General features: G+C 38.5%; 1 pseudogene; it reads right to left on the bottom strand.

Annotated features, from left to right (window-relative positions):
- Nucleotides 1-13,700: 13,700 nt before the first annotated feature.
- Nucleotides 13,701-36,519, bottom strand: LOC122011200 (annotated as a pseudogene).
- Nucleotides 36,520-72,089: the final 35,570 nt, after the last annotated feature.

Below are 72,089 nucleotides of genomic sequence, written 5' to 3' on the forward strand. Positions count from 1 at the left end.
ATTAGGTATGCTACATGAAGACAACATGCTCAATATAGTACATAAATAAACAACAGTTAAAATATACAAACATGGTATCTAGTATCTGCTACTTATCATGGACAACAACAAGAGACTGTATAGATATGGAAATGAATATCTCAAAGATCACGTAAAAGTATCAAACACAGGAAAAATAAGAGTGGAGTCAAGGTAAAAGCAATTTCTATCCAAAGGTAGCTCATGCACTAAGTTCGAAGAACTCCTGATAACCATGATTTTGTTATATTATTTTAATTCATAATGCATATTTTTAATGGTCTATTCATAGCTTAAATTCATGTTTACACTACATTTCATAAATTACATTTGATTTTGGACTTAATTACAAATTAGCTTATTTTCATGGTATTTGATGCTAATATTTTATTTTTATTTTGTAGGCATCAAAAGGGTCATGGACCCGATCAGATCATACCACACTTGGGCTCAAATCTAGGGCTAAACGAAGCGATCAAGCTTGGGATCAATTTGGATCATCCAGTGAAGATCGGAGAGATCTACACCATCCATTGAAGATCTGGACCATCCGACCTAATGAGGAGCATATCACATCCATTGATGAAGATCCAGGAATTTTGATCTAGATCTGAGACAATCTAGCCGTTGATCGAGCCCCGGATTGTTCTGAACCGTTGGATCAGAATTGAGGAGGATTTAAAAGCCTCGCGAGAAGCTATAGTGACTTGGGGCTCGGCTTCGCGATTTTTCCACTATTCCTGCATCTTCTTCGCAGCGATGTCATAGCTCCCATTCCCCAATTCCAGATCTGAGGGCAAGCATCTTCACCGGCGGTGATCTTCAAGCTTCAGCGTTCATCTTCTGAGGGCAGAGAGTGATTGAAGGAGGTTTCCTGATTGTAACTTGGATTCTATTCCACCATCGCTATCTTGATCGAGGGAGGTTTCCCAATCAGTGATCTTCGCATCCACCAGAGCTTGAATGGAGGTTTCCGTGAGTCTCTGGTCGTTTTCCGATCTCCATTCCACAGGGAGGTTAAGTCAATCTGATCAATTGGATTAGCTTCACCAATCACAGGATCTTCGCTTTGTTCTTTGACTGATGAGGTTTCCAGTCGGATGTGAGCTTTGAGGGAGGTTTCCAAGAGCGGTGAGCACCTTCTAGAAATAGTTGTAAGCTTGTACATTGCTCGTTGAGTGTTTGAAGGGAGGTTTCCGCAAGCACCTCTGTTTTCATAGCCAAGTGGAGAAGATCTGATCCGGATATGGTTTGAGGAATGTTTAGGGTTTAGATTTCTTTGTTTTAGTATTTGAATTGTGCTCGACTTGCTCAGATCATTAGATCCGATTCATTTCCCTTACCATTTCTTCTTATTTCAGTTATCTGCAATTCATTTCTGATTTTCTTTGCTAAAATCCCGGTCATGTTCTACTACTAACCTAGTTTTGCAATTCAGATTTGATTTCTCAGTTTTGATTCCTGTTTTCTTTGAATTTCTGTAATTGGATACTTGCCTTAGCTACTAACTTAGTTTGTAATCTATTTCCTGTTTTGAATTAGAAGTTCAATTGTCACAAGTTTGTTAAGTTCTGAAATTGGTGCTATTCAAATGATTTGTTGATACTGTGATTAAGCCCTTGAGTTCAATAGTTTAATTCGATTATGATTTGGAAGTTGAGATTATTTCAGTCTGTTCAAGTGAATTTGCGCTTATGAGTTTTATTGATACTATGATGGTGAATTTTAGAGGAAGTAATTGATTCATTTGATTCAATGATGCTTGATTGTTGTTAGCTTGAGGATGTAAGAAGTCGATGTGTGAATTAATTCTAGAATTCACACACACCTACTAGTTATCCTTGGAAAAATACGACTTGGGACTCCTTACAACACGTGTTTTATTTAGTTTAGTTGAGTTCCTAATCTTTATCAATTTGGGGTGCCTTGTGACATGCAAAAAGGTCGACACCAACTACAGAATCAAGATAAGAAGTACCCGCCTTAATACATAAATCGTGTCCAGAAATCTCACATCGAGACGCTTGTCCCGAATCCAAATCCTGCAATCACATAGTTTATTTAGCTAATTTCATCATGCATCAATTAGCTAACTTAAAACCCAAATCCAATTGGTATACACCCTTATTGAAATGATCATTAACCCTATCCATTCTATAACCTAATTAGACTAGGTTTATTCATGAGTCATCTCTCAAAACTCACCCGAGTTCAATGGTATTACACTAATTAATATCCCCAACCGATGGGTACAGTTTACCTCTCAACTACTAAATCTATATCCTACATAAATTTGTAGTTAGACTATCCTCAACTGATCTATTACCAAATTTAATCCACTAATTTCCCAAACATACAAATAATCAATGCATTAGAATCTGAATTCTCCCAATTAGCCACATCATTGGTGTAAGTTTAATAAGAAGCAAGATTTCATTACCCCACAACTTCTTATGGTGGATGTTCATTGCCCAATCTACGACTCACAATAGCAAGTGGTCGGCGATGGCACTGACGGCTCGAACAGAAAAGACAAGAGGAATTAGGGCACAACGACCCAGTAATGACCTAGCCTTCGTTGGAGATGGTGTTGACCAGGGTCGTGGCTTCGGCGAACAGGGTGAACGACGATGGCTAGAAGCATTACGGTCGTGATTTTCCTTTGCGTGGAGATGGGAGAGGGGTTAGTGGTGTCGCGAGCTCAGGGAGGAGATAGTTTCAGAGAGATGCCCTGGTGGCGAAGCTACTCGGCGGTGGGAGGCGGCAACAGCAGAAGGATCGGGCGTAGAGTTGGCGTTGGGCAGAAGAAAAGAAGAGGGTGGCGCCAGTAAGTGCCGGCGGTGCTCAGGTGCCGGTGAAGGGGAGACGCCGGTGGCGTCCGAGGGTGCTTATGCGAGGGAGAGCGGAGGAGGAGGGAGAGCTCGGCGAAGGGGGAAGCGGTGTCGCAAGGTGAGGCTCGGGGAGGAGAATAGAAGAAAATGGCGTGATTGGGAAAAAGAAAACCTAGGTTAGATATTTTATATCTAAGCTCTAATTAACCAACTTTAGGTTATTTAATCAATCAACTCTTAACTTAATCGGGAGATCCAAACAGACTTTATCTAGCTTAACTGATCTGCCCCTCTTAACCCTATCATATGAGCTCCGATTAATTCTATAAAATTTCTAAAAATTCCTAAAAATTTCGTTAAGGTTACTCGTCCAATAACCCCTATTATTTAATTGCCAGATTTTACAATTTGGGATATTTGATTTCCGAAGTCCAGATGTGCGATTCTAGAAGGTAACTCTACACCTGGTAAGTAGAGATAAGTCATTGAAGGAGTGTGACTAAATGAGGATGCGTCTCCATTCGATGGGACAGTAGGTATCAGTCCAATTTAGGTTCATTTCAGAAATCTAAATTGTGACCCTAACTAGATCCTGGTCTTGGTAAGAAGGATCTTACTCATAAATATATATAAACTATTCATACATATATTCTAACTCTATATTGTTGAGACAAACATAGATCTTCGAATTTTACACGCATGGCAACTGACATAGCATGATTTAGAGCTTGGAGTCAAAAAAATATGGCCTCCTGAAGATTAGTGTGTTGAACCAACTTGATGGAGGTGCCTCAGATCAGCCAGATTCGAACAGTAAATGATAAGGCCGAATTCTCCTCATCTGATCAAAATTTTTAGGATCTGATATGCTCTGGAGACTCCTTCAAAGGGATTTAAAAGGAGGGGTTGAGCAAGCTTCAGAGATACCTTCGATACGAGATTCTACATGTCCAAACGACTTTTCGACTACTCCGGTCTCCTGCTGTTGCCCTGCTACGACTCTGCTATGCTCGACTATCACTGAGAAGCCTATCAAAAACTGAGCTCAAGCTGACCAACTTTTTTTTATACTCGATCCCCTCTTTTGGTGGTTCTAGAAAAGGTATTTTATTGAATTACCCATCGATAGGTCCGCAGGACCTAAGTGTTGGAGTAGGAGTCGTCAAAGGCTCCGAACCAAGTAAACTTGTGTTCTTATTCTTTTGCTCATTTTTCTACTTCGCTTTCTATCTTAGTTTTCCACCCTCACTCTGATTTCAAAATCGAAAAGAACAAATTTTCCAAACCATGTGATTCAGCGCCCCCCCCCTCACGTGTGACTTGATCCAACAAGTAGTATCAGAGCATATTCTACTTTGAATTGGTGCAACCACCAATCAAGCTTGGGGAACCAGTGTTATTTTCAGATTTCAATTTTTCGCATTTGGTTTGAATTGGTAAACTTTTATCTCTTCAGATAATTACTTTTTCATTTGATTTTAACTTGATGTTGTTGCAACACCACTTCAGTTCTTTAATATATCTTTCTCTTCTCAAACTTTGCTAATCTAAGATCAAATCTTGGTACCTCCTTTTTAGTTTTCTATTCTTAGTGCTCAATGGCCCAACTTGAGGAATATAGCACCGCTTACCCCCTCTCTTCAATGAAAATGACTTTCCATATTGGAAGAATAGAATGGAGGTTTACTTAATGATGAACATCGAGTAGCAGTTCTCCATCCGACGAGGGTACAGAGCACCTGTAGACGAAGCAATAAAAGTACCACACAATCTAGAAAGATAGAGTCCAGAAGACAAGAAGAAAGCCTAGACCGACTCAAAAGCCTTAAACACGATCTAGTGCTAACTCACAAAAGAAGAAATCAATCGAGTCGGCCAACACAAGAACACAAAGGAGCTATGGGATAAGCTCATTGAACTACACGAAGGAACTCCCAATTTGAAGGTAACGAAACACGACCTACTCATTATTTTCTATTTAATATAAAAATACAAGACGGAGAAACTGCGAGCGAACTACACGCAAGGATCAAGGATATCTTTAATGGCTTGCACATGATCGGACACCAAATCGAGAATCGTAACGTTATCAGGTATGCTCTGAACTCATTCCCTCGAACTCCTTATGGGCATCGATCGTATATGCCTATAAAATTTCAAGGATCCTCTCTAAGTTAAAATTAGATGAATTATTTTGCGATCTTGAATTACACGAACAAACTGATGGTCCAAAGGTCGAGAAAGGAATTACTTTTCTTGCAGGTACTTCATAGGGAACTAAACCCAAAGCAAAAACTGAATCTGATTCTGAATTAGACGAAGAAGAGCAATTGGTGAACATGGCAAGGAATATATTCACTAGACACAAACAAAAGCTTCACCAAACTGTAGGATCGATGCATGCTAGAGGGGGGTTGTGGCTTTTTCAATAATTTCGGAAAACACAGAATAACACAACAGAAGATAGAAAGAGATGAGGAGCAATGCTAACAAGGTTTCTTTTACTTGGTTCGAAGCCTTGTATGACTCCTATTCCAAGGCTTGTGATCGTTGATCGCTTTCATTGGAAAATAACTATAAATATGAAAATTCTTTACAAATATGCAAGTACAAGTATTGAAAAGACAAAGTATACCGACCACAAATGTTTAGCAGTTGTCCATCGATTGTAAGAGTAGCAGTTGAGCATTGTTGAGTTATTTCAGAGCAGCATACAACAAAGAAGATCGTTCTGAATACATTTTTTTCGAAGTGTCGGCCGAGCCCCCATTTTATTACCACCTCAGACCTGATCCAGATCCACTGATCTCGAAATCAAGTTTGACCCGATTCTGATCGGTCGATGGATCCCTCGGATCGGTCGATCGATCCTACCTGAATTAGCCAGGCTTCCCGTCCAGGTTCTGTTGCTCGAATAGAAGTCTTTGTTCGGTCGACCAAGCCCGCCATTCAGTCGACTGATCCCCAGCTCATCTGGTCCGATCAACTCGGCTCGACCACATCGATGCCTATCCATTGTTCGATCGACTGAACCCCAGGTTTGGTCAACCAATCCCTTGGTCGAACTGAATTAGCTCGCTAGAAATCTAATCTGTTTGCTTGGAGGTTCACTCGATCTATCCCTGGTTCGATTAACCGATCAAGGCCGAAACTTTAAGCTATAAAATATTAGTTTCCTTGCAAAATAGAGTTTCGACAAATAGCAAGCAATATGTATTGTACACATATTATATTTGACAAAGTCTTTAATTGCCTCATCAAAATGGATATTCCAACTACTGGATGCTTGCTTTAGTCCATCAATAGATAGTTGAAGCTTGCATATTTTGTTTTTGTCAACAGATGTGAAAACTTTGGGTTGTAACATATATACGTCCTCGAGCAGATTTCTATTAAGCGAAGCTATTTTCACATACATTTGTCATATCTCATAATCGTGGTGAGAGGATCTGACCAGGAGTATCCAAATGGACTTAAGCATGGCTACAAGTGAGAAAGTTTTGTTATAGTCAATGCCTTGCCTTTGACAATAGCCTTTCGCTACCAACCTTGCCTTGTAGGTAATTACATTACCATCCATGTTAGTTTTCTTCTTGAAAATCAACTTGAACCCTATAGACGTTATGCCCTCAGGCGGGTCCACCAAATTCCAAACTTAGTTTTTATATATGAAATCTATTTCCAACTTCATGGCTGTAAGCCACTTGTACTTTCTAAAATATTCAGAGCCTCTTTGTAATCTACAGGTTCCTCATCCTTAATGTGTAAAACGTTATTCGATTTTCTTAAAAGAGATCCATATCTCTCAGGAATATTACGTGTCCTACATAATCTACGAGGAGGTTATGTCATAATTGGTTGTGGTTCTTGACTAAGCATCACGTTAGTATTTATTGGAGTCTCTTGAACTTTATCAAGTTCAACCATACTCCCACTTGCTTCCTGTAAGAGAAATTCTTTCTCTAGGAAGGTAGCATGTCTTGAAATAAATACCTTTTGTTTCAAGGGGTGATAGAATTGATAACACTTAGTTTCCTTAGGGTATTCAATAAATAAATACTTATCAAACTTAGCACCCAACTTATGTAATATAGTCCTCTTCACATAAGTAGGATATCCCCATATTTTCAAATAAGATATGAGGGGTTGCTAACTAGTTCATACTTTATATGGAGTAGTTGAGATTGTCTTCATTGGAACTCTGTTTAGCAAGCAAACAGCCATCATGAGTACGTAAAGTTTTTGGAAGATTTGCATGATCTATCATTGACCTAACCATATCCAACAAGGGTTGGTTATGCCTTTCTGATACACCATTATGTTGTGGCATATATGACGGAGTCCATTGAGACAATATACCATTGTTCCTTAGATAATCTTGAAACTCTTGGCTTAAATACTCGCCACCTCGATCAAATCGATATATCTTGATATTTTTACCAAGTTATTTCTCTACTTCATTTTTGAATTCTCTAAACTTTTCAAAGGCTTCAGACTTGTGCTTCATTAGATACACATACCCATAATGAGAGTGATCATCAACGAAAGTAATGAAGTAGCTATAACCTCCTAGTTCATGAGTTAACATTGGTCCACATACATCGGTATGTATGAGCCCAAGCAACTCATCAACTCTTTCACCTTTTCAGAAAAAGGTAACTTTGTCATCTTGCTTTTTAAACATGAATTGCATGTATCAAATGTCTCTAATTAAAATGATTCGAGAACTGTAATCTTTTGCAATTCGGACATATGTTTCTTGCTTATATGGCCAAGGCGACAATGCCACGAGTAAGAGGTTAATTGATTATATAATCAAGCGTATTTATTGCTCGTATCAATATTGAATGCGTCAATAGAGGTATCTAATGCGTAGCTGCCATTATATAATATTCTCGTGCCATAAAGAATATCATTCAACGTTATATAATTACAATTGTTACTAAAAGTTAAATAACTAATTTATTTGGTGACTCTGTCAACATTGAAGATAGTTCACCGATAGTTTACCCTCTAACTATCTTAGGCGGGATCAATGAAGAACATGACTACTTTATTTTTAGGAGTAATTATTTATGGCAAGGGATTTATATCTAAAATTATGGAACTAATGCTCTCTTTATTAATAATTGATAATGGACTAAACGACTTGTTATATCCATAGATATAATTTATTTTTTCAGAGAATAACCATTTTTCAAAACGAACTCTAACTATATCAATAGTTAACTCTTGTTCTTCTTTGTTTTTTTTTAAAAAATTATTGCCTTATTTAAATTATGAATTTACATATGCAATGCACAAATTCATCAATATATAATGTAATAAATAATTTTTATAATAGAAATTTAATAGATAGTTAATTGGCAGTTTACCAAAAGGAGTACATAGAATATGAAAATTACCAAAAGGTGTATCATAATTGTGCATTTACCAAAGGGCATAGTAAAGTGATGTGGAATTTCCATTTTAACACTCCCGCGAACCTCCTCTCTTTAGTCGTCATTTTCTAGGCATCAGAACCACATTTTGAATCATTTTCATTTAAAAATAATAGTGATGGTTATGGAGTGATCATTTTTCTCCCTCCCTCTCTCAGTTCATGCATGCCTCGCCGCTCTTCGTAACTCTTCAATCGTAACTCTATTTTAGTGGCAAAATCGCCCCCACTCAAACCCTACCTCAGTGTCTTCATCACAATAATGGAAGGCAATTTTGAAGAAGAGGCAAAGAAGGATGTAGCTAGGATTGCCCAACTTAACAAAATGAGGAAATAAGCTATTGCGGTAAGTCTGTATTTGCATATAAATAGTATTTTATTTGATTTAATTCATTAATTAAATGTGTTTTATGTTTATGGGCATAGTTTATGAAGAAGCAATTTAGGACTTAGAAGAAGAAATAATAAGATGAAGATGTGGCATACTTGTTAAAACACTTGGAGAACCTAAAGTATGTGAAATACATAGTTGATTTAATTATTTGATAAATCAAGATAATTATATGCTTCTCTAATTTAGATAATTATATGGTTCTCTAATTTAATTTTATGATTTATAGTCATTGATTTACATTACAGGTTAACAAATGAATTAGTTTGGGAGGAACCACCCTTTGGTTTAAATGTGTATTCCTTCTTATCTGGTGTAAATGGAGAGATTTTGAAAATTGGGAGGTAATTGACACATATTATAAAAATTATAATTGTTGTAATTATATCAATTTTGAGGGATAAGTTATGTAAAACATTAGATTAAATATCCATAGTGTTGTAAGAAAAAAAGTTGGGTAGGAAATGCACAGGTATAATTACGTAGTGTTGTTAGTTTTATATTTTTGAATGTAGTATTTGTTGTTTAATATAGTGGTGTGTAAGATATGAGAAGTGTATACTAAATTGTCATAGGTATAACAATACGATTGTGTAATGAACTAAAAATCAGAATATCCAAATTGCCATGCTGGTGCTGATTGGTGAAAAGAGACATAACATATACTTCACACCACATTTCTCTTCTAAAAACTCAAAACTTGGTAATGGTTGGGATTTTTTAGAAATCCAAATAGGCTAGGTCCAACACTGGAGATAATAAAGAATATTACCTCTAATCATTTTATAGTCGACCCTACCTAGTGGGAAAAAGCTTGGTTGTTGTTGTTATTGTTGTAATCATTTTATAGTTTTTAAAAATTTATTAGTAAGAATAAAATAAAAAGACTTAAATTATAAATATAGAAATTATTATATGTTGAAACTAATTAACTGTTCACTTATTCGTCCGATGACAAAAGAGGCTGAGCTAATTCTAGGGATGCCAAACGACATCACTCTTTGGTGCTTCTTCCACCTCCACTTCTACTTCATCTGCATTGCTCAGGGCATCTGCAAGGAGGTGAATGCTCGAACTTGCCTCGTTGTCCTTTTATCTCTTCTGCAAGGCTACCGGCCTTGTGCACCTTGTTGTCATGTTGCTCCTTCAGAGAAAGTTCTTGTCCCTCACTGACAAGTGGCATATAGCCTTTTTTTGAGCCAACCACAAGTTCTTGTGTGATGAGGCATGTTCAAAATAAATACCGTGGATGGTCAAATCATGTTCAACAAACGAGTTGACATGCGCTCTTTGAATATCGTTGGTGAGGAGGATAAGGAGGACCTACAAAGCACTTGAACAAAGAGTTAGAATGGCGTTAGGGTAGGATCCTGACATGTCTCTCTGACACTCAAGTTAAGATTTGCTTGAGATATGAAACTAGAGGAGGAAGAAGCAGGAGAAAGAGGGAGTTGTGGAGTTGAAGAGAGTTCAGAATCCTTTGCACTTACCTTCTCTAGAGTTTATATAAGTTGAAGAGTATCTCCATGTCAAATGTTGCATTTTCCTTCATCATCCTTGTTTGAGCTAGTGAATGGATCAGATCCGATAGTCATTAATTGCTTCTTCATTTATCAAGCACCACGTGTTTGACGTTGGATAACCACGAAATCAGATCTAATAACGATAAAACCGCTTCTCTATTCATTGTCGTTGTCCGTGTCTCTCTGAGAAATAGTCTCATTATTGAGGCGGTTATGCTGCTTATTTATCTACATGCGCCCTACGTGTTTTCAATGGGCCAATGTAGGGGTGTGGGCCTGATCCGAGGATGAGAAAATGAGATCAGTGTTGAGTGACCTTGAGGATAAACGAAGCCGGCAATTGAAGCCAAAACTAGGAGGATGTCGGGATTTGGAGCCGATGTCGGCGATTGAGACTTAGGCATGAATGATGTCGGTGATTGAGGTTGATATAGGGAGGATGTTGACGACTGAGGCTGAGTACGGAGGATGTCGGCTGATGTGCGTAGATTATAGCATGTTTTAATGCATATTTACATATTTTACACATGCTTTGTCTATACACTCTCATATTCTTTGAGTTACTTTAAGCATAAATACTTTTCTTTGTTCAAAGATCTGTTCTTGTGTATTTTTATCTTCAAGAGTCGAATTTGGAGAAGAAATGATGTTCGTGGGTGATCTAGGCAATAAGCAAAGGAAGACAACATTGGCCATGTGAGCCACACGACCGTGTCAAAGGAACAGGGAGGAAAATGACCTTGGTCGTGTGGAGCAGACAAGCCGTGTAGCTTCACCAGAGGAGGAGAATGACAAGGCCATGTGGATTGGCCCGACCGTGTCATCCCAGCAAGCACAACTAGAACCTGGCCGTGTAGATCTACACAGCCCAAGCAACTTCTCCACATGGCCGTGCAACATTTCCAGAGAAGAGGCAAGCCTAGGTCGTGCGTACCACACGACCGTGTGAAGTTTCCAGAGGAAAAGATTGGCACGACCATGTGATCCACATGGTCATGTGAGCCAGTTAAAGGCAGAGAGTTACACGTCCGTGTGAAGGCCACACGACCGTTTGACCTTGGCCGAGGGCATAGTAGCTGGGGTCGTGTGTGCCACACCGTTGTGGCACGGGCCATGTGGTGCTCGTGCCCAGCACTATATAAGGAAGGAGCTTCTTCCTCTTTTCAAAGGGAGGAGGCTCTCCCTTTTGGGGAGATCAAGTTTGGGGGCAATCTCCAGCCGTGATCCAATGTTCCTAAGTCATTTCCATCTCAGATTCAACTCTAGAAGTGAGGGATTGGTTCTGAATATCACTCATCGTCGCTAGATAAATATTTCTATTCTCTTCTCTCGATTTGGATTGAAATGTTTGTGATCTCTTTGTCTTCGGATCTCTATCTTTACATTATGGAGTAGATTCATTGTTCAAGGACTAAGAGAGTATTTGTGGTGTGATTTGATGTAAAAATCTCATGGATATACCAATTTCCTACATCAATGATGTTGTTATGTTTTGTATCTATTTGATCTTGTGTGGATTGTTGTGGTTGGATCTGATTTCCATGCTTGATTGGATGTTTGTGCTACTTGTAGATCTCGTAGAGGGATTCCCTAGATCGTATGACTGAGGGGCGCTAGTGACAGGCTGCCCCGCTAACGGACATCTAGGGAATCACCTTAAATGGTGAAGCTAGTCTTACAAGGAGGTGGATTGGTTGAGTGCATGTATTCCCTATGCCTTTATGTGGATTGAATGGTGATGTGCTTCTATGTTGTATGACCGAGGGTCGTTGGTGACAGGCTACCCCACTAACGGACTTCATGGAGACCAAAACTATCAAATCACTAGAGGTATAGATAAAAGTTCCTTGTCGGTTGACTTCTGTAGGAGGAAACCGGCAACTTCCTGCAAATGCGTGACAATTGAGGATAAGAATTGGTAGATCACCTTACATTGATAAATATCACAATGAAACCGGACACCTAGAACTCTCACAAAAACCAAGTTCTTACATTTGTTTTTCTATTTCTATTTCTAGTTGCTACTCCGTACATTCACTTCCTTTGTCGATTATTTAGCTAATTTATTGTGAGACATCTCTAGTGCTTATAATTAGTCCCTGTGGATTCGATATCTTTTTATTACTGACGATGAAACTATGCACTAGTGGTTGCGTAACATCGACGACCAAGGTAGAGTTAGGGGAGATGTCGGGATATGAGGCCAAGCCTAGAATGATGTTGAGATTTGAAGTTGAGATCGAGACGATGCCGATGAATGAAGACAAGCCACAGGCGATGTCGGTGATTGAGACTGATTTGTGGAGATTGTCAGGATATGAGGCTGAGACAGGGGAGATGTCGACGACCAAAGCCAAGTCTTAGTAGTTGTTTTGTCTCCAAGCAAATTTTATTCCTTGGGTAGGATTCCTTTCAGGTCATGTTTGACCCACATTAATTTTTATTGGCAAGCCAGTACTACTTTTAATCATATGAGATATGTGGGGAGCTGTAGGAATATTCTGCCAGATCAAGGCAGTTGATAGCCGACTGCCCCCACACCATGTTGGCCTGTTGCCGTATGTTGTGGTCGTCGAGTGAGTGCTGTTGCTACTCGATGAGTGGGATGTGTTCACCTTTTGCCTCATTGGCCAGTTCAACATCTATGATCTAATCATTGACAACTAACAATGAGGGGAGCCGATGTTGCCCTCCTTCTGGTTTTCCTACCTCTGCACTGCCTAGCCATATAGCGTGTTCATGTCCGGGGGGAGGGGTGTAACGAATAAGAATATATTGTCGGCGCTGGCCTACGGCACGACGACCGACGTGTGGGTGAAGTACAAGATAGCGGTCCGATCCGCATCATCGCCGCTGACAAGGAGAGAAGGATGTACTTGTGGTGCGAGAGAGATAGGGGTGAGAAAGTAGCGAGCTGATGGTCAGATCTCAGGACAGTTAGCGGACGACTTCTCTAAATACTTTCAATCTTTCTTTGTATTCTAATTTTAAGAATACAAGAGGTGTTTTCTGACAATATATCTAGTTTTTTTTATTATTTTAAAAATATTGTTCTAATAATTTTTTGTCATTTTATTTACATTTTGATTCTGTAAATTAAGAATTTATATATACATGCATAAAATTGTCAATGAGTAAATAAATAAGTAATTTTAATTAAAATTTAACGTGACATCAAGTCTTATAATTTAATACTAGAAATTATAATAAGTAATTAATTATGATAGTAATTTAGGTTTATTAGGCTTGGCACATAATGGTTAGTAGCCCATTTAATTGTTGTATCATGCTCATGACTCATAGTATGAGCATTTGGTTTAGTGAACCGATCTTAAGAATTTTTTTAAAAAAGAAATTTTTTTTTTAATATTAATTATTTTTTGAAACCATGATTAAATCAAGCCAGAGATAATATTTAAAAATCATAGATTAAATTTTATGTAATGTTTGATATCACAATAAATAACAACATATCAATTTATTCTATTTTGAAATGCTTAAATAGGAGGTAGATGCAGCCCTTTAAGAAAATTCTTGATCATCTCCAGAGCTCGAGCTGGCTGATAACTTGGAACCTCATGTCCTGCTCCTCGAACAGTGGCAAATGTCAAATTGTGATCATACATCACAGTATATCCCCCAACCTACATATTCATAATAAAAATCATCAAAATTAATGTAGTTTGTTCTACTAGTTGTCACCATCGTTAGAGCAATGAAGGGTATCATAGAGGAAAACTTCTCATCAATGTATACATTTTAATTCCTTGTGGATTTGAGGATAATCAACTATATATCTTATGAAAAGATTTAAAATGACACAATTGTTTACCTCACAGTTAAGCATCCAAGCTCTCCATGAAGTCTTCACTTTAAGCTTTAGCTTCTTGAGGGAGTATCTTGTGGAAGTAACAGGAACTACTCCATCAATGTCACCGCTACACAAACCCAACCAACGCTTAGCTAGAGACAAAATTTGATTGAAAACCCCTTCACTCGCAATCTAATGAACGGTATCTTTGTCGTATGACAGATGTTATGCCGAAATCATAAAGCTATCATACTTGCAAAATTGATATACCTATATATGTTATTTTTACTTACATAATGTGTATAAGGACCACAAAATTTATACACCTATATAAATGAAAGTATTGAAATGGAAAGCTGATTCACACCCTATGATATGATGAAGACATCTAATGATTTTTTACCTGTATTTTAAAACCCTAATCCCATTAGATAATAATTCGTGAATAATTGGTAACATTGTGGAAGGCTGATTTGACCAACTAGGTATCACTTGGTTGCATTGAGACAAATATAAATAAATGAGTTGAATTTTCATTATTTTGTTTAAAATAAAAATAAAATTATCAAATGGCGTATTATATTTATGAGATATATATACCTACAACCAGACCGGGTGTAATTGAGCTTTGTGATATTGGCATGTAGAGCTTTCTATACCTCAAGATTGTTAAGGTATGCCTCCACATAATTTGAAGTACAAGGATCAAAATTCTCAATCTGCATTAGAATTTAAGTATGACATTTCAATCTGTTAGTTAATTCTATTCACAATTGATATGATTGAGTGAAAATTCTTAATCTGCATCAGAATTTAAGTATGACATTTCAATCTGGGCAAATTCCATCTTTAGTTAGAGCTTGCTCCTTGTAGTGATCCAACAAGAATGCGATGACCTCTGATTCTTGAGTTAACAGGTCAAATCGATTCAAACTAAATTGGCTCTGAAAATACCAGGAAAATGGAGATAATTAAATGTAATGATGCTCGGAAGAGACAAACCAAGGGTGATTTTGGAGTCGGCGTCACGCTCGACGAGAAGCACAGTGGCGCGTATATGTTGTAAACGTCCAACTCCTCAACGGTGAGGCTGGCCTCGTTGAGTGCGTTGTCGCACTTTGGAGCTGTCCGCCGGGTGTCCGGCGAGAAATTGCAAAACTTGTGGATCGCGTGAATGGTCTCGTCGGCGATCAACGCGTGCGTCCAGAAGTAATCAAACGCCCCCTTGCTATCCGTCTCCTTGTTGATCACTGCGTTCCCAATCTAGGTCATCCAAAATCAATTTTGAAATTGATCGAGATCCATCTTTCCCAATTTAATTTGCAATAAAAAGGAGAGAGGGTCAATCGGACTGATTGATTTCGGAATTCATTGCTTACCGCGATGCCTTTGAGGTTGATGAGGCAATCTTAGTGGTGGAGTATGGCGTGGGCAAGCTGGGGGACGTAGTGGCCGGCATAGCTCTCGCCGGTGATGAAGAAGTCCCTCCCCTTATACTCTGGGAACCGCTCGAACCAGTTGACGAGGAAAACTAGTGCGTCAGTCGCCGTCCTACGGTCTCCGCTCTTGGCGTAGTCCTGTTGGTTGCTACTCGGAAAACCTATAGGTTCCACTGTACAAAAATTTTGTACAAAGGTCTGAACCTTTTCCTAGCTACCATGTGTTCTTTTAAATTAAATTTTGGATCGCCTGAGGAACTTAACACGTTTGATCCAAAACTTAATCTATTTGTTCTTTTAGGTTTTGACTTGGATCTCCTGCGGAACTTAACACGTTCGACCCAAGTCTCCTTAAGTTATTAATTCCATTAAATATTAATTTCCATAAAAGGTTCCCAGTACTGACGTGGCGAGGCACATGGCCTTCTTGGATATGGGAGCAACCACCACCGACTAGACAAAACCTTTAATAGAAAGCTAATATTTAATTTCCTAAAATAACTTTAGGTTAACCAAAGAGAACAATCAAATCACAAGGAAAAGAAAGAAACAAAAGAACACAACATCGAAAAACATATTCGAAATACTAGAACGTAAGCCTCTTGTATTTGGTATTATTTCCATAAATAACTAGCATGATGCGGAAATAAAAATTACTAGTTATACCTTGTAGAAAAACCTCTTGATCTTCTACCGTATTCCTCTTCTAACCTCGGACGTTGTGTGGGCAACGATCTACCGAGATGAGAAACCACCAACCACCTTTTTCTCCTCCAAGCAAGGTTCGGCCACAAAGGAAGAACTTCACCAAAGAAGAAAACCAAAAATACTAACCAAGCTCCAAGAGATGCTAGCTTTTCTCTCCTTCTTCTTCTTCTTCTCCAAGTAGTATCCGGCCACCACAAGAGCTCCAAGGAAGGGAGAGAGGTTCGGCCACCACAAGAGGAAGAGAGGGAGAGGATGGCCGGCCACACCAAGGAACAAAAGAGGGAGAGAAAATAATAGATGTTGTATCTCATGAAGGCACCCTCACCCCTTCTTTTATATTCCTTGGCCTAGGCAAATTAGGAAATTTAATTACAATAAAATTTCCTCAATTTCCTTGACATGATTTAATTGAGAAAAATAAAACAAAATTTCCCAATTAACTTGAGATGGTCGGCCACATCATTGGAAACAAAGAGGACAAGTTTTAATCAACAATTAAAACTTCCTAATTTGTTTTCGGAAATTTTAAAAATAAAATTTCTCTTTAAAATCTCTTCATGGTTGATAAAAGGAAATTTCTATAATTTTAATTTTATCAACATGTGAATAATTTTAAAGAAAAATAAAACATCTCTCCAATCTATAAATAAGGAAAGAGATCTAATCTTTCTTTAATCTTTGTAGATCTTTTACAAGAGAGATATTTTAATTTTAATTTCTTTAAAATATATCTTCCACATAATAATAAAATTAAAATTAAATTTCTTTTATTTTAATTGGTCGGCCCTACTAGCTTGGGTTCAAGCTAGGGCCGGCCACCCTATACCTAGGCCGGCCCTAGCTTGGTTCCCAAGCTAGCTTGGCCGGCCCCCTATTGGTGGGTATAGAAGGTGGGTATAGGTGGGTATAGTACTCTATAAATAAGAGGCTACGATAGGGACCGAGAGGAGGAATTGGTTTTGGTCTCCCGATAAAATTAAGCATCCCGTGTTCGCCCCGAACACACAACTTAATTTTATCAATAATAATTCATTCCACTAGAGAACTATTATTGAACTACCGCACCAATCCCAAATTACATTTTTGGGCTCCTTCTTATTATGAGTGTGTTAGTCTCCCTGTGTTTAAGATATCGAATGTCCACTAATTAAGTGAGTTACTGACAACTCATTTAATTAATATCTAAGTCCAAGAGTAGTACCACTCAACCTTATTGTCATGTCGGACTAGGTCCACCTGCAGGGTTTAACATGACAATCCTTATGAGCTCCTCTTGAGGACATTATCAACCTAGTATCTCTAGGACACAGTTTCCTTCTATAATCAACAACACACACTATAAGTGATACCATTTCCCAACTTATCGAGCTTATTGATTCATCGAACTAAATCTCACCCATTGATAAATTAAAGAAATAAATATCAAATATATGTGCTTGTTATTATATTAGGATTAAGAGCACACACTTCCATAATAACTGAGGTCTTTGTTCCTTTATAAAGTCAGTATAAAAGAAACGACCTCAAATGGTCCTACTCAATACACTCTGAGTGTACTAGTGTAATTATATAGTCAAGATAAACTAATATCTAATTACACTACGACCTTCTAATGGTTTGTTCCTTTCCATTCTGGTCGTGAGCTACTGTTTATAATTTATAAGGTACTGATAACATCATCTTCTGTATGTGACACCACATACTATGTTATCTACAATATAAATTAAATGAACAACTACAAATAAATGTAGATAATTAGACCAAATGTGATTCTTTATTCATAATAAATGTTTACAAAGCTTAGGCTTTCAGTATACATTCCAACAATCTCCCACTTATACTAATGACTAAGCTGCCATATCTTCTACCATACATCTGATTCCCATTCCTTCCACATGCCGATCGAAAGCTTTCGCCGGAAGGGCCTTAGTGAAAGGATCTGCCAGGTTATCCGCTGATGCAATCTTGGCGATGACAACTTCTCCTCGCTTCACGATATCTCGTATCAGGTGGTACTTGCGCTCTATATGTTTACTTGCCTTATGAGCTCGTGGTTCCTTCGAGTTTGCAACTGCACCGCTATTATCACAATAAATTGTGATGATCTTGGGCAAACCAGGAATCACATCTAAGTCCATTAGAAAGTTCCTGAGCCATACTGCTTCTTTAGCTGCTTCTACATACTCAGCTTCCATGGTTGAGTCCGAAACGCATTTCTGCTTAACACTCCTCCATGAAATGGCTCCACCTCCTAAAGTAAACACATAGCCTGATGTAGACTTACTGTTATCCCTATCTGATTGGAAATCTGAATCCGTGTAACCCACAGGGAGCAAATCGTCTGCTTGGTAAACTAGCATATAATCTCTAGTCCTTCTCAGGTACTTCAATATATGCTTTACCACAGTCCAATGTCCTTGTCCAGGGTTACTCTGATATCTGCTGACCATGCCCACGGCAAAACAGATATCAGGTCTCGTACATAGCATTGCATACATTAGGCTTCCTACAGCCGAAGCATAAGGAACTGCTTTCATGTCCTCTATCTCTTTCGACGTCTTTGGAGACATCTCTTTAGATAGAGCTACTCCATGTCTAAAAGGTAAGAAACCTTTCTTGGAATCCTGTATGCTAAAACGAGCAAGGATTGTATCTATATATGAAGCTTGGGATAGACACAACATTCTTTTCTTACGATCCCTTATAACTTTGATCCCAAGAATGTGTGCACATTCTCCTAAGTCCTTCATATCAAATTGTTTGGACAACCATACCCTTACGTCTGATAATACCTTGACATTGTTGCCAATTAACAAAATATCATCTACGTATAGTACAAGAAATACCACCACATTTCCGTTACACTTCTTATATACACAAGACTCATCCGGACTTTGAATAAATCCATATGACTGGATTACTTCATTAAACCGGATGTTCCAAGACCTTGAAGCTTGCTTCAGTCCATAAATGGACCGATTGAGCTTACACACTATATGCTCTTTGCCTTTTTCAATGAACCCTTCTGGTTGCTTCATATGAATGTTCTCTTCAAGACTTCCATTAAGAAATGTCGTCTTGACATCCATTTGCCAAATCTCATAATCCATATGAGCAAAGAATGGATAAGAATCTGGATAGACTTAAGTATGGCTACGGTAAAAGGTCTCCTCATAATCGATTCCTCTTTTGAGTGTACCCTTTTGCAACAAGCCTAGCTTTGAAGGTTTCTACCTTCCCGTCATCCCTCTTTTCCTTTTGTAGATCCACTTGCATCCAACGGCTTTTACACCATCGTGGTTCTACAAGCTCCCAAACCTTATTAGAGTACATGGACTCTATTTCTAATTCATTGCCTTTTGCCAAGATGTCGATCTATATCTTGGAGTGCTTCATATATGACTGGGATCAGGTTCATGTTTACCCGGATCAAGTCCAAGACTCTCCCAAGAACATGAATCTTTCATTGCTTCACAACCCTCCCACTACGACGAGGCACCTCTGGTTGTGTATCATGTGACACGTGTTGCAGTCTCTTGTGGTACTTCATCTTGTACTGTTGGTACTGAAGTAGACATGTCCTCTCTAAGTTCTTCTAAAATAACTTTGCTACTGGGCTTGTGATCCATTATATAGTCTTCTTCTAAAAACTGGGCATTGGTGCTAACAATGACCTTCTGGTCTTTAGGACTATAAAATAAACCACCTTTCGTTCCTTTGGGATATCCTACAAACACGCGAACTTCTGTACGAGATTCTAACTTATCAGCATCTGGTTTCAGCACATGTGCTGGACTACCCCAAATCCGAATATGTCTTAGACTGGGTTTTCGCCCATTCCACAATTCTATGGGAGTAGAAGAAACTGATTTAGAAGGTACTAAGTTCAGAACGTATACTGCTGTTTCCAGAGCATATCCCCAAAATGAATTTGGTAATTCTGAATAACTCATCATCGATCTAACCATTTCCATAAGAGTCCTATTCCTTCGTTCTGCTACACCATTCTGTTGGGGTGTTCCAGGTGCAGACAATTGGGATTGAATCCTAGGTAATTCCTAAACTCTCCTAAGAGGTATTCGCCACCACGATCTGACCGTAGTGTCTTGATACTTTTACCTAGTCGTTTCTCCACATCAACCTTGTATTCTTTGAACTTATCAAAGCACTCAGACTTGCGGCGCATTAGGTAAATGTATCCTATCTTGAATAATCATCTATGAAAGAGACAAAATATTCAAAACCTCCTCTTGCCTGGATAGACATAGGACCACACAAATCAGAGTGAACCAGCTCTAACACTTCTTTGGCTCTATACCCCTTGGCCTTGAACGACCTCTTGGTCATTTTACCTTCCAAGCAGGATTCACAAGTTGGAAAATTTTCCAACTCTAATGAACCCAAAAGTCCATCGGCTATAAGCCTCTGAATCCTACTTAAGTTAATATGACCAAGCCTTAGATGCCAAAGATATGCTTGGTTCATTTCTGAAGGTTCTTTTCTCTTATTAGAATTAGAAGATGAGTTATAAATTTCCATGTTTTGCTTTGTGGAAGAAATTGGATTTAAAATATACAAATTGCCAACTAATGCACCAGAAAACGTATAATCACTTTATTTCTTTTAATAACTACATCGTTCTCGAAAGAAACCGAATATCCATCTATAAACAGTTTAGAAACTGAAATTAAATTTTTCTAAACTGGGTACATAAAGACAATTTCTTAAAACCAAATTCTATTTCTACTAAAAGATAAGTAGACGCCTCCCACTGCAGATGCCACCTTAGTAGCATTGCCCATGTAGACGTAATTTCTCCTTCAGATAGTCGTCGGGTTTCTGGAACCCCGCAAGGAATTGCAGACATGATCGATGGCTCCCATATCTACACACCAGTCTTGGTAGATAACACCGCTAAACATGTTTCAACAACTAGAGTATGAGATATACCTTTGTTTTGGTTCCTACGAGGACAGTCCGCCTTCCAATGTCCTGCTGCAGATGAAGCACTTGCCCTTGGCTTCTTCATTCCAGCTTTAAATCCGTACTCTGAGATTTATTCACTTTCTTTCTTGAACCAACTTGTTTCTTCTTCTTCTTTCCTTTCGGTTTAGAAGTAGAACCATTTTCGAGATAGTGAATTTGAGTATTGTGACGAAATAATCCTTCCTGAAGTTCTGTCAGTAGTTCCGCTAATGAATAAACCCTCTTATTCATATTATAGTTCAAAGGAACCGCTCAAAACTTCTAGGTAGCGTTTGGAGGATCATATCGATCCGAGTTTCCCATCAATTTCTCCTCCAAGGATCTCTATCTCATGTAAGCCATCATCTTTAGGATATGATCCTCACGAGTACCCTCTTGCATGGTGGGTCATTATCTTTCTCATGGCTTCTTGCCTAGAAGCCCTATCTTGATGACCAAAGAGTTCCTTGAGATTGTTCATAATATCATAGGCTTTGGTAAATCTTGATGTCGATGTTGCAATACATTTGACATTGAAGCCAAAATGTAACACCTCGCCATCTCATCCGCTTTTACCCATTTCCTATGATATTCAATCTCCTCTTGGGTAGATTCACCGATGGGTGCATCAGGCAAGGCTCAGTCAGTACATATTTATAGCTTTCAGCAGTTTCTTTTCCAATCTATGTAGTTTGGTCCAGGAAGTCTATTCTGTTGAAGTATGATGGACAGTGGGTTGAAAGACATCCTAAGAATCACAAATAACTTTTGGTCAGAACTCTAAATTTAGAATAATATTGATTCCTCAAACAATACTATTTTAAATTAACCAACACCTCATAACACCGTGAATTTTGTATGCCACGTTAGTGTGGACGTATACAAATTCAACATTTGTAAAAGGAGGGTTTTAACCCATTAATTTTATTATCTTGTCAACCTAACTTTTTGACAAATAAAATTAATAGTTGGTATCATTTGGTCACACAAATAATAGCAGTGACTCCGTTAGGGAGGATACTATTAGATGTGTCTAAGTGTATACCATTACTTGACACTAAGTCCATTAATAAGATTATGCCCTTCCGTTGGGTAAGATCACACGCTCTTAATTAACTTCCTATAGTCATCCAAAAATGGAAGTCTATTCTAGTGATCCGCAAACAAGCTCATCCGTTATGGAGGAAGGCACTCAGAGCCAACGCGCAAGCTTGTTTGCATCACTTACAAACCAGTAATGGAGACCATGGGATTTATTTAAAAATCCCTCTCCCACTTAGTTATTTATAAATGAGGAATTTTAACTATGCTAGCCTACTTAAACTTGTAAACTAACATGCACACAAATAATATAAAAGCAATAAATAGAAAATTTAATTTTCAACTATTATGGCTTTTATCTCTAATTGTCCTCCGTGTGTTGTCATCCCAAGCTACTGCCAAATTTGGCCACCGCCACCGGGTCTAGCATCCATCTTTCTCCTAGTTCCGCTGCGCCTCTGGTCCTTAGAAGGTTCCACGCTTTGCAAGATTCGATCCATGACATAAATAGAATTTTACATTTTGATCCTATATTCCATAAAAGGAATGTACATGTATCTAGATCAAAATAAAATCCTAATAAAACTAAATACAGCCTGCTATATTTTAATACAATCATGCACACACATATAAATTGCCCTTGACATGTCCAAGGGTCCAATCACACACATAATTAACTAAAAGCCATAATAGTTGGATCCTGCATCCATAAAGTTAGCACATCCTACTATTATCCTGCCTAAATTATGTATGACATGTGCATAATTAAACTAAATACCAAATACACAGAGGCAAAACCCTAGCTCTGATACCAATTGTTGGTTGCTACTCGGAAAACCTAGAGGTTCCACTGTACAAAAATTTTGTACAAAGGTCTGAACCTTTTTCCTAGCTACCATGTGTTCTTTTAAATTAAATTTTGGATCGCCTGCGGAACTTAACACGTTTGATCCAAAACTTAATCTATTTGTTCTTTTAGGTTTTGACTTGGATCTCCTGCGGAACTTAACACATTCGACCCAAGTCTCCTTAAGTTATTAATTCCATTAAATATTAATTTCCATAAAAGGTTCCCAGTACTGACGTGGCGAGGCACATGGCCTTCTTGGATATGGGAGCAACCACCACCGACTAGACAAAACCTTTAATAGAAAGCTAATATTTAATTTCCTAAAATAACTTTAGGTTAACCAAAGAGAACAATCAAATCACAAGGAAAAGAAAGAAACAAAAGAACACAACTTCGAAAAAACATATTCGAAATACTAGAACGTAAGCCTCTTGTATTTATTATTATTTCCATAAATAACTAGCATGATGCGGAAATAAAAATTACTAGTTATACCTTGTAGAAAAACCTCTTGATCTTCTACCGTATTCCTCTTCTAACCTCGGACGTTGTGTGGGCAACGATCTACCGAGATGAGAAACCACCAACCACCTTCTTCTCCTCCAAGCAAGGTTCGGCCACAAAGGAAGAACTTCACCAAAGAAGAAAACCAAAATACTAACCAAGCTCCAAGAGATGCTAGCTTTCTCTCCTTCTTCTTCTTCTTCTCCAAGTAGTATCCGGCCACCACAAGAGCTCCAAGGAAGGGAGAGAGGTTCGGCCACCACAAGAGGAAGAGAGGGAGAGGATGGCCGGCCACACCAAGGAACAAAAGAGGGAGAGAAAATAATAGAGGTTGTGTCTCATGAAGGCACCCCTACCCCTTCTTTTATATTCCTTGGTCTAGGCAAATTAGGAAATTTAATTACAATAAAATTTCCTTAATTTTTCTTGACATGAATTAATTGAGAAAAATAAAACAAAATTTCCCAATTAACTTGAGATGGTCGGCCACATCATTGGAAAACAAAAGAGGACAAGTTTTAATCAACAATTAAAACTTCCTAATTTGTTTCCGGAAATTTTAAAAATAAAATTTCTCTTTAAAATCTCTTCATGGTTGATAAAAGGAAATTTCTATAATTTTAATTTTATCAACATGTGAATAATTTTAAAGAGAAAATAAAACATCTCTCCAATCTACAAATAAGGAAAGAGATCTAATCTCTTTCTTTAATCTTTTATAGATCTTTTACAAGAGAGATATTTTAATTTTAATTCTCTTTAAAATATATCTTCCACATAATAATAAAAATTAAAATTAAATTTCTTTTTAATTTTATTTGGCCGGCCCTACTAGCTTGGGCCGGCCACCCAATAATATACCTAGGCCGGCCCTAGCTTGGTTCCCAAGCTAGCTTGGCCGGCCCCTTATTGGTGGGTATAGAAGGTGGGTATAGGTGGTTATAGAACTTTATAAATAAGAGGCTACGATAGGGACCGAGAGGAGGAATTGGTTTTGGTCTCCCGATAAAATTAAGCATCCCGTGTTCGCCCCCAACACACAACATAATTTTATCAATGATAATTCATTCCACTAGAGAACCATCATAGCACTACCGAACCAATCACAAACTACACAATTGGGCTCCTTCTTATTATGAGTGTGTTAGTCTCCCTGTTTAAGATATCGAATGTCCACTAATTAAGTGAGTTACTGACAACTCATTTAATTAATATCTAAGTCCAAGAGTAGTACCACTCAACCTTATTGTCATGTCGGACTAAGTCCACCTGCAGGGTTTAACATGACAATCTTTATGAGCTCCTCTTGAGGACATTATCAACCTAGTATCTCTAGGACACAGTTTCCTTCTATAATCAACAACACACACTATAAGTAATACCATTTCCCAACTTATCGGGTTTATTGATTCAATGAACTAAATCTCACCCATTGATAAATTAAAGAAATAAATATCAAATATTTGTGCTTGTTATTATATTAGGATTAAGAGCACACACTTCCATAATAACTGAGGTCTTTGTTCCTTTATAAAGTCAGTATAAAAGAAACGACCTCAAATGGTCCTACTCAATACACTCTGAGTGTACTAGTGTAATTATATAGTCAAGATAAACTAATATCTAATTACACTACGACCTTCTAATGGTTTGTTCCTTTTCCATTTTGGTCGTGAGCTACTGTTTATAATTTATAAGGTACTGATAACATCATCTTCTGTATGTGACACCACATACTATGTTATCTACAATATAAATTAAATGAACAACTACAAATAAATGTAGATAATTAGACCAAATGTGATTCTTTATTCATAATAAATATTTACAAAGCTTAGGCTTTCAGTATACATTCCAACAATCTCCCACTTATACTAATGACTAAGCTGCCATATCTTCTACCATACATCTAATTCCCATTCCTTCCACATGCCGATCGAAAGCTTTCGCCGGAAGGGCCTTAGTGAAAGGATCTGCCAGGTTATCCGCTGATGCAATCTTGGCGATGACAACTTCTCCTCGCTTCACGATATCTCGTATCAGGTGGTACTTGCGCTCTATATGTTTACTTGCCTTATGAGCTCGTGGTTCCTTCGAGTTTGCAACTACACCGCTATTATCACAATAAATTGTGATGATTTTGGGCAAACCAGGAATCACATCTAAGTCCATTAGAAAGTTCCTGAGCCATACTGCTTCTTTAGCTGCCTCAGAGGCTGCTACATACTCAGCTTCCATGGTTGAGTCCGAAACGCATTTCTGCTTAACACTCCTCCATGAAATGGCTCCACCTCCTAAAGTAAACACATAGCCTGATGTAGACTTCTTATATCCCTATTTGATTGGAAATCAAATCCTGTAACCCAGGGAGCGGATCGTCGCTTGGTAAACTAGCATATAATCTCTAGTCCTTCTCGTGTACTTCAATATATGCTTTACCGCAGTCCAATGTCCTTGTCCAGGTTACTCGATATCTGCCATGCCACGGAGAAACAGATATCCGGTCTCGTACATATATTGCATACATTAGGCTTCCTACACCAAGCATAAGGAACCGCTTTCATGTCCTCTATCTCTTTTGATGTCTTTGGAGACATCTCTTTAGATAGAGCTACTCCATGTCTAAAGGTAAGAAACCTTTCTTGGAATCCTGCATGCTAAAACGAGCAAGGATTGTATCTATATATGAAGCTTGGGATAGACACAACATTCTTTTCTTACGATCCCTTATAACTTTGATCCCAAGAATGTGCACATTCTCCTAAGTCCTTCATATCAAATTGTTTGGACAACCATACCCTTACGCCTGATAATACCTTGACATTGTTGCCAATTAACAAAATATCATCTACGATAGTACAAGAAATACCACCACGTTTCCGTTACGCTTCTTATATACACAAGACTCATCCGGACTTTGAATAAATCCATATGACTGGATTACTTCATTAAACCGGATGTTCCAAGACCTTGAAGCTTGCTTCATCCATAAATGGACCGATTGAGCTTGCACACTAGATGCTCTTTGCCTTTTCAATGAACCCTTCGGTTGCTTCATATGGATGTTCTCTTCAAGACTTCCATTAAGGAAAGTGTCTTGACATCCATTTGCCAAATCTCATAATCCATATGAGCAGAATGGATAAGAGTATCTGGATAGACTTAAGCATGGCTACCTAAAGGTCTCCTCATAATCGATTCCCTCTTTTGAGTGTACCCTTTGCAACAAGCCTAGCTTTGAAGGTTTCTACCTTCCGTCATCCCTCTTTTCCTTTTGTAGATCCACTTGCATCCAACGGCTTTTACACCATCGGTGGTTCTACAAGCTCCCAAACCTTATTAGAGTACATGGACTCTATTTCGAATTCATTGCCTTTTGCCAAGATTGCATCTATATCTTGGAGTGCTTTCTCATGACCGGGATCAGGTTCATGTTTACCCGGATCAAGTCCAAGACTCTCCCAAGAACATGAATCTTTCAGGCTTCACAACCCTCCCACTCTGACGAGGCACATGCGTGGTTGTGTATCATGTGTGACACGTGTTGCGTCTCTTGTGGTACTTCATCTTGTCCTGTTGTACTGAAGTAGACATGTCCTCTCTAAGTTCTTCTAAAACAACTTTACTCGGGCTTGTGATCCATTATATAGTCTTCTTCTAAAAAGCGGGCATTGGTGCTAACAATGACCTTCGGTCTTTAGGACTATAAAATAAACCACCTTTCGTTCCTTTGGGATATCCTACAAACACGCGAACTTCTGTACGAGATTCTAACTTATCAGATCTGGGCACATGTGCTGGACTACCCCAATCCGAATATGTCTTAGACGGGTTTTCGCCCATTCCACAATTCTATGGGAGTAGAAGAAACGATTTAGAAGGTACTAAGTTCGGAATGTTGTTTCCAGAGCATATCCCCAAAATGAATTTGGTAATTTCGAATAACTCATCATCGATCTAACCATTTCCATAAGAGTCCTATTCCTTCGTTCGCCACACCATTATGTTGGGGTGTATGTGAACAATTGGGATTGAATCCCAGTCTCTGATAAGTAATTCCTAAACTCTCCTAAGAGGTATTCGCCACCACGATCTGACCGTAGTGTCTTGATACTTTTACCTAGTCGTTTCTCCACATCAACCTTGTATTCTTTGAACTTATCAAAGCACTCAGACTTGCGGCGCATTAGGTAAATGTATCCTATCTTGAATAATCATCTATGAAAGAGACAAAATATTCAAAACCTCCTCTTGCCTGGATAGACATAGGACCACACAAATCAGAGTGAACCAGCTCTAACACTTCTTTGGCTCTATACCCCTTGGCCTTGAACGACCTCTTGGTCATTTTACCTTCCAAGCAGGATTCACAAGTTGGAAAATTTTCCAACTCTAATGAACCCAAAAGTCCATCGGCTATAAGCCTCTGAATCCTACTTAAGTTAATATGACCAAGCCTTAGATGCCAAAGATATGCTTGGTTCATTTCCGAAGGTTCTTTTCTCTTATTAGAATTAGAAGATGAGTTATAAATTTCCATGTTTTGCTTTGTGGAAGAAATTGGATTTAAAATATACAAATTGCCAACTAATGCACCAGAACAGATAATCACTTTATTTCTTTTAATAACTACATCGTTACTGAAAGAAACTGAATATCCATCTAAAAACAGTTTAGAAACTGAAATTAAATTCTTTCTAAAACTGGGTACATAAAGACAATTTCTTAAAACCAAATTCCTATTTCTACTAAAAGATAAGTAGACGTCTCCCACTGCAACAGCTGCCACCTTAGTAGCATTGCCCATGTAGACGGTAATTTCTCCTTCAGATAGTCGTCGGGTTTCCTGGAACCCCTGCAAGGAATTGCAGACATGATCAGTGGCTCCCGTATCTACACACCAGGTGCTGGTAGATAACACCGCTAAACATGTTTCAACAACTAGAGTATGAGATATACCTTTGTTTTGGTTCCTACGAGGACAGCCTGCCTTCCTGACTGCTTACGGATGAAGCACTTGCCCTTCTTCTTCATTCCGACTTTAAATCCCGTACTCTGAGATTTATTCACTTTCTTTGTTGAACCGACTTGTTTCTTCTTCTTCTTTCCTTTCGGTTTAGAAGTAGAACCATTTTCATAGTGAATTTGAGTATTGTGACGAAATAATCCTTCTGCTGCAGTTAAGTAGTTCCGCTAATGAATAAACCCTCTTATTCATATTATAGTTCAAACCGCTCAAAACTTCTAGGTAGCGTTGGAGGATCATATCGATCTGAGTTTCCCATCAATTTCTCCTCCAAGGATCAGTATCTCATTCAGGTAAGCCATCATCTTTAGGATATGATCCTTCACAGGCTCTTGCATGGTGGCTGTCATTATCTTTCTCATGGCTTCTTGCCTAGAAGCCCTATCTTGATGACCAAAGAGTTCCTTGAGATTGTTCATAATATCATAAGTTGTTGGTAAATCTTGATGCCGATGTTGCAATACATTTGACATTGAAGCCAAAATGTAACACCTCGCCATCTCATCCGCTTTTACCCATTTCCTATGATATTCAATCTCCTCTTGGGTAGATTCACAAGAGGGTGCATCAGGCCAACGTTCAGTCAGTACATATTTATAGTAAGAACAATGTCGGGTTTCTTTTCCAATCTATGTAGTTTGGTCCGGTAAGTCTATTCTGTTGAAGTATGATGGACGATGGGTTGAAAGACATCCTAAGAATCACAAATAACTTTTGGTCGAACTCTAAATTTAGAATAATATTGATTCCTCAAACAATACTATTTTAAATTAACCAACACCTCATAACACCGTGAATTTTGTATGCCACGTTAGTGTGGACGTATACAAATTCAACATTTGTAAAAGGAGGGTTTTAACCCATTAATTTTATTATCTTGTCAACCTAACTTTTGACAAATAAAATTAATAGTTGGTATCATTTGGTCACACAAATAATAGCAGTGACTCCGTTAGGAGGATACTATTAGATGTGTCTAAGTGTATACCATTACTTGACACTAAGTCCATTAATAAGATTATGCCCTTCCGTTGGGGAAGATCACACGCTCTTAATTAACTTCCTATAGTCATCCAAAATGGAAGTCTGTTCTAGTGATCCGCAAACAAGCTCATCCGTTATGGAGGAAGGCACTCGAGCCAACGCCAAGCTTGTTTGCATCACTTACAAACCAAGAATGGAGACCATGGGATTTATTTAAAATCCCTCCACTTAGTTATTTATAAATGAGGAATTTTAACTATGCTAGCCTACTTAAACTTGTAAACTAACATGCACACACATAATATAAAAGCAATAAATAGAAAATTTAATTTTCAACTATTATGGCTTTTATCTCTAATTGTCCTCCGTGTGTTGTCATCCCAAGCTGCTGCCAAATTTGGCCACCGCCTCCGGGTCTATCGCATCCATCTTTCTCCTAGTTCCGCTGCGCCTCTGGTCCTTAGAAGGTTCCACGCTTTGCAAGATTCGATCCATGACATAAATAGAATTTTACATTTTGATCCTATATTCCATAAAAGGAATGTACATGTATCTAGATCAAAATAAAATCCTAATAAAACTAAATACAGACTCTGCTGTATTTTAATACAATCATGCACACACATATAAATTGCCCTTGACATGTCCAAGGGTCCAATCACACATAATTAACTAAAAGCCATAATAGTTGGATCCTGCATCCATAAAGTTAGCACATCCTACTATTATCCCGCCTAAATTATGTATGACATGTGCATAATTAAACTAAATACCAAATACAGAGGCAAAACCCTAGCTCGATACCAATTGTTGGTTGCTACTCGGATAACCTATAGGTTCCACTGCATAAAAATTTTGTACAAAGGTCTGAACCTTTCCTAGCTACCATGTGTTCTTTTAAATTAAATTTTGGATCGCCTGCGGAACTTAACACGTTTGATCCAAAACTTAATCTATTTGTTCTTTTAGGTTTTGACTTGGATCTCCTTCGGAACTTAACACGTTCGACCCAAGTCTCCTTAAGTTATTAATTCCATTAAATATTAATTTCCATAAAAGGTTCCCAGTACTGACGTGGCGAGGCACATGGCCTTCTTGGATATGGGAGCAACCACCACCGACTAGACAAAACCTTTAATAGAAAGCTAATATTTAATTTCCTAAAATAACTTTAGGTTAACCAAAGAGAACAATCAAATCACAAGGAAAAGAAAGAAACAAAAGAACACAACTTCGAAAAAACATATTCGAAATACTAGAACGTAAGCCTCTTGTATTTATTATTATTTCCATAAATAACTAGCATGATGCGGAAATAAAAATTACTAGTTATACCTTGTAGAAAAACCTCTTGATCTTCTATTCCTCTTCTAACCTCGGACGTTGTGTGGGCAACGATCTACCGAGATGAGAAACCACCAACCACCTTCTTCTCCTCCAAGCAAGGTTCGGCCACAAAGGAAGAACTTCACCAAAGAAGAAAACCAAAATACTAACCAAGCTCCAAGAGATGCTAGCTTTCTCTCCTTCTTCTTCTTCTTCTCAAAGTAGTATCCGGCCACCACAAGAGCTCCAAGGAAGGGAGAGAGGTTCGGCCACCACAAGAGGAAGAGAGGGAGAGGATGGCCGGCCACACCAAGGAACAAAAGAGGGAGAGAAAATAATAGAGGTTGTGTCTCATGAAGGCACCCCTACCCCTTCTTTTATATTCCTTGGCCTAGGCAAATTAGGAAATTTAATTACAATAAAATTTCCTTAATTTTTCTTGACATGAATTAATTGAGAAAAATAAAACCAAATTTTCCAATTAACTTGAGATGGCCGGCCACATCATTGGAAACAAAAGAGGACAAGTTTTAATCAACAATTAAAACTTCCTAATTTGTTTCCGGAAATTTTAAAAAATAAAATTTCTCTTTAAAATCTCTTCATGGTTGATAAAAGGAAATTTCTATAATTTTAATTTTATCAACATGTGAATAATTTTTAAAGAAAAAATAAAACATCTCTCCAATCTACAAATAAGGAAAGAGATCTAATCTCTTTCTTTAATCTTTTGTAGATCTTTTACAAGAGAGATATTTTAATTTTAATTCTCTTTAAAATATATCTTCCACATAATAATAAAAATTAAAATTAAATTTCTTTTTAATTTTATTTGGCCGGCCCTACTAGCTTGGGTTCAAGCTAGGGCCGGCCACCCAATGTTATACCTAGCTTGGTTCCCAAGCTAGCTTGGCCGGCCCCTATTGGTGGGTATAGAAGGTGGGTATAGGTGGATATAGAACTCTATAAATAAGAGGCTACGATAGGGACCGAGAGGAGGAATTGGTTTTGGTCTCCCGATAAAATTAAGCATCCCGTGTCGCGAACACACAACTTAATTTTATCAATGATAATTCATTCCACTAGAGAACTATCATTGAACTACCGCACCAATCCCAAATTACATTTTGGGCTCCTTCTTATTATGAGTGTGTTAGTCTCCGTGTTTAAGATATCGAATGTCCACTAATTAAGTGAGTTCTGACAACTCATTTAATTAATATCTAAGTCCAAGAGTAGTACCACTCAACCTTATTGTCATGTCGGACTAAGTCCACTGCAGGGTTTAACATGACAATCTTTATGAGCTCCTCTTGAGGACATTATCAACCTAGTATCTCTAGGACACAGTTTCCTTCTATAATCAACAACACACACTATAAGTAATACCATTTCCCAACTTATCGGGTTTATTGATTCAACGAACTAAATCTCACCCATTGATAAATTAAAGAAATAAATATCAAATATATGTGCTTGTTATTATATTAGGATTAAGAGCACACACTTCCATAATAACTGAGGTCTTTGTTCCTTTATAAAGTCAGTATAAAAGAAACGACCTCAAATGGTCCTACTCAATACACTCTGAGTGTACTAGTGTAATTATATAGTCAAGATAAACTAATATCTAATTACACTACGACCTTCTAATGGTTTGTTCCTTTTCCATTTTGATCGTGAGCTACTGTTTATAATTTATAAGGTACTGATAACATCATCTTCTGTATGTGACACCACATACTATGTTATCTACAATATAAATTAAATGAACAACTACAAACAAATGTAGATAATTAGACCAAATGTGATTCTTTATTCATAATAAATGTTTACAAAGCTTAGGCTTTCAGTATACATTCCAACAAGTCCGATGTGGTGTTGGAGTAGGAGAAGCCGACGCCGGCAGGGCTCTCCAAGAACAAGACGTTCGCCACTGCATTCCACGATGCACGGCAGTGGTTCGGGGTAATGCCAAAGCAGAAAACTTTTTTCACTCTACTCCCTAAGCTCAAGGAAATAACATATATATATATATATATGTTGACGACGATGACATATGATCCTAACCTTCGTTCCTAGCGTAGGGATTCTTGTACAGAGTTTTGCCATCGCTCATGACCCGAAACGGCCCGAGCTCCTCCATGGCGCCGTACCCCAATGACGAACACCCTGGCCCTGCACCCACCCACGCCACAACAATCACCACTCTATCGATCGAAAAGCAACGCCATTTTCTATTATTTCCATACCTCCATTGAGCCAGAGCACAATAGGCTTTGACCTGCTATTCTCAGCAGCCTCGGTAAAGTAGTAAAATAGAGCCCGTCCGTTAGCTCTGTCAACTGTGACATACCCCGCGTACTGATCAAAATTGACCCCTTCTGGTTGGCCAGGCAGCCGAACAACCTTGTCCCCCTCCTTCAGCCCGCTATTGTCGTAGACCTTCGACTTCAGGCCGGATACCGAAAGAAGACTACTCGCGCATGAAGAAGAAGAAGAAGAAGAAGATGAAGAAGAAGAAGAAGACCTCCCTACTCCGTTGTTAAAGTAGAACTTGTTCAGCGCATCTCTCTGCCTCACCGTGCTGGAAGCCACGCAGTGTAGGAAACAGAAGAGGAAGAGACAATTGAAACTTGGCTTCATTGTTTGATTGGGAATGAGGAATGGAATGGAATAGAATCTTATTTATGGGATGAATCATTGAATAATTATGGGATGAATCTTATTTATGGGATGGATTCTTGTTGGAGCCGGCGGAGATTGATGTGTTTGCTTTGTTTGGCAATGGTCTCTATAAAAGGAAAATGAATGATTAATTTTGAATAAACATTTTCAAAACTAAAAGAATTTTAAAAAAGATTCTACTGTTTTTTCAATATTTATACAATGAAATAATGTATAGTAAATAGTAATTCAAAGATCTTAGAGTGGAAAATGCATAATTAATAATGAGTTTCAATGTATATTCATATTTTATTTAAATCTAATTTATTTTTTCCTTAATTTTAATCAACTTTTACTACTCACTGGATTATTCCATCATTTATCATAATAATTAAATCTATTTAATTTTAGCTCTTCCAGTGAGTCACATATATAATGATCTAATTAGTTTTAGCTTGATTATTAACTAATTAAATTAAGTAAGGTTAAATTAATAATGAAGTTTAATTAAGCGAGGTTAAATAAATAATGAAGATAAATTATTTGATTTCGAATTAACTAAAATGTTAAGTATGGATAAACTGATTAAGGATTAATTAAGATTAGATGTATTATTTCAAGATTAATTAAGTGTAAGTCAGAATTATTTAAGTTAGAGTAAATTAGTAATTAAGTTTAAGATTTACAATTATTACTCAAATTTTGGTATATTAATTGTAATTATGAACTGTTTAATTGAATTTGCGGTTAATTTATCAAGTATGATTTGAATTAATATTCTTAATTAAATTAAGATTTATTCATTAATTAAGTATGAATTAAATTCTTTAGTTAACTTTAAATTAAATTGGAATTTGAATTAATTGATTTAAATTAATTATGGATTAGGTTAAATTAAACTTATATTAATCATATTAATTAAGGTTTATTAAGTTTATTGATAATTAAGTTTTTAGGTTTTAAAGAAAATAAAAAAACTTTTAATTAATTGAATTAATTGTTTAATTTTAATTAAATTGATTAAGATTACTTAAGTTTTAATAGTGTTAAATTTATTTAAGTTCTAGGTAAGTTAATTTAAGGTTGGCAATTAAGGTTTAATTTTGGAGTCATTTAGGTGTGTTTAAGTTAGGTTTAAGTTAAAAATTAAAATTATGAATTTTGTTTTAATTGGATTTAGTTAGATAAAAATTCAAATTAAGTCACATTTTGAATTAGTTAATTTAGTTAGTTAGTTTAGGATTAATTAAGTTGATTATGTTTTTAGGTTATAAAGAAAATTAAATACTTTTAATTAATTGTTTAAGTTTTAATTAAATTTATTAAGGTTATGTTTAAATTTAAATCTTACATCCATCTCATCTGTTTCTAACTTTTCAAATAAAGAACCTTATAAGTTCTGTGAGATGATTATTAATTTTATTTTTGTACATTTAATTTGAATTTAATTACTGATTAACATTTAAGTCAGATTTAAATTTAACAATTAGTTAGTTCAGTGCACATTTCCAAATAAGCTTCCAGGTTGTGACGATGCACAAGGACTTTCTTGAGTATTGAAGCAACAATCACTTCTAAATAAAGTATTTTAAAGAAATTATACACTTAACGTTTTCTTGAGAAACTTTGATATAACTAGTTTAGAATGTGATGAGGTAGCTTCGGTTAGTTTCACTTAGTTAAGTAGACCAAGTAGGGTACTTCTTATCCCACTTGCCTCTCTAAACCAAGCTTTGTTAACGTATTATCATCTCGCCCCACCCTGATACTAAGTTGGGCAAGTATCAATAAAATCTAAGTATTTATCTAACCATTTTAAATTTAGCAGAAAAATAAGCATGCAAAGAAAGCTGTAAATTAAACAAACATGCAAATTTATCTAAACGAAACAATGTTTCTATTAGCTCTTCCAGGATCATAACCTCGATAAGATCTATCTAGGTAATGTATTTGACCCTTGGGGATCTAATATTGGTTTTGTTCAACTTGATTAATGAAGTTTGATTTATGGCTCATGCTTGGACTTGGTTTCTAGTATTCTGATTCACAATTGATAATTGATAGGTACGATTTAAGTCAAGTTTTAACTTTGTATCCTATCTTGGATCGATTGTATACAACGTTTTATTTTTCAAGTATCATATCAAGATTTTTGAAACCCAAAGTGAATCGTTCTAATGATTCTTTAAGGATTTGACCTTTCAGAGTAGAATTTTCTTCCTCAAATTGTTGGACTTGATATCAAGTTCCACTTTGAACTTGCTCAATCAAAGAACTTGGGTTAGTCTCCATTTTAAGGGCTTTTACCTCCTTTTGGAGTGACTTGACCCAGACATTGGACTTGACTAGCTTGCGCATCAAATAGTGAATCATATCATACAATTTTTCGACTAGGAGAGAATGCACCTTGGTTCGGGTGGAGGTGGCAGAGCGGTCTGCCATCGGGTTCGGGCGGAGGTGGCAGAGTGGTCTGCCATCGGGTGCGGAAGCATGGCCACTCGGGGAATATGACGTAGAAGAAATACTCCATCTAGTGCTTGTTGGAGGAAAACATCCTATCGAAAAACACTAAACCGATCCGGGATTGGAAGAGATACGTGCCCAACTCGGATTGTTTGTGGTATTCAAAGTAGTGCAAGACCTAAGGGGTCAGTGGGATGTTGTGCACTCGGAACAACACCACCACGCCGCATAGCAGGCGAAAAGAATTGGGGATGAGTTGGGCGAGCGGGATGCGAAAAAAATTACAAACTTCGGTTATGAACAGATGGATGGGAAACCGAAGACCGGCCACAAACTGGCCTTGAAAGAAACAGATAGCGTCGGGCGGCGGGTTGTGTGGCCTATCGGACGGTCCGGCCAGGACGAGCTCGTGGTCGGACGGGAGGTCAAAGGCATTTATAAGATGTGTCGCGTCGCCGGAATCAAATCTAGTCTCCATGGTGGTGTACCAGGGACCAAGAGCCAAGTCGATCGGCTGGGAGGAACTGGCCATAGTCGGAAAACAAAGAGGCAGAAGGATTTGCTAAGGGAGTCGACAGAAGAATAAGGCAGGATCGGCAAGGGGTTCACTAAGCAAAATGATGGAATATCGAAGGGCGATGAAGGCAAAAGAAAAGCGACGGAAGTTAGATTTTACAGGAAAATGAAGTGTCGGAGGAGAAAGCTGGGAGTCGTTGGAGCACTGGAAGCAAACAAAGTCGCCGGAGCAAATGGGGGAGAAGCAGAAACAGAGCACAGAGGAAGCGGCGACGCCAAAGCTTTATAAAGATGGGCACGACCGAGCTGAGCCGTCCGATCTAGGGCACAAGAATCGAAGTGTACATCTGACCGTTGAATTTGAATCGCCAAATGTCACATCAATAGCTGTCACCTCGGACGTGCGACGACTGCCCTGGTGGCACGTGGCGTCCCCCCCACGGGTCAGCATTTAATGGGCGCGTGCTCGGCCTTAATGGAAGCGATCTGCACGTATCACGAGAAGATTCGGATGACGTCAGCAATAGCCGACCGACTTGCGCCCCCTTGATAGCGGTGAGGAAAAGTATCCAAAATGACCAAGTACAAAGGCAAGAAGCACCGACCGGGAGAAAAAGGCCGGTCCTACAGGAACCGGTGGGATCCAGCTCATCTGCTGGCCGAACAACCAATTTCTCGCCAGGCTACTTGTCTAGTCAATCAGACTTTCAGTCTCCTTCGACTAGACTTGAAATGAAGACATGTGATCCGATGGTAAAGGGAGGGGAACCCACCCGGCAGGAGGTCAACGTGGTCAGCACCTGACAGACGTTCGGCCGAGCGAATTACCTTCCTGATCGGCAGGAGGGATAGCTGACCCGGCATCTCGACAGCTCGGCCTGACGCCGAGTTTCCGATGCTCATAAAGAAAACTAGAGACAGACGAAGGCCGAGCGGCCATCTCGCTCGGCCAATAGTAGACATGGCGCCAACCCTGCCGCTAAGATCCATTTGCTTGACAGGGTAGTTACGGACACCAAATCACTGGCCGAACGGGAACCCGCCCGGAAAGCGTTAGCCAACGTGGCCTCCGCTCAGCCCGGGAAAGGCGCTAGTCGAGCGGCTACTCCGCTCGGCCTAGTAAAGGACAAGGGGAGCAGGTAACTCTATCTTCCTAGAGATCAGCGTCGTCGACAGGTAGCATGGCGGCAGCCGGATCAGACAGAGAATCGTACGACGGAAGTTTCCACTGTCACGTCAGAGATATGCTCGTACTGTTGAGGTATGGCGTTAGGCACGCTTTTCTGACACACCCATTCCATGTATTCTTTGAGGGGCGTGCATGCCTCGGGGAGCGTCCGCGCGCCCCTGAGAAGCCCTATATAAGGGCCTCCAAACTCCAACTGAGGTATGCGCTATTCATCACTGTAGCTATAGTTCTCGTCACTCTCTTTCGATTTCTTGCTGCCAGAAGTTGACTTGAGCGTCGGAGGGTTGCCGTCGAGAACCCCTTCCCGGCTTGGTTTTGTGCTTGCAGATTTTCATTGGTCGATTTCGTTGGAAAATAACTATAAATGACGAGACAACACTACACGAAATATGACTTTCCACAATGTGCAAATATGCTATCCGCAGCACACATTGCATGCTACATAACTGTAAGCTGTTAAAAGTCATAAAACATCGAAAGCCCGCACCGCACGCTGCGATTAAGTGCTTTCACTGCTTGCATCATACACTGCCATTATGAGCTTTCGCAGCACACACCGCATCCTGCGGTTACAAATATTCACAGCGCGCACGACGCGCTGTAATTAAGAGTAATCAACAACATTCGCAGTGCGCACCGCATGCTACGGTTACACGCATGAGCAATTGATAGCATTCGCAGCACGCACCGCACGCTGTAGGTATGAGCAATCGATAGCATTCGCAGCATGCACCGCACGCTGCAGTTAAGAGCATTAGCAGTATGCAAGGCACGCTGTGATTAAGAGTATTAACAGCATGCGCCGCACGCTGTGATTAAGAGCATTCGCAGTGCGCATCGCGCGCTGCAGTTATAATCATTTAAATACCACATACAGATATCACACAAATTACAATACTACATACAATTATAATACCACACGCAAATTATAATATCACATACATATACCACATACACACAATTATAAAATTAAAACTCAAACAATTATAATATCACATTCAACCATAAACATCACTTAAGTAAAAGAATCAAAACTAGTAACACAAAATTCACTAAGTAACATAATTTCTTTCGTACAAAAGAGTATATGACTTTAAAATAAATAGAATCTATATCAGTCATACACAACTATAAACTTAGATAACCAAGCAATTGTACTTCCTATTGCATCATCGAGAAAAAGTATTTCATCATTTGGTCTAATTAGGTCCACCTTCTCTACAAAAACTTTATCAACCCAAACTTTCCAACATGATCCACCAAGAAGAACGTGATGCACTTTTGCTTTTGGATCTGTAGGTACAATTCGACCTTCTGCCACAACTCCATCAACACACCAATGAAGTTGCTTACATTTAGCATTATCCCGAATATCTCCATGACTCACATCCTTCATTTTTTACTGTATAACAATACGAAATTATTAATTCTACCATATCTATTTTATAATAAATATGTGATTTAGAAAACAAAAATTGTAAAATAATTACCTGAGCTATAGTTAGAGGTTGGTTTACATTACTATTTTTTTTCCATGACTACCGCCACCAACATCATTACCTATACCACTACCAATGCCACCGCTAGCAACCCAATTTTATAAACAAATGGTGTCAATTAATATCACCATAAGATAATTTTACTAACAAGAATGCAAAATAACTCAAAGTAATTAAGACAATTGATGACAAACTTTTTTATATTATATATTTGGTTTTTAATTACTAACCTGTTCTTGCTCATTTTGTTGCCTCATATTTTGAAAAAACAGGAACCTCATTTCTTTCATTTCTTGTTGAAGGTTATTCACCGTACTTTCAAGTCGTTTAACAGTTCCATTTTGTTGCACAAATGCTCCAACTTTCGATGGTGTTACTCCAAAGTCCATTCCGCGCACTCTACCTCGAGCTTCCTTACCAAATACAAGACTAATTGCATCATCAAGAATGTTAGTTGTGTTGTGAGATTCAGGTGGACATCGTTCTATTTCTTTCTGCAAATAAAAAAAGAAAACTTCTAAAAATGATAAAATAAAAAATTTAGATTATCTATTTTTTTCTTGCAAATTCTACAAATTATAAAGAGATGGTTTTACTACCGTTTTCTCTCCAATATCTTGACTACTAGATTCTCCATTTTTCTTCTTGTGACCTTCAATCCAAACTTTTGATCGTGTAATTGGTGTATCTGCAGGATTTTTTTTTCCTTAAATATAAAACATATAAACATTGTTAGAACAAATAATGTTACTAATTAAATGTATATGTAAAAGCTTTTATATAAAGTTTGATAAATAAAATTTTTTACCATCATGCAAGCCAAACGGGCATAACCTCTACGACTCATTGTGTGAATGTGGTCTTGATTTTTCCTCATTGTTCTGAATTTTGCACTTTTTCCTGAGAATAAAAAAAATAGAGTATTAGTGATAACCTTAATCCTCCTCTATTAGTGAACAATAGAGTATTTGTGATACCAAAGAAAACAAATATAGCACGCAGTTCATCTGTTGGGATGAACATTATCACTAAGACCTCTTATTGTTGGGAAACATTGGTCCGAATGTGCTGTAAAGAGAATCACATTCTTTTATGAACATTATCCCAACAAATGACTATAGCTGAAGTTTTTGACGTGGTTTGGATAGTTGTTTGTGGAGGACAAATAGAGAGTTACTTCAAGGTGAGTCATAGATTCCATTGAGGAAAATAGCTTAAGGTTGGCATGGGCTTTGTGGAGATTTGGCACAACATTGTCGTGGGAGGATCTAACATAAATGGTGAAGTTGGCAAAGAGATGGTTACTCAAAGTCCACCAAATCGTAGCAAATGAAACAAAGGATGCCTCAACCCCACAAACCACAACTCGGCACATCACTAGTGCAGCTATTTTGTTTATTAACTAAAGAACATATGCCCCCAATTAAATGGCATAAAGAGTGTGATGATGTAAGTATTTTCTCCACTAGCACCTGTGTGTGTTATTTAACTATAACCTATTGATGTAAAACTAAATAATGCCACAATACAGATGTAAAACTAAATAATGTCACAATACAAATGTAAAACTAAATAATGTATATGAAGCACATAAAATAACAAAAGAAACTTTAACCATTAAAAGTAAGATTTGTTAATTAACACTTACTTGAAAGTTAGATGATAGTGTCCTCTTTACAAAAAATTCCCATTGATTTTGATCCATAAATTCAGGCTTTAAAAGACTAAGATTTCATGAAACCACTGGACCAGCATTATCTTCTCATATGAGTATTTGTAGTTTAGGCATTCTATCACGCAATAACTTTGCCAACTTTTGAAAGATTGATTTCTTTTCCCACTCCTCAACATTATAATTCATCTGTACATTAAGATGCATGAAAATATGTTTACATTTTGTAATAATACCGGACAAGAAAAATTTAGTAACCGAAGACATTACCTGAAGACAATTCCACATCCTATTCTTTACTTCTTCATCTACGTCAATCCATCAATCTAATGTATATGACACAAATTCTTTTATTATGCAACCTAGGAAAGAAGCATACTTCACTGAATTATCTCCAATCGGTTGTCCAAATTCATTACGCTCCAGTTCTTTAGGCTTTTGTTGACCACTAACTAAATTCAACTTTGATGGACCACGCCCCTTTTTCTTTTCAATTTTGTCATCATCAATTTAATCTTTACCGTATAAATCTTGTGATGAATTAAGTGGATTGTTAGAAGTTATATTTTCCTGCAAAATAAAATAAGGAGATTGAAATGTATAAGTATACTTTATTAAAATAAATCAAGATTTAAACAGAATACAAAATCACCTGAATTTCATCTACAACTACTTTGCTTCATTTTTTTACCCATTTTTCTCATCTTTTGAATGTTTTATAATTAATGACCTGCTCATTTACAACATGACATGATCATCGTAGAAAATAAACAACTAGAAAAGTATAATAAAACAGTAAACAAAGTATGAATAAAACTTGAAAAGATCTAATTAACTATAAAATATACACTATAAAATTTAAGTCATGGATCAATTACATCAATTCCCTCACACTCATTCCTTACATATGGTTCATTGTCAGTAATGTTAATATCAAGACTAGATACATCAAGAGGTGTTGATGACGTATAAGCATCCTCTTCAATCAAATTCATGTCATGAATACCCCAGGCGGTGCTTTTAGCAACACATACCAATTTGATTCATCATTGTCCCTAGTATAGAATACTTGCTTTGCTTGTGATGCTAAAATGAAAGGATCACTTTCAAAAGTTCTTAGTCCTTGGTGTAAGTTGACCAGTGTAAAACCATAAAACCATCTTCGATTTTAATACCAGTTCCATGATTGACCCAATCACACCTAAAGACAAGCACTTTGAAGGAATAGTAGTCCAGTAAAACAATATCTTGTATAACCCCATAATATGATAGTCTTCATACTGTATATGAATAATCATTAGCACTAGATTGACAAACAGTATCGGCTTCAATTGAAACACCACTATCTTGTGTCAACCTTTCAACATCAATTGTATGGAATCGATATCCATTTATAATATAACCTGTATAAGATATGACATGCTTTCTTGGACCATGTGCTAGCCATTGAATTCGGCCTGAAGAGGTATCAGGAACATGTTTTGATAGCCATTGAGCAAATGTTTCCATATGTTATTTTTGTAACAACGTTTCATTCTTTATGAAACGACGATCTACTTGTTTAAGCTCCTCAATGTGCATCCTATTTAAAATCATTTAAGGGTGATTGTTAAAATATATGAATTATGTAATCCATCTAAGATTATTTAATAGGGTTTGCAATTAACTATACTCACTGTAAGTAAGGTTCAACTTCTGCACTATTGAACAACACATATCGATGTGCGGCTTGCAACACATGGTCTTCTAAAATCTTGACTTTTACTTGAGAAATTGGGCGACCTTCCACTAATCCATTCTCCATATCCACATTCTAATTTGAACGGACACCAATACTAGCAGCTTTATTAATAAAAGCACTACAAATTCGCATTCTTTCTTCTGCAAGGTAACACTCAGCTATGAAACCCTCTGGCCTTGGTCGATTCTTCACATAACCTTTTAGCATTTTCATAAATCTAAATAAAAAAATAAATTAGATAAAAGAAGTGTTGATAACAAAATCCAATTTGTTGTATAATATTTATTACCTTTCAAATGGATAGATCCAGCGGAATTGGACTAGTCCACACAAGCGTGCTTCTCTAGCTAAATGAATTTCCAAATGAACCGAAATGGTAAAAAAAGCAGGTGGAAAATACCTTTCCAACATGCATATAGTTTCAACAATATTCTCCTCGAGTTGTTCTAAACAGTTTATGTCTAACACTCTTTGACATAATTCATTGTAAAATGCACACAGCAGAAATATAGCATTGCGTGGACCTTTCAGTAAGAGAATACTCAATGCAACTGATAGCAATTGTTGCATTAGAACATGACAATCATGAGATTTCAGCCCAATAAGTTTACGCTCTTCTAAAGAAACACAATTACCAATATTTGAGCTATAGTCATCGGGTAACTTTATTTTCTTCAACTTAGAGCAAAATACATCCATTTCTTTTTTAGATAATGTGTAAGGTGCAGCAGGCAAGTGATACATGTTTTCCCCTTTTTGTTGAGGATGTAATTCTTCTCTAATTTTTAAGTGTATCAAATCTTTGCGAGCATTAACACCATCTTTGGATTTTTTTTTCTTCACGTTTAACAGTGTACCTATGATATTCTCACAAACATTCTTTTCAACATGCATCACATCTAAGTTATGACGTAATAGAAGCTCCTGTAAGTAATCATCAATACATTTCATAGTATTAGGTCAAGAATATAAAAAATTATTAAAAACTATTAAATAAAGTGTTAATTAACTTACACTCTAGTATGACAAATCGAAAAAAATTGATTTTTTTCTTCCACATTTGAACTGATTTTTGTAATCTTTTTGAACTCTCCCGCGTCTTCCTCTTTTTCTGACAAGTATTGATAGTCTCACTCTTTTGTTTTTTACCCCAATCATTATCAATATCTTTCACTGCGTTGAGAATTTGTAACCCAGTCAAAGGTCTAAGTTTCCCTTTTCTCACATTTTCCCCATTAAACCACTTTTTTTTTCTGACGAAATGGATGATTAGGAGCAAGAAATCTTCTGTGACCCAAGTATACAAACTTTCTACTGTACTTAAGCTACATTGAACATATGTCTTCACCACATATTGGGCAACCAACTTTTCCTTTTGTGGCACATCCAACTAGATTACCATAAGTAGAAAAATCATTAATCGCCCACATCAAAATGGCCTTCAGATTGAACATTGACTTGCTAAATGCATCATAAGCCTCTACACCTGTGTCCCACAACTCTTTTAAATCCTCCACAAGGCGTTCCAAGTAGACATCTATATCATTTCCAGGTTGTTTTGGGCAAGGAATTAGTAATGTTAGCATAAGATTTTCCTTCGCCATACACATCAATGGAAAAAGGTTGTAATTTACCAAAATAACCGACCAACAACTAAATCTAGAACTAAGGTCACCAAAAGGGTTGAATCCATCTGTAGCAAGACCAAGTCAGAGATTTCTAGGATCTGATGCAAAAGTCAACCACTTATGATTTATTATATCCCAAGCTACTGAATCAACTAGATGGTGCATCATATGATCTTGACTTTTGTGGTTGGAGTGTCAAATCAAGTCTTCAACCTTTTCTTCTAATGTAAACATCCTTTTTAATCTTGGTATCACGAGAAAATACCGTAGTACCTTTTCAGGAACTCCTTTACGAACATTGGTGGTTATTTTGTCCACCTTCCATCTTGAGGAACCACACTTTGGACATTAGTCCAAATTTTTAAACTCTTTTCTAAATAGACAACAATCGTTTGAGCAAGCATGAATCTTCTCATATCCTAAATCAAATGGTTTTAATATCTTTCTCATTGAATAAACAGTTTCTGGAAGTGTGTTTTTTTCTGGAAGCATACCACCTAAGATCTTAAGAAGCTCATTGAAACTATTATCAGTGTGACCATTAGTAGACTTGTAATTATATAATGTGATGGCTGCTGATAACTTTGTGTAAGTTGTGCAACCAGGGAAGAGAGGAGTTTCTACATCTTCTAATAAATCAGCAAATTCATAATCTTTTGTCTTAGATATAGTGTGTCCAACCTCTTCTTTCGGCACAAAGACATTCCTATATAAGTGATATTCCTCTCTACTTTTATCATCCTCTACTTGAACTCCTACAGAACTACCTTCGCCTTGATTTTGTGAGGTATAACTTTCACCATGGAAGACCCAACTAGTGTAAGAAGGATCTATCCCCTTAATAATTAAGTGCTCGTACACTTGGTCAAATTTCATATACTTCTTATTTTTACAACGCTTGCAAGGACATAAGATTACTTCACATGTTTTGGCATAGTTCCTAGCTTGTGTAAGGAATTTTTGAACCCCTTCTTCATACTCGGGTACAAGCCTTGAAGGCAGATGCATCCATTCCTTATCCATTTGATAAATGATCTAAGCTTCGGATGAAAGAAAGTGATCTCTGTCTCACAACAAGGGGAGCAAACATAGCTTAAGCGTTGTGCATAGATGACCAAATTAAATTAATTAATTAAAAATTAATACCAAAAGAAACATAAAATATCAAAAATAAACATAGTTTAATTAACTGAGGTGAGCAAAAGCACAACTAAGTGGATCATTCACCAAGGTAAAACTTTGTCAGATTACAATGCAGATTAACTGTAATTACTATTTATTTGATAATGGAAAATATAGAAAGGATTTGCATAGGAATTTTATTTATTTAAAAATATGCTTAAATTTGTAAACAACTAGGAGAAAATAATTCTCTTATTGTTTATTAATGTAATATAAGTTATTTGGGATATTGGCATTTTTGGTCTTAGAGTTTTAAGCTCCTGCTTTTTCATATTAATACTAGATGAGTTAGCTAATTATGTTGAAGATACACATCCTTGATGTGTTATTTAACGAGACAATTCCATTAAATTTAAAACTTGCATTATCTGATTTTAATATAAGTAGAATTAAAACATGGGCAAATATTATAAGTAGAATAAAACCATGTATGCCTAGCTTATCACATGAGCTAGACAAACTTGCATATGCAAACTAAAATTAGACACGCCAATAATGAAATAAGACATGCTATTCACATGTAGACAAAGCACAAACAAACTATACCAGAGTACCATCACGACTTTGCAAGGAAAACCGGCAGTAACTCCCATCCAATCCCAATTCCAGAAATCACAAGAGGACTTCGAGAAAAACAAAAGAAAATTCCAGCAACTCAATCTACTAAATCCAGTCAAGAATACCAGCACAACCTCATAGGGAAATCCATTAGAAATATTTCCAGAAATTTCAGAAACTATAAGACGGTGCAGAACAACAATCATCCAACTCGAACTACTAAGGTTAAGCTAGCACACATGGAAATCGTCAACAAGAAATCATGGTATCAAATCCAATTATGTTGCCTAATCCTGTCTGAGAAGCTAGGCAAGACGGAGATCCGGAAGAAGAAACCCACTGTTGATGAAGAAAAAAGCCAGGGAAACCTCGATCCGAGAAACCCAAAGCGGATCGAGGAAAATAGGGTTACCGAATGCCTTCTTTGTGCAAAGATCCGATGACGAGAGAGAAACCCAATCAAAGAGACAAACAAATTTGGAGCCTCTCAGATTTCTTGCGCACAAGAGACCAACCAACACTATCGTCAGTGACCTAAGACCGGGGTGGGAATCCCTGGCTAGGCCCTCCGACGCTCAAATCAGTGATCTCTCTCGGTGTGGAGGAAGTAAGAAGCAGAAGAAGATGAACAGTAGTTGGAAATTAGGGTTATGAGTGTGCGCAATGAAGTGAACTTACCTTGCCAACGGAGAGGATTCCCCCTTTTATACCACTTCATATAACCTCCGTAGTCATGAAGTGGACCCCGGTTTGTTAGAGTTTGTTATGAGATGACGTAAGTCGTGTACTTGTGGTGAATGACTTTTTAAGGAATCTTTCTTGTACCCCAGATGTACCTTCCTTGTCGTTTAGCACCTGCGAAACAATCTAAAAACACATTTCCCGCCAAAATATATAATTCCTGTCATATAGTTGCATATTGCAGATATCTTCATTAATTATTGTTTCACCCCTCCTACTGCAGATAACTCAATGTACCAATATTCCTTATATTGATCGAAGTTAATCATGATTAGGTTTAGTTAATGAGGCAACCTTCTATGTTACAGATCCTAACTAGCCCTAGGCTATATTTTATCAAGAATCTTTCCCAAGTATTGATCAATCGGCCGGTCTCGGCTTTCCTCCTGGGAAGTATATTTCGGTCGATGCGAACCTATCTTCTTTGGAGGTATATCCCGGCCGATATTGGCCTACCTCCTTTGAGGTATATGCCAATTGATGTGAATTTTCCTCCTGGGAAGTATATTTCGGTCAATACAAACCTACCTTCTTTGGAGGTATATCCCGACCGATATTGGCCTACTTCCTTTGAGGTATATGCCAATTGATGTGAATCTTCCTCCTGGGAAGTATATTTCGGTCGATACAAACCTACCTTCTTAGGATGTATATCCCAGTCGATATTAGCCTACCTCCTTTGAGGTATATGCCAATTGATGTGAATCTTTCTCCTGGGAAGTATATTTCGGTCAATACAAACCTACACACTCTGGAGGTATATCCCGACTGATATTGGCTTACCTCTTTTGAGGTATATGCCAATTGATGTGAATCTTCCTCCTGGGAAGTATATTTCGGTCGATACAAGCCTACCTTCTTTGGATGTATATCCCGGCCGATATTAGCCTACCTCCTTTGAGGTATATGCCAATTGATGTGAATCTTCCTCCTGGGAAGTATATTTCGGTCAATACAAACCTACCCACTCTGGAGGAATATACCGGCCGATATTGGCCTACCTCCTTTGAGATATATGCCAATTGATGTGAATATTTCGGTCGATGCGAACCTACCTTCTTTGGAGGTATATCCCGGCCGATATTGGCCTACCTTCTTTGAGGATATCCCGGCCAATATTAACCTATCTTCTTCGTTTGATCCTCTCCCTTCCTTTCCTTATCGGGGACCCATGAAACCTAACCCATATCATTAGCCAAACTAGAACACATTGAACAACCATCTTAAATACTCCAATTCAGTCCAAAAATCCAGCAACAAACAAAAAATCCTTGGCAACCACAAAAAATCCAGCAACCAACATAAGAAGTATCAAAACACCAAAAATGTTACCCACCAAGATTTACGCCACTAGAAACTTCATCGACCTTCAGAGACTTTTTAAGAAACAATCCTTGGCATTTAAATTCAAAACCATCTCCAATATTCCTCGATTCTCAAAAGCAGTAGAGGTAGCAAGGAGACATTCTCCTACCGCGAATATTGTCAAAACCCACAAAAAATCTAGTCCAGAAATTCAACACATTGAGAAGAAATTGATCAACACTCGGTTAAATTCCACATGCCCTAAACCATTACAAGAAACCGAGAGAAACCACCCAACGAAAGGAAAACATCACAAGATCTCCGATCGCAACCCATTCATATGCAAACCATTGAGAAGATACTGAACAAAGCCCTTTTACTCAGATTGGCACGTCTTTAACCTAAAATCAGCATCAATAAAGAAAGGAAAATGAAGGGAAAAAAAGTTAGAAGAGGCCTTAGGAACTAATCTTGGCGGAGGGAGTTCGCGTGAGGAGGCTTCGGCGGAGAGGGCTTCGGTGGAGAGAGTTCGCCTGAGGACGAGGGTTTCGACGGAGAGGTCTTCACTGTTGGCGGAGAGGAGTTTAGGGTTCGCGTGAGGAGGAGGTTGCGTGAGGAGAGGTTCCGGCGGAGGGAGGCGGAGGGAGTACGTGTGGCGCGATTTTAGGTTTTGCGCGAGGATGTTTTATGTGTGATTAAGTTCGCGGGCATGTGAGTGAGGTTGTTTAGCGAGGGAGGTAAATTTGCTGTGAAAAATTTTGATATGTTTAGAAAATTTTGTGGATTATTAACGGCACACATTGTACGCTGTTAAATTTTTGTAATATTTTTTCGCAGCATACATTTTTGCACGTCGTTATTTATATATGTATAATAACTATTAACAGCACGCTCCGCATGCTGTTAATATTAACTTTTAACAGTGCATATTGTATGCCATAGAAATAATTATCGACAACATACTTTTTCTGCATGCTGTCGTTTATATAAATATTATATTATTCGCAGCGCACATAATTTGACACGCCGTAAAAAATATTATTAACGACGCGCGTTTACCGCACGCCGTTGATGATGCGCTGCGGAAAGTCACTTTTTGTTGTAGTGCAAGCGGCATCAACTACAGCTACCACTCTCTCAAGTGGCTGAGGATGCGACCCTGGTCAACGACTCTCTCGACTGCAAGGGAGAATTGGTCGTTGACATGCATCCCATGATATGATGCGCCAAAAGCAACAATCATCATACAAATATAAGTAGAAATTAGGTATGCTACATGAAGGCAACATGCTCAATATAGTACATAAATAAACAACAGTTAAAATATACAAACATGGTATCTAGTATCTGCTACTTATCATGGACAACAACAAGAGACTGTATAGATATGGAAACGAATATCTCAAAGATCACGTAAAAGTATCAAACACAGGAAAAATAAGAGTGGAGTCAAAGTAAAAGCAATTTCTATCCAAAGGTAGCTCATGCACTAAGTTTGAAGAACTCCTGATAACCATGATTTTGTTATATTATTTTAATTCATAATGCATATTTTTAATGGTCTATTCATAGCTTAAATTCATGTTTACTCTACATTTCATAAATTACATTTAATTTTGGACTTAATTACAAATTAACTTATTTTCATGGTATTTGATGCTTATATTTTATTTTTATTTTGTAGGCATCAAAAGGGTCATGGACTCGATCAGATCAAACCACATTTGAGCTCAAATTTAGGGCTAAACGAAGCGATCAAGCTTGGGATCGATTTGGATCATCCAGTGAAGATTGGAGAGATCTACACCATCCATTGAAGATCTGGACCATCCGACCTAATGAGGAGCATATCACATCCATTGATGAAGATCCAGGAATTTTGATCTAGATCTGAGACAATCTAGCCGTTGATCGAGCCCCGGATTGTTCTGAATCGTTGGATCAGAATTGAGGAGGATTTAAAAGCCTCACGAGAAGCTACAGTGACTTAGGGTTCGGCTTCGCGATTTTTCCACTATTCCTGCATCTTCTTCGCAGCGATGTCGTAGCTCCCATTCCCCAATTCCAGATCTGAGGGCAAGCATCTTCACTGGCGGCGATCTTCAAGCTTCAGCGTTCATCTTCCGAGGGCAGAGAGTGAATGAAGGAGGTTTCCCGATTGCAACTTGGATTCTGTTCCACCATCGCTATCTTGATCAAGGGAGGTTTCCCAATCAGTGATCTTCGCATCCACCAGAGCTTGAATGGAGGTTTCCGCGAGTCTCTGGTCGTTTTCCGATCTCCATTCCACAGGGAGGTTAAGTCGATCTGATCAATTGGATTAGCTTCACCAATCACAAGATCTTCACTTTGTTCTTCGGCTGATGAGGTTTCCAGTCGGATGTGAGCTTTGAGGGAGGTTTCCAAGAGCGGTGAGCACCTTCTAGAAATAGTTGTAAGCTTGTACATTGCTCGTTGGGTGTTTGAAGGGAGGTTTTCGCAAGCACCTCTATTTTCATAGCAAAGTGGAGAAGATCTGATCCAGATATGGTTTGAGGAATGTTTAGGGTTTAGATTTCTTTGTTTTAGTATTTGAATTGTGCTCGACTTGCTCAGATCATTAGATCCGATTCATTTTCCTTACCATTTCTTCTTATTTCAGTTATCTGCAATTCATTTCTGATTTTCTTTGCTAAAATCCCGGTCATGTTCTACTACTAACCTAGTTTTGCAATTCAGATTTAATTTCTCAGTTTTGATTCCTGTTTTCTTTGAATTTCTGCAATTGGATACTTGCCTTAGCTACTAACTTAGTTTGTAATCTATTTCCTGTTTTGAATTAGAAGTTCAATTGTCACAAGTTTGTTAAGTTCTGAAATTGGTGCTATTCAAATGATTTGTTGATACTGTGATTAACCCCTTGAGTTCAATAGTTTAATTCGATTATGATTTGGAGGTTGAGATTATTTCAGTCTGTTCAAGTGAATTTGCGCTTATGAGTTTTATTGATACTATGATGGTGAATTTGAGAGGAAGTAATCGATTCATTTGATTCAATGATGCTTGATTGTTGTTAGCTTGAGGATGTAAGAAGTCGATGTGTGAATTAATTCTAGAATTCACACACACCTACTAGTTATCCTTGGAAAAATACGACTTGGGACTCCTTACTACACGTGTTTTATTTAGTTTAGTTGAGTTCCCAATCTTTATCAATTTGGGGTGCCTTGTGACATGCAAAAAGGTCGACACCAACTACAGAATCAAGATAAGAAGTACCCGCCTTAATACATAAATCATGTCCAGAAATCTCACGTCGAGACGCTTGTCCCGAATCCAAATCCTGCAATCACATAGTGTATTTAGCTAATTTCATCATGCATCAATTAGCTAACTTAAAACCCAAATCCAATTGGTATACACCCTTATTGAAATGATCATTAACCCTATCCATTCTATAACCTAATTAGACTAGGTTTATTCATGAATCATCTCTCAAAACTCACCCGAGTTCAATGGTATTACACTAATTAATTTCCCCAACCGATGGGTACAATTTACCTCTCAACTACTAAATCTATATCCTACATAAATTTGAAGTTAGACTATCCTCAACTGATCTATTACCAAATTTAATCCACTAATTTCCCAAACATACAAATAATCAATGCATTAGAATCTGAATTCTCCCAATTAGCCAAATCATTGGTGTAAGTTTAATAAGAAGCAAGATTTCATTACCCCACAACTTCTTATGGTGGATGTTCATTGCCCAAGCAACGGCTCACAATAGCAAGTGGTCGGCGATGGCACTGACGGCGCGAACAGAAAAGACAAGAGGAATTAGGGCACAACGACCCAGCAATGATCTAGCCTTCATTGGAGATGGTGTTGACCAGGGTCGTGGCTTCGGCGAACAGGGCGAACGACGACGACTAGAAGCATTACGGTCGTGATTTTCCTTTGCGTGGAGATGGGAGAGGGGTTAGTGGTGTCGCAAGCTCAGGGAGGAGATAGTTTCAGAGAGATGCCCTGGTGGCGGCGCTACTCGGTGGTGGGTGGCGGCAACAGCAGAAGGATCGGGCGTAGAGTTACCGTTGGGTAGAAGAAAAGAAGAGGGCGGCGCCAGTAAGTGCCGGCGGTGCTCAGGTGCCGGTGAAGGGGACACGCCGGTGGCGTCAGGGGGTGCTTATGCGAGGGAGAGCGGAGGAGGCGGCAGAGCTCGGCAAAGGGGGAAGCGGTGTTGCAAGGTGAGGCTCGGGGAGGAGAATAGAAGAAAATGGCGTGATTGGGAAAAAGAAAACCTAGGTTAGATATTTTATATCTAAGCTCTAATTAACCAACTTTAGGTTATTTAATCAATCAACTCTTAACTTAATCGGGAGATCCAAACAGACTTGATCTAGCTTAACTGATCTACCCCTCTTATACCAGTCATATGAGCTCCGATTAAATCTAGAAAATTTCTAAAAATTCCTAAAAATTTTGTTAAGGTTACTCGTCCAATAACCCCTATTATTTAATTGCCAGATTTTACAATTTGGGATATTTGATTTCCGAAGTCCAGATGTGCGATTCTGGAAGGTAACTCTACACCTGGTAAGTAGAGATAAGTCATTGAAGGAGTGTGACTAAATGAGGATGCGTCTCCATTCGATGGGACAATAGGTATCAGTCCAATTTATGTTTATTTCAGAAATCTAAATTGTGACCCTAACTAGATCCTGGTCTTGGTAAGAAGGATCTAACTCATAAATATATAAAAACTATTCATACACATATTCTAACTCTATATTGTTGAGACAAACGTAGATCTTCGAATTTTTCACACATGGCAACTGACATAGCATGATTTAGAGCTTGGAGTAAAAAACTGTGGCCTCCTGAAGATTAGTGTGTTGAACCAACTTGATGGAGGTGCCTCAGATCAGCCAGATTCGAACAGTAAATGATAAGGCCGAATTCTCCTCATCTGATAAGAATTTTTAGGATCTGATATGCTCTGGAGACTCCTTCAAAGGGCTTTAAAAGGAGGGGTTAAGAAAGCTTCAGAGATACCTTCGATACGAGATTCTACATGTCCAAATGACTTTTCGACTACTCCGGTCTCCTGCTGTTGCCCTGCTACGACTCTGCTATGCTCGACTATCACTGAGAAGCCTATCAAAAACTGAGCTCAAGCTGACCAACTTTTTTTTATACTCGATCCCCTCTTCCGGTGGCTCTAGAAAAGGTATTTTAGTGAATTACCCATCGATAGGTCCGCAGGACCTAAGTCTTGGAGTAGGAGCCGTCAAAGGCTCCGAACCAAGTAAACTTGTGTTCTTATTCTTTTGCTCATTTTTCTACTTCGCTTTCTATCTTAGTTTTCCACCACTCACTCTGATTTCAAAATCGAAAAGAACAAATTTTCCAAACCATATGATTCAGCGCCCCCCCCCCCCCCCTCACGTGTGACTTGATCCAACAAGTAGTATCAGAGCATGTTCTACTCTGAATTGGTGCAACCACCAATCAAGCTTGGGGAACCAGTGTTATTTTCATATTTCAATTTTTCGCATTTGGTTTGAATTGGTAAACTTTTATCTCTTCAGATAATTACTTTTTCGTTTGATTTTAACTTGATGTTGTTGCAACACCACTCGAGTTCTTTAATATTTCTTTCTCTTCTCAAACTCTGCTAATCTAAGATCAAATCTTGGTACCTCCTTTTTAGTTTTCTATTCTTAGTGCTCAATGGCCCAACTTGAGGAATATAGCACCGCTTACCCCCTCTCTTCAATGAAAATGACTTTCCATATTGGAAGAATAGAATGGAGGTTTACTTAATGATGAACATCGAGCAGCAGTTCTCCATCCGACGAGGGTACAGAGCACCTGTAGATGAAGCAATAAAAGTACCACTCAATCTAGAAAGATAGACTCCAGAAGACAAGAAGAAAGCCTAGACCGACTCAAAAGCCTTAAACACGATCTAGTGCTAACTCACAAAAGAAGAAATCAATCGAGTCAGCCAACACAAGAACACAAAGGAGCTATGGGATAAGCTCATTGAACTACACGAAGGAACTCCCAATTTGAAGGTAATGAAACACGACCTACTCATTATTTTCTATTTAATATAAAAATACAAGACAGAGAAACTGCGAGCGAACTACACGCAAGGATCAAGGATATCTTTAATGGCTTGAACATGATCGGACACCAAATCGAGAATCGTAACGTTATCAGGTATGCTCTGAACTCATTCCCTCGAAACTCCTTATGGGCATCGATCGTATATGCCTATAAAATTTCAAGGATCCTCTCTAAGTTAAAATTAGATGAATTATTTTGCGATCTTGAATTACACGAACAAACTGATGGTCCAAAGGTCGAGAAAGGAATTACTTTTCTTACAATTACTTCATAGGGAACAAAACCCAAAGCAAAAACTGAATCTGATCCTGAATTAGATGAAGAAGAGCAACTGGTGAACATGGCAAGGAAGATATTCACTAGACACAAAAAAGCATCACCAAACTGTAGGATCGATGCATGCTAGAGGGGGGTTGTGGCTTTTTCAATCGTTTCGGAAAACACAGAATAACACAACAGAAGATAGAAAGAGATGAGGAGCAATGCTAACAAGGTTTCTTTTACTTGGTTCGAAGCCTTGTATGACTCCTATTCCAAGGCCTGTGATCGTTGATCACTTTCGTTGGAAAATAACTATAAATATGAAAATTCTTTACAAATATGCAAGTACAAGTATTGAAAAGACAAAGTATACCGACAACAAATGTTTAGCAGTTGTCCATCGATTGTAAGAGTAGCAGTTGAGCATTGTTGAGTTATTTCAGAGCAGCATACAGCAAAGAAGATCGTTCTGAATATATTTTTTTCGAAGTGTCGGCCGAGCCCCCTTTTTATTACCACCTCAGACTTGATCCAGATCCACTGATCTCGAAATCAAGTTTGACCCGACTCTGATCGGTCGATGGATCCCTCGGATCGGTCGATCGATCCTACCTGAATTAGCCAGGCTTCCCGTCCAGGTTTTGTTGCTCGAATAGAAGTCTTTGTTCGGTTGACCAATCCCGCCGTTCAGTCGACTGATCCCCAGCTCATCTGGTCCGATCAACTCGGCTCGACCACATCGATGCCTATCCATTGTTCGATCGACTGAACCCCAGGTTCGGTCAACCAATCCCTTGGTCGAACCGAATTAGCTCGCTAGAAATCTAATCTGTTTGCTTGGAGGTTCAGTCGATCTATCCCTGGTTCGATCGACCGATCAAGGCCGAAACTTCAAGCTATAAAATGTTAGTTTCCTTGCAAAATAGAGTTTCGACAAATAGCAAGCAATATGTATTGTACACATATTATATTTGACAAATTCTTTAATTTCCTCATCAAAATGGATATTCCAACTACTGGATGCTTGCTTTAGTCCATCAATAGATCGTTGAAGCTTGCATATTTTGTTTTTGTCAACAGATGTGAAAACTTTGGGTTGTATCATATATACGTCCTCGAGCAGATTTCTATTAAGGGAAGCTATTTTCACATACAATTGTCATATCTCATAATCATGATGAGAGGATATGACCAGGCATATCCGAATGGATTTAAGCATGGCTACAAGTGAGAAAGTTTTGTTATAGTCAATGCATTGCCTTTGACAATAGTCTTTCGCTACCAACCTTGCCTTGTAGGTAATTACGTTACCATCAATGTTAGTTTTCTTCTTGAAAATCAACTTGAACCCTATTGACGTTATGCCCTCAGGCGGGTCCACCAAATTCCAAACTTAGTTTTTATATATGGAATATATTTCCAACTTCATGGCTGTAAGCCACTTGTACTTTCTAAACTATTCAGAGCCTCTTTGTAATCTACAGGTTCCTCATCCTCAATGAGTAAAACGTTATTCGATTTTCTTAAAAGAGATCCATATCTCTCAGGAATATTGCGTGTCCTACATAATCTACGAGGAGGTTATGTCATAATTGGTTGTGGTTCTTGACTAAGCATCTCGTTAGTTTTTATTGGAGTCTCTTGAACTTTATCAAGTTCAACCATACTCCCACTTGCTTCCTGTAAGAGAAATTCTTTCTCTAGGAAGGTAGCATGCCTTGAAATAAATACCTTTTGGTTCAAGGGGTGATAGAATTGATAACACTTAGTTTCCCTAGGGTATTCAATAAATAAATACTTATCAAACTTAGCGCCCAACTTGTCTAATATTGTAACGGCCAAAAAATTCTCAAAATTATTTTAGAAATATTCTATGATTTTTCTGGAATTTTAGAATATTTTTATGAAATTTTTAGAGTAACGGAAGTAGCAAAAATAGATAGAAACATAAAATAGCTTAAGCGGGAATTGAACCCAAGACCTATTGGGTCCTACGACTTATGGTGAACTCTAGTAACCAGGTGAACCCAGTAGGACCGTGCTGAAAGGAAAGGGAAACAATTTTATTTAAGTTAAAGTTGGGTGAATTAATTCCTTAATATAAATAGGGAATTAAGTGAGGAGTTTTATTTTTATCGTGACTTACCTCTTCTCCTCACCCTAATCCCGCCGAACCTCCCTTCTCCTCCCTCATCTCTCGGCGCCAACCACAAGAAAACCTAGGGTTTCATCCCTAGGGTCATAAGGGCTCTTTCCGGCAATGACTCTGACACGAGGGAGTTCCTCTCCGCGAGAAGAGCACGTTGACGCAAGAGGATCGTCGAGGGAATCGTCTCCACCGGAAAACTAGCGACTAGAATCGTAAGAAATCTAGCGCAGGAGGTAAGAAACCCCTCACCTGCAGTATAAGTAGTTCTCGTGTGATTTCATGCTTTAGTTTAGGAGTATATGGATTGTGGCACATAGGGTGTGCAATAGCACACGCCAAGTGCTCGATAGTATGTTCAGTACAATTAAAATGCGACTTAGGCATTTTAATAGCTTAGCTAAATGCGATAGAAGCATTTATTTAGTATATGCAGTTTTACTACAGCTTATATGGGACTACGGTCCAATGGGTGGGCTCCCACAGTCGCCTCTAGGTTCAGATAACCTAGCTCTAGGTTCAGACAACCTAGAAATAGCAAGATAAGAAAATTTAGCTATAACCAGTATTTTATTTTAGCAGTGGCACTGTACTGGATCAAATATCCATTGGGTTAGGCTCCCACAGTCATCCTTAGGTTTAGATAACTTAGTAAACCCTACTAATTAAATTCGGAACTTGCAAACCCGGGTCTAGAAAGGGATGCACGCATAGCAAGTACAGTTGTCGGGCCCAAACAACAGCATGATTATTATTTTAACCTATTTATGAAAATAGTTTTCAAAAACTTCACAAATAGTTATGTGAATTCAGTATAGCTTTAGCATTAGTTTAGAATTAGCTCAGTTCAGTTTTGTATCACTTTAGCTTTTATATAATGTTATTTTTCACATTTCTAGTTATTTTAATGCCTTGAACCATGAAAGACTTGCTTAGATTGTTAGTACTTATGCTCATAATCCTAGTTATGTGTTATTAGTATGTTTCCAGCTGTTATAGAACTCTTGTAGTTGAGTTTGGCACAAACAGTGCTGAAATCATAGTTTTGCTGCGAAATCAGAAACCCCAATCGATCAGTGGATCGATTGGGGGCCCTCAATCGATCAGCGGATCGATTGGGAGTTTGGTTCCGCGAACAGTAAGCTTCTGGATCGATCAACCGATCGATCCAGTCGCATTCTGTCACAAACAGAAAGTTCAGGGATCGATCGTTCGATCGATCGGGAAATCCTCCCGCGAACAGAGAGCACTGGAATCGATCACTGGATCGATTGGCCAGTTTGGATCGATCCAGAGTATTACCCGAGTACAGTAGCGATCTGAATTGATCCATGGATCGATCCAACAGCTTGCAATCGATCGAGTTCAATCTGGATCGATTGGGGAAGTTGGGTTTCGACCAAGAGACCTAGTTATTCAGTTTCCTGACCATAGGGGATGTAGGATATGCCATATATACCTTAGATTGCATCCCTTATCCCATGTAGTGCCAAGAACCTGTATTAGCTTAGCAAGGTTCTAAATTGGTACAGTTTTCCGCACCTAGACTTATTATGGTCATGGATATAGCTTAGCACAGCATAATGTGACGGTCCGACCTTACAACCTAGCCAGTAGAAGGCGGGTCGTTACAGAGTGGTATCAAAGCAGAAATTTCCATACTTCCTACACACACATCAGCATTGAACCTGCAACTTCCAAGTAAGAATACCTCTCACTTTGTTATGTTGTTGCTTTCATATTTGTAGACAACTAAAGTATGCTTATCTGTGATAGTAACTAACATGATAGTATTAGCTATGTAAACATGATGCTTTAGTTATGTACGTCCTTTGTTCCTTTAGAAATGGCACGAGGACACCCAACTAGAAGGGCACCAGCTACTGAGCCCCAGCACGAGGCAGGCAGTTCAGTGCCTCCTCCAGACCTTACAGCAGTAGTGGCTCAGTTACAGAAGCAGCTAGCAGAACCTTAAAGGCTAATCAGCAGAATACTCCCACTGTCACCCCGGAACCAAACATAGCAACCCCAGTAGTTATAGAGGTTCTACCAATCCAGCCTACAGCACCAGTAGCCCCAGTAGCAGAGGCAAGGAGAGAAGCCTATCTGATCCAGTGGCAGAGAGTCAAGCCCGAGAACTTCTTAGGCACCAGTGAACCATGGGATGCTCAAGCCTGGTTCAAAACGCTGGAGAGTACGATGGAGCTTCTGGCCTGGCCAGAGCATGAAAAAGTGAAGTGCGACTCCTTCTGCTTGACAGGAGATGCACGTATGTGGTGGGAGAGAATTAGAGCGAAGTGCCCAGTGAACCTGGGTTGATTTCGAGAAAGAATTTTTCGAGGAGTTCTTTCACATGCGGGTCACAAACCGCCACTACGACGAGTTCACTGAGTTCCATCAGGGCAACCTATCAGTGGAGGAAGCCGTGAAGAAATTCAATAGATTGGCTCGTCTATACCCTGAATTAGTTAGCACAGAAAAAGAACGAGTCCAGTTGATGCTCAAGATGCCGAGGCCGGAAATAGCAATGAACGTGGCTGGCGGCGTTGATAGGCCACAGACCACCGAAGAACTAGTCAGCAGTGCTTTGGCCACCGAGCACTACCAGAATAATATCAAGCAACAGAAGCAAGTCCTCTCAGAGTCCAAAGGGCAAGGAGGCTCAGGTACTTAGAAACAACAGGGCCACAGCTCTAACTGGAAAGGGAACTCCAACAACAAGCACAAACCAGGGAGTTACCCAATGGGAGGACTAGCCAGCAAACAGCCTAGTTATCCCAAATGTGCTACTTGTGGGAAATTTCACCAAGGAGTTGTCGCAAGGGCACACGAGGATGCTTTGAATGTGGACAGGAAGGGCATATGGCTAAGCAATGCCCGAATAAGACAAGTCTTCCTCAACCACAGCCGATATAGTATGGAGGCCTGCCAGCACAGCTACATCATATGCAGGCCGTTTTAGATGACCCACACATCAGCCAGGGAAGACTAGAAGCCCCGCCAGCTACGACAAATGCGAGGATCTACTCCTTAACCTGAGAGGACGTAGTGAATGCCTCGATAGTTGTTACAGGTCAGATTAGTATTTTACAGCAAAGTACAACTGTCTTATTCGATACTGGGGCAACCCATTCTTATATATCCAGGGCATTCACCGAAAAGTTAGCAATACCCCCAGAGGTACTTAGTAGTCAGTTTCTGACGACATTACCTTCAGGAGAAATTATGGCATCCACGCACTGGCTCAGAGCAGTGCCAGTCATTATAGCAGACAGAGAACTCCTTTGTGATCTGATAGTGCTAGATATGACTGATTACGATGTCATTTTTGGGATGGACTTCCTAATCAGATACGGTGCCTCTATCGAGTGTCGTAAACAGAAAGTCATATTCCAACCTGAAGCAGGAGTACAATTTGAGTATAGTGGAGAACCGAAGAGAAAAGCGAAGAAATTTCTCTCAACTCTGAAGGCACAGAAATTGTTAGATTCATGATGCACGGGATTTTTAGTGCATGTAGTCAATGTCAGTCAGGACAAGGACCAACAGCTAGCAGAGGTTCGAGTCGTATGTGACTACCCAGCAGTCTTCCCTGAAGAGTTACCAGGCCTAGCACCAGACAGTGAGATTGAATTTGAGATAGAACTCATTTCCGGTACAAATCCTATCTCCAAAGCACCTTACCGCATGGCCCCAGCAGAACTGAAGGAACTTCAGGAGCAATTACAGGAGCTGCTTGACAAAGGTTTCATACGCCCTAGTCACTCACCATGGGGAGCGCCTGTATTGTTCGTGAAGAAGAAGGACGGGAGCATGCGCCTGTGCATAGACTACCGAGCCCTGAACCAAGTCACCATCAAGAACAGTATCCTCTTCCCGGGATAGATGACCTAAAGGGAGCAGAAGTGTTCTCTAAGATAGACCTCGGATCAGGTTATCAAAAGTTAAAGAAGGGGATATACCCAAGACAACATTCAGGACTAGATACAGACATTACGAGTTCGTAGTCATGCCCTTTGGCGTGACAAATGCTCCAGCTACTTTCATGGACCTCATGAACAGAGTATTCAGGGACTACCTAGATAGATTTGTTATTGTGTTTATCGATAACATTTTTATCTATTCAGGAACTCAGGAAGAACACGCAGAGCACCTGAGAATAGTATTGCAGACCCTTCAGCAGAACCAGCTGTACACCAAGTTCACGAAATGTGAATTTTGGTTAGATCAGGTGTCCTTCCTGGGTCACATCATCTCAAAGGATGGTATCATGGTAGACCCCAGTAAGATAGAAGCTGTGAGTAACTGGGAAAGACCCAAGAACGCCAGTGAGATCAGGAGCTTTTGGGGACTAGCAGGTTATTACAGAAAATTTGTAAAGGACTTCTCCAGAATAGCCTCCCCACTGACAGCTCTTACCATAAAGAACAGAACATTTCAGTGGAAAGAGGACTGTGAGAACAGCTTCAACGAGTTAAAAAGGAGGTTGACCAATGCACCTATCCTGACTCTACCAGAAAACACAGATAGCTTTGACATTTACAGTGACGCCTCTAAATTGGGACTAGGAGCAGTACTGATGCAAGAAGGTAAGGTGATCGCCTATGCCTCCAGACAACTCAAGGACTATGAGAAGAATTACCCTACTCATGACCTTGAGCTTGCAGCAGTAGTGTTCGCTCTCAAAATTTGGAGACATTATTTGTATGGAGCTTAGTGCAGAGTGTATACAGATCATCAGAGTCTGAAGTTCTTCTTCACTTAGAAGGATCTGAATATGCGGCAACGTAGGTGGCTTGAGCTAGTCAAAGATTATGACGTAGACATCCTCTACCACCCAGGGAAGGCCAATAAGGTGGTAGACGCACTTAGCAGGAAGTCCAGTGCTACCTTACTATCCCTAGCAGACATGTCACCGCCCCTACAGAAAGAGATCATAGATTTCGGTCTCTAACTTATAGTGGGACAGCTCTCTACTATGACATTAGCATCTAACCTGCTTGGTGACATTCAGACAGCTCAGGAACAGGATCCTAAAATTCAGAAAACCAAGCAAGGGTTAGCAGAATCAGAAAGTAGAGAATTCAGAGTATCCGATAGGGGGGTATTATATTTCGGTGACAGACTCTGTGTTCCAGATCAGGAGGAACTAAAGAGGAAGATTTTAGACGAGGCCCACAGGACTCCTTATGCGATGCATCCAGGTTCCACTAAGATGTACCAAGATCTAAAGAAACATTTTTGGTGGCCCGAGATGAAAAGAGACATCGCTAGATATGTTAACACCTGTCTGACCTGTCAGAGAGTCAAGGCAGAATATCAGAGACCAGGAGGAGTTTTGCAGCCTATTCAGATTCCAGAATGGAAGTGGGAAGACATCTCTATGGATTTCATAGTGGGCTTACCCAGAACCACGAATGGTTATGATGCCATCTGGGTAATAGTCGACAGGTTGACTAAATCAGCCCACTTCTTAGCTATCAGGATATCCTACTCCATGGAACAGCTAGCTCAGTTGTATCTCAAGGAGATCGTCAGACTACATGGAGTCCCACGGACCATTATATCAGACAGAGATAGTAGATTCACGTCACACTTCTGGGAGTGTGTACAGTCAGCTTTGGGCACTAAGTTAAAGTTTAGCACAGCCTTCCATCCTCAGACAGATGGACAGACGGAGCGGGTAAATCAGGTACTAGAAGATATGCTCCGAGCATGTGCCCTAGACTTCAAGGGAAGTTGGTGCAAACATCTGAGTTTAGCAGAATTTGCATACAACAACAGTTATCAGGCCACCATTGGCATGGCACCCTACGAGGCTCTCTACGGGCGGAGGTGTAGATCTCCAATCTGCTGGTACGAGAGTGGTGAGCAGAAGGAACTAGAACTTCAGACAGATCTAGTAGCAGATACCACAGCAGCTATACAGCAGATCCGCCAGAGGATAGAGACAGCTCAGAGCCGCCAGAAAAGTTATGCTGATACACGGCGCAGACCTTTAGAGTTTTCAGTTGGGGATACAATATTCCTCAGAGTGGCTCCCATGAAAGGAGTAATGCGTTTTGGGAAGAAGGGCAAACTAAGTCCCAGATATGTGGGACCATACCTTATCACTAGAAGAGTTGGCAAGGTAGCATATGAGTTAGAGCTACCACAGGAGATGTCAGCCATCCATAATGTATTTCATGTCTCTATGCTGAAGAAGCATATCCCAGATGCCACCCAGGTAATTGAGCCCCAGTCGGTACCAGTCCGCGAAGATCTCAGCTATGATAGTCGGCCTATTCAGATAATAGACCGAGCAGTTAAGAAATTATGGAACAAGGAGGTACCATTAGTAAAAGTTATTTGGCAAAATCATACCACAGAAGAGGCAACGTGGGAGACAGAAGCTAGTATGAGACAGAAATACCCAGAATTATTCTAAGTTTGAGGATGAACTTTTTAAAAGGTATGGGGGATTGTAACGTCCTAAAAATTCTCAAAATTATTTTAGAAATATTCTATGATTTTTCTGGAATTTTAGAATATTTTTATGTAATTTTTAGAGTAACGGAAGTAGCAAAAATAGATAGAAACATAAAATAGCTTAAGCGGGAATTGAACCCGAGACCTATTGGGTCCTACGACTTATGGTGAACTCTAGTAACCAGGTGAACCCAGCAGGACCATACTGAAAGGAAAGGGAAACAATTTTATTTAAGTTAAAGTTGGGTGAATTAATTCCTTAATATAAATAGGGAATTAAGTGAGGAGTTTTATTTTTATCGTGACTTACCTCTTCTCCTCACCCTAATCCCGCCGAACCTCCCTTCTCCTCCCTCATCTCTCGGCGCCAACCACAAGCAAACCTAGGGTTTCATCCCTAGGGTCATAAGGGCTCTTTCCGGTGACGACTCCAACACGAGGGTGTTCCTCTCCGCGAGAAGAGCACGTTGACGCAAGAGGATCGTCGAGGGAATCGTCTCCACTGGAAAACTAGCGACTAGAATCATAAGAAATCTAGAGCAGAAGGTAAGAAACCCCTCACCTGCAGTATAAGTAGTTCTCGTGTGATTTTATGCTTTAGTTTAGGAGTATATGGATTGTGGCACATAGGGTGTGCAATAGCGCACACCAAGTGCTCGATAGTATGTTCAGTACAATTAAATTGTGACTTAGGCATTTTAATAGCTTAGCTAAATGCGATAGAAGCATTTATTTAGTATATGCAGTTTTACTACAGCTTATATGGGACTACGGTCCAATGGGTGGGCTCCCACAGTTGTCTCTAGGTTCAGATAACCTAGCTCTAGGTTCAGACAACCTAGAAATAGCAAGATAAGAAAATTTAGCTATAACCAGTATTTTATTTTAGCAGTGGCACTGTACTGGATCAGATATCCATTGGGTTGGGCTCCCACAGTCGTCCCTAGGTTTAGATAACCTAGTAAACCCTACTAAATTTGGGACTTGCAAACCCGGGTCTAGAAAAGGATACGCGCATAGCAAGTACAGTTGTCGGGCCCAAACAGCAGCATGATTATTATTTTAACCTATTTATGAAAATAGTTTTCAAAAACTTCACAAATAGTTATGTGAATTCAGTACAGCTTTAGCATTAGTTTAGAATTAGCTCAGTTCAGTTTTGTATCAGTTTAGTTTCCTATTGATACCATATGATAGCTTATGTTAGCACTTGTTGTCATGACTAGTTTGTTTGTATGTCATGCTATGCTTTTACCTGTTCAGCATATATTTCAAATAACATGTTTTAAAAGCATAAATTGCATCGTATGCATGTTTTGTGAGGTAGATGGTTTCTTACTAAGCGTAAAGCTTACAGATACTTCTTTCCTTATACTGCAGATAAAGGTAAAGGGAAGATGGATTAGCGGAGGCTGGGGGTAAATGCGATGAAGATGTGTGTGGAAGGAACCTGGAATAAAGATCTTGGAGAAATTAGCAAACTAAGACTTTAGCTTTTATATAATGTTATTTTTCACATTTCTAGTTATTTTAATGCCTTGAACCATGAAAGACTTGCTTAGATTGTTAGTACTTATGCTCATAATCCTAGTTATGTGTTATTAGTATGTTTCCAGCTGTTATAGAACTCTTGTAGTTGAGTTTGGCACGAAACAGTGCTGAAATCATAGTTTTGCTGCGAAATCAGAAACCCCAATCGATCAGTGGATCGATTGGGGGCCCTCAATCGATCAGCGGATCGATTGGGAGTCTGGTTCCGCGAACAGTAAGCTTCTGGATCGATAAACCGATCGATCCAGTCTCATTCTATCGCAAACAGAAAGTTCAGGGATCGATCGTTCGATCGATCGGGAAATCCTCCCGCGAACAGAGAGCACTGGAATTGATCACTAGATCGATTGGCCAGTCTGGATCGATCAGCTGATCGATCCAGAGTATTACCCGAGCACAGTAGCGATCTGAATTGATCCATGGATTGATCCAACAGCTTGCAATCGATCGAGTTCAATCTGGATCGATTGGGGAAGTTGGGTTTCGACCAAGAGACCTAGTTATTCAGTTTCTTGACCATAGGGGATGTAGGTGTTGGTTGCTACTCTGAAAACCTAGAGGTTCCACTGTACAAAAATTTTGTACAAAGGTCTGAACCTTTTCCTAGCTACCATGTGTTCTTTTAAATTAAATTTTGGATCGCCTGCGGAACTTAACACGTTTGATCCAAAACTTAATCTATTTGTTCTTTTAGGTTTTGACTTGGATCTCCTGCGGAACTTAACACGTTCGACCCAAGTCACCTTAAGTTATTAATTCCATTAAATATTAATTTCCATAATTGGTTCCCAGTAATGACGTGGCGAGGCACATGGCCTTCTTGGATATGGGAGCAACCACCACCGACTAGACAAAACCTCTTATGGAAAACTAATATTTAATTTCCTAAAATAACTTTAGGTTAACCGAAAAGAACAATCAAATCACAAGGAAAAGAAAAAACAAAAGAACACAACATCGAAAAACATATTCGAAATTCTAGAATCGTAAGCCTCTTGTATTTGGTATTATTTCCATAAATAACTAGTATGATGCGGAAAGAAAAATTACTAGTTATACCTTGCAGAAAAACCTCTTGATCTTCTATCGTATTCCTCTTCTAACCTCGGACGTTGTGTGGGCAACGATCTACCGAGATGAGAAACCACCAACCACCTTCTTCTCCTCCAAGCAAGGTTCGGCCACAAAGGAAAACTTCACCAAGGAGAAAAACCAAAATACTAACCAAGCTCCAAGAGATGCTAGCTTTCTCTCCTTCTTCTTCTTCTTCTCCGAGTAGTATCCGGCCACCACAAGAGCTCCAATGGAAGAGGGAGATTCGGCCACCACAAGAGGAAGAGAGGGAGAGGATGGCCGGCCACACCAAGGAACAAAAGATGGAGAGAAATAATAGATGTTGTGTCTCATGAAGACACCCTCACCCCTTCTTTTATATTCCTTGGCCTAGGCAAATTAGGAAATTTAATTGCAATAAAATTTCCTCAATTTCCTTGACATGATTTAATTGAGAAAAATAAAATAAAATTTCCCAATTAAATCTACATTGGCCGGCCACATCATTGGAGAACAAATTGGACAAGTTTCAATCAACAATTAAAACTTCTTAATTTGTTTCCGGAAATTTTAAAATTAAAATTTATCTTTAAAAATCTCTACATGGTTAATAAAAGAAATTTCTATAATTTTAATTTTACAACATGTGAATAATTTTTAAAGAGAAAATAAAATATCTCACCAATCTACAAATAAGGAAAGAGATCTAATCTCTTTCTTTAATCTTTTGTAAATTTTACAAGAGAGATAATTTAATTTAAATTCTCTTTAATAAATTATTTCTTCCACATAATAAAAATTAAAATTAAAATTCTTTTTAATTTATTTTTGGCCGGCCCTACTAGCTTGGGTTCATACCTAGGCCGGCCCTAGCTTGTTCCCAAGCTAGCTTGGCCGGCCCCTATTGGGTGGGTATAGAAGGTGGGTATAGAACTCTATAAATAAGAGGCTACGATAGGGACTGAGAGGAGGAATTGGTTTTCGTCTCCCGATAAAATTAAGCATCCCGTGTTCGCCCCGAACACACAACTTATTTTTATCAATGATAATTCATTCCACTAGAGAACTATCATTGAACTACCGCACCAATCCCAAATTACATTTTTGGGCTCCTTCTTATTATAAGTGTGTTAGTATCCCTGTGTTTAAGATATCGAATGCCACTAATTAAGTGAGTTACTGACAACTCATTTAATTAATATCTTAGTCCAAGAGTAGTACCACTCAACCTTATCGTCATGTCGGACTAAGTCCACCTGCAGGGTTTAACATGACAATCCTTATGAGCTCCTCTTGGGGACATTATCAACCTAGTATCTCTAGGACACAGTTTCCTTCTATAATCAACAACACACACTATAAGTGATACCATTTCCCAACTTATCGGGCTTATTGATTCATCGAACTAAATCTCACCCATTGATAAATTAAAGAAATAAATATCAAATATATGTGCTTGTTATTATATTAGGATTAAGAGCACACACTTCCATAATAACCGAGGTCTTTGTTTCTTTATAAAATCAGTATAAAAGAAACGACCTCAAATGATCCTACTCAATACACTCTAAGTGTACTAGTGTAATTATACAGTCAAGATAAACTGATACCTAATTACACTACGACCTTCTAATGGTTTGTTCCTTTCCATTTTGGTCGTGAGCTACTGTTTATAATTTATAAGGTACTGATAACATTATCTTCTGCATATGACACCACATGCTATGTTATCTACAATATAAATTAATTGAACAACTACAAACAAATGTAGATAATTTGACCAAATGTGATTCTTTATTCAAGACAAATGTTTACAAAAGCTTAGGCTTTCAGTATACACTCCAACAGTAGGATATGCCATGTATACCTTAGATTGCATCCCTTAGCCCATGTAGTGCCAAGAACCTGTATTAGCTTAGCAAGGTTCTAAATTGGTACAGTTTTTCCGCACCTAGACTTAGTATGGTCATGGATATAGCTTAGCACAGCATAATGTGACGGTCCGACCTTACAGCCTAGCCAGTAGAAGGCGGGTCGTTACAAATATAGTCCTCTTCACATAAGTAGGGCATCCCCATATTTTCAAATAAGATATGAGGGGTTGCTAACTAGTTCATACTTTATATAGAGTAGTTGAGATTGTCTTCACTGGAACTCTGTTTAGCAAGCAAACAGCCATCATGAGTACGTAAAGTTTTTGGAAGATTTACATGATCTATCATTGACCTAACCATATCCAACAAGGATTGGTTATGCCTTTCTGATACACCATTATGTTGTGGCATATATGACGGAGTCCATTGAGACAATATACCATTGTTCCTTAGATAATCTTGAAACTCTTGGCTTAAATACTCGCCACCTCGATCAAATCGATATATCTTGATATTTTTACCAAGTTATTTCTCTACTTCATTTTTGAATTCTCTAAACTTTTCAAAGGCTTCAGACTTGTGCTTCATTAGATACACATACCCATAATGAGAGTGATCATCAACGAAAGTAATGAAGTATCTATAACCTCCTAGTTTATGAGTTAACATTGGTCCACATACATCGGTATGTATGAGCCCAAGCAACTCATCAACTCTTTCACCTTTTCAGAAAAAGGTAATTTTGTCATCTTGCTTTTTAAACATGAATTGCATGTATCAACTGTCTCTAATTAAAATGATTCAAGAACTGTAATCTTTTACAATTCGGACAAATGTTTCTTGCTTATATGGCCAAGGCGACAATGCCACGAGTAAGAGGTTAATTGATTATATAATCAGGCGTATTTATTGCTCGTATCGATATTGAATGCATCAATAGAGGTATCTAACGCGTAGCTGCCATTATATAATATTCCTGTGCCATAAAGAATATCATTCAACGTTATATAATTACAATTGTTACAAAAAGTTAAATAACTAATTTATTTGGTGACTCTGTCAACATTGAAGACAGTTCACCGATAGTTTACCCTCTAACTATCTTAGGTGGGATCAATGAAGAACATGACTACTTTATTTTCAGGAGTAATTATTCATGGCAAGGGATTTATATCTAAAATTATGGAACTAATGCTCTCTATACTAATAATTAATAATGGACTAAACGACTTGTTATATCCATAGATATAATTTATTTTTGCAGAGAATAACCATTTTTCAAAACGATAACTATATCAATAGTTAACTCTTGTTCTTCTTTGTTTTTTTTTTAAATTATTGCCTTCTTTAAATTATGAATTTACATAAGCAATGCACAAATTCATCAATAAATAATTTAAAAAATAATTTTTATAATAGAAATTTAATAGATGATTAATTGGCAATTTACCAAAAGGAGTACATAGAATATGAAAATTACCAAAAGGTGTATCATAATTGTGCATTTACCAAAGGGCATAGTAAAGTGATGTGGAATTTCCATTTTAACACTCCCACGAACCTCCTCTCTTTAGTCGTCATTTTCTAGGCATCAGAACCACATTTTAAATCATTTTTATTTAAAAATAATAGTTATGGTTATGGAGTGATCATTTTTCTTCCTCCCTCTCTCAGTTCATGCATGCCTCGCCTCTCTTCATAACTCTTCAATCGCAACTCTATTTTAGTGGCAAAATCGCCCCCACGCAAACCCTACCTAAGTGTCTTCATCACAATAATGGAAGGCAATTTTGAAGAAGAGGCAAAGAAGGATGCAGCTAGGATTGCCCAACATAACAAAATGAGGAAATAAGCTATTGCGATAAGTCTGTATTTGCATATAAATAGTATTTTATTTGATTTAATTCATTAATTAAATGTGTTTTATGTTTATAGGCATAGTTTATGAAGAAGCAATTTAGGACTTAGAAGAAGAAATAATAAGATGAAGATGTGGCATACTTGTTAAAACACTTGGAGAACCTAAAGTATGTGAAATACATAGTTGATTTAATTATTTGATAAATCAAGATAATTATATGCTTCTCTAATTTAGATAATTATATGGTTCTCTAATTTAATTTTATGATTTATAGTCATTGATTTACATTATAGGTTAACAAATGAATTAGTTTGGGAGGAACCACCCTTTGGTTTAAATGTGTATTCCTTCTTATCTGGTGTAAATGGAGAGATTTTGACAAATTGGGAGGTAATTGACACATATTATAAAAATTATAATTGTTGTAATTATATCAATTTTGAGGGATAAGTTATGTAAAACATTGGATTAAATATCCATAGTGTTGTAAGAAAAAAAGTTGGGTAGGAAATGCACAGGTATAATTACGTAGTGTTGTTAGTTTTATATTTTTGTATGTAGTATTTGTTGTTTAATACAGTGGTGTATAAGATATGAGAAGTGTATACTAAATTTTCATTGGTATAACAATACGATTGCGTAATGAACTAAAAATCACAATATCCAAATTGTCATGCTGGTGCTGATTGGTGAAAAGAGACATAACTTATACTTCACACCACATCTCTCTTCTAAAAACTCAAAACTTGGTAATGGTTGGGATTTTTTAGAAATCCAAAAAGGCTAGGTCCAACACTGGAGATAATAAATAATATTACCTCTAATCATTTTATAATCGACCCTACCTAGTGGGAAAAGGCTTGGTTGTTGTTGTTATTGTTGTAATCATTTTATAGTTTTTAAAAATTTATTAGTAAGAATAAAATAAAAAGACTTGTTCTATCCATAAATTATAAATATAGAAATTATTATATGTTGAAACTAATTAATTGTTCACTTATTCGTCCGATGACAAAAGAGGCTGAGCTAATTCTAGGGATGCCAAACGACATCACTCTTTAGTGCTTCTTCCACCTCCACTTCTACTTCATCTGCATTGCTCAGGGCATCTGCAAGGAGGTGAAAGCTCGAACTTGCCTCGTCGTCCTTTTCTCTCTTCTGCAAGGCTACCGGCCTTGTGCACCTTGTTGTCGTGTTGCTCCTTCAGAGAAAGTTATTGTCCCTCACTGACAAGTGGCATATAGCCTTTTTTGAGCCAACCACAAGTTCTTGTGTGATGAGGCAAGTCCAGAATAAATACCGTGGATGGTTAAATCATGTTCAACAAACGAGCTGACATGCGCTCTTTGAATATCGTTGGTGAGGAGGATAAGGAGGACCTACAAAGCACTTGAACAAAGAGTTAGAATGGCGTTAGGGAAGGATCCTGACATGTCTCTCTGACACTCAAGTTAAGATTTGCTTGAGATATGAAACTAGAGGACGAAGAAGCAGGAGAAAGAGGGAGTTGTGGAGTTGAAGAGAGCTCAGAATCCTTTGCACTTACCTTCTCTAGAGTTTATATAACCTGAAGAGTATCTCCATGTCAAATGTTGCATTTTCCTTCATCATCCATGTATGAGCTAGTGAATGGATCAGATCCGATAGTCATTAATTGCTTCTTCATTTATCAAGCACCACGTGTTTGAAGTTGGATAACCACGAAATCAGATCTAATAACGATAAAACCGCTTCTCTATTCATTGTCATTGTCCGTGTCTCTCTTAGAAATAGTATCATTATTGAGGCGGTTATGCTGCTTATTTATCTATATGCGCCCTACGTGTTTTCAATGGGCCAATGTAGGGGTGTGGGCCTGATCCGAGGATGAGAAAATGAGATCAGTGTTGAGTGACCTTGAGGATAAACGAAGCCGGCAATTGAAGCCAAAACTAGGAGGATGTCGGGATTTGGAGCCGATGTCGGCGATTGAGACTTAGGCATGAATGCTGTCGGTGATTGAGGTTGATATAGGGAGGATGTCGACGACTGAGGCTGAGTACGGAGGATGTCGGCTGATGTGCATAGATTATAGCATGTTTTAACGCATATTTACATATTTTACGCATGCTTTGTCTATACACTCTCATATTCTTTGAGTTACTTTAAGCATAAATACTTTTCTTTGTTCAGAGATCTGCTCTTGTGTATTTTTATCTTCAAAAGGTCAAATTTGGAGAAGAAATGATGTTCGTGGGTGATCTAGGCAACAAGCAAAGGAAGACAACATTGGCCATGTGAGCCACACGACCGTGTCAAAGGAACAGGGAGGAAAATGACCTTGGTCGTGTGGAGCAGACAAGCCGTGTAGCTTCACCAGAGGAGGAGAATGACACGGCCATGTAGATTGGCCCGACCGTGTCATCCCAGCAAGCACAACTAGAACCTGGCCGTGTAGATCTACACAACCCAAGCAACTTCTCCACATGGCCGTGCAACATTTCCAGAGAAGAGGCAAGCCTAGGTCATGCGTACCACACGATCGTGTGAGGTTTCCAGAGGCAAAGATTGGCACGACCATGTGATCCACATGGTCATGTGAGCCAGGTAAAGGCAGAGAGTTACACGGCCGTGTGAAGGCCACACGACCGTTTGACCTTGGCCGAGGGCATAGTAGCTGGGGTCGTGTGTGCCACACCGCCGTGGCACGGGCCATGTGGTGCTCATGCCCTGCACTATATAAGGAAGGAGCTTCTTCCTC

Source organism: Zingiber officinale, chromosome 8A (assembly GCF_018446385.1).
Source record: "Zingiber officinale cultivar Zhangliang chromosome 8A, Zo_v1.1, whole genome shotgun sequence".
Lineage (NCBI taxonomy): Eukaryota > Viridiplantae > Streptophyta > Magnoliopsida > Zingiberales > Zingiberaceae > Zingiber > Zingiber officinale.